This window comes from Bacillus rossius, chromosome 6 (genome assembly GCF_032445375.1).
Source record: "Bacillus rossius redtenbacheri isolate Brsri chromosome 6, Brsri_v3, whole genome shotgun sequence".
NCBI lineage: Eukaryota > Metazoa > Arthropoda > Insecta > Phasmatodea > Bacillidae > Bacillus > Bacillus rossius.
Genome location: NC_086334.1, coordinates 30,319,106 through 30,391,194, shown reverse-complemented (window position 1 = coordinate 30,391,194; position 72,089 = coordinate 30,319,106). Strand labels below are relative to the sequence as shown.

General features: G+C 35.5%; 1 protein-coding gene across 3 annotated transcripts; it reads left to right on the top strand.

Annotated features, from left to right (window-relative positions):
* The first annotated feature begins 40,456 nt into the window (after nucleotides 1–40,456).
* LOC134532971 (solute carrier family 35 member F5) lies at nucleotides 40,457–69,528 on the top strand. 3 transcript variants are annotated; one of them, XM_063370057.1, is made up of 10 exons: nucleotides 40,457–40,952; nucleotides 44,715–44,852; nucleotides 50,148–50,204; nucleotides 50,295–50,405; nucleotides 50,798–50,950; nucleotides 52,950–53,132; nucleotides 54,781–54,934; nucleotides 57,048–57,207; nucleotides 60,441–60,686; nucleotides 62,279–69,528. In XM_063370057.1, exons 1-10 carry the CDS (start codon nucleotides 40,818–40,820, stop codon nucleotides 62,346–62,348), a joined length of 1,407 nt encoding a protein of 468 aa, XP_063226127.1. In that variant the 5' UTR covers nucleotides 40,457–40,817; the 3' UTR covers nucleotides 62,349–69,528. The 3 variants fall into 3 exon arrangements, with proteins under 3 accessions (XP_063226127.1, XP_063226128.1, XP_063226129.1); XM_063370059.1 differs by having other exon boundaries at nucleotides 40,493–40,808; XM_063370058.1 differs by lacking the exon at nucleotides 44,715–44,852 and having other exon boundaries at nucleotides 40,491–40,952.
* Nucleotides 69,529–72,089: the final 2,561 nt, after the last annotated feature.

Sequence of the window (72,089 nt, the reverse complement as noted above, 5' to 3'; positions counted from 1 at the left end):
ACATTATGCACCTTTCTTTCGAAATAGAGCGTTTAGTTTATTGTTTTAGTAATACGAATTTACAATAACTAGCTGCTAATATGTGCTACCCTTTGTGTACGATATTTTTTCCTTCATTGCTGCACTGGTGGCGACTCCCTGAGGCTACGGCGGGTCTAAGCCGACCCATAATTGTCGACAATGTGCATAGCCCGTCTAATACCAGATGCCTTTTTTCTTATTCCTTCATAAGCTTCACTAATTGTCAGTTCATTCTCGACATCGTCATCGATGTCTGTTAAAGTCTGGAGAAGTTTACTAGTGGTGGTCTAGCCTTTCAGAAATCTTTGATGAAAACCACATGTAGTGTTGGTATAGTGAGATTTTTTATTGATACGGAATTTTTTAATACTGGTAAGAAACAAATCTAAAGTCCTTCAAAGTTGTTCACTAAGAAGGACAATTGTTTTAGATTTTCCAGCTGTATAATAACCATATAATGATGGGTGGGTACACACAAACCCATAAGGAATTTATTAAGTTTATGTCTTGTGTTGTTTTACAATTCAATGATTGTTATCTAATGAGATGAAGAAACTTTCTAAATTAGTTCATGAGACTGTATGGAATGATGGGATGGAAGAAATGGCAACAATTGAGAAATTTGAGCGAAGTTTAACAGCCTAGGTCTTCAGTGCCAGTGACTGTGATTTGGGGTAGAATCGAAGCATGAATGGAATACAACAGTGAAATGGGAAGCACTCCGAGATAACTAGCTCTTCTAGGGCCAAGTCAGTTACATTTCCCCCCTTAAGGTTATACTGTTGCGAACGCAAATGAGCACTGAACAAAGAACTTGTAAACGAATTCACCAAAAACAACACAATGTAATGAACAATTTTTGACATCTTAATTATGGTAGAATTTTGTTGACTATTTCATTGATATTTTCTTTTTTCACTATAACAGAATGGCATAAAAATATCAGTGCATTTTATTACACTATTGTAATTATATTCAACAAAATTGTATTAATAATTTGTGAATATTATGTTTTTAATATTCCAAATTGTTTTTAATCTATGTTACTATATTCATACAGAAAATAATCCAAGAAAGGACTCCATTACTGCGAACCAATTTCCCTCTTTCCCCGATGTGAACTTTTTTACCCACCCAATGATTTTAATAAGTGCCATTGCAGTGCAGTCATGCAAAATTTTCATTTTAGGATCAGGAGAAGAAGAACTGGCATATACTAGGAGGGAGCTATTCTTGATGCTGAAGGGCTTCTTAACTACAGATACAAGAACTAGTCTGGAACACCTACAGAAAGTGTTGTCCGAGAAACGGGGTTGCATTATAACAATACCTGCGAGTGCAAGGCCTGCTTTGTCCACGTTTTTTTCTAAGCTAAACACTAAATGGAAAGAATCTTCAAGAAACATTGACTATTTTCTGAATAAAAATCAAGCATGGCTCAACAAGAACATTTGTATTCCGGTAAGTAACCCCAGTTCTGGAGAGTCGGCAAAGAAACGTGGATGCCCTTCTGTGGAATTTTGTTCAAGTAGTGAACGAACGAAACGAAGGAGAACAGAGCAACTACGTACAAATGTAGACATGTCGATGTTGTCTTATGCCACTCAGATGAGCCTTCGTTCGTCTGGTAATATAGATGCTGCCAACATAGTAAAAGACATAACCACAACTACCCCAACAAGAGCTTCGAAATATCGGAAGCGTTATATAGTATGCAAGTCGAGAAGACAATATCTGCAGATGAGGCTTTGTCTACAATGGTTGAAGCTAAATTGAGTAGGCATCAATACAGTGTATTTAGATCAACAGCGCGAAAACACAACTGCAAATTGTATCCCAGTTATGAAGCAGTAAGGGAAGCGAAATCGAGGTGTTGTGCACCGCGTACGAGTATCACAGTTACTGAGAAAAGTGCAGAAGTGAAGTTTCAAAGTCGGTTAGATCACATCTGTCAACGTATTTTACTAGTCCAAGAAGTGATACAAAGTTTACATCCCGACGATGTGCGTGCATTAAGTTTAATTTGTAAATGGGAATGTGATGGGAGCTCGGGACACAGTGAGTACAAGCAAAGATTCAACAACGATTCTGATTCGGATGAAAATGTGTTCTTAACGTCTTTTGTACCATTGCAACTTGTTTCTTCTGAACTGAAATCTCGGGACGAAATTGTTATATGGAAGAATCCGAGGCCTTCATCTCCCAGGTTTTGTAGGCCAATCAGACTGCAGTTTCTCCATGAAAACACTGAATGCATTGTAAGAGAAAAATACTATATCGAGCAGCAAATTGAATCACTTGTTCCACTGACTGTAACAATAAATGGGAATGAGATATCTGTTACATACAAAATGTTATTTACCATGATGAGCAATTTTCAATAAAATTACGAACATTTAATATGCATATTATAGACTACAAATTATATGTATTTTTTTGGTTATTTTAGCCTATATAAAATGAACGGCCATTAACTAATCGATTTTAACATTAAATTCGTAATCAGCGACCTCGAAAACCTCTATAATGGAGTTTGTATGACATAACATTGTTTTTTGTATTTTTGACCACGTTTTCGGGCAAATCTCCCACTGTGCGACGTTTGGCTCTGCATTGCAGCAGAGGCATCTTCATCAGGGTTCAGAGATCAGGGTTCACAGCTTATTTCTCAACTCTGACGTTTCCTGCTGCAATGCCACCACTTCGACGCGGATGGATCTCGAAAGATTTATTTGAAAATTGCCGCAAAAACCTGTAATCAACATTAATAAAGTTGCGCTCTGCCAGATCTGGCAATATACAACTGTGACAGGTGATAACTTATAATATGTCACATAGAAATTTGCAGATAATTAAATAAGTGATGGAATAACCAACTTGAATGCTAAAAATTGTTCCTTGGAGTGGCGTGATGAGAGTACTGAGACTGAGAGCAAATTTTACTACTATGAGCGACAAAAAAAATTATTTCACGAATATAATAGTACACGCTACAGTTTAAATAAAACGTAACACTATTAATGACAGGTAGGCTATAATTATTTTAATTTTTTTTTACTTAAAATTTATTAACAACCGATTTTTCATTTGCGTATGTTCACAAACACACACACAAAAAAAGTTTGGTTACTTTGCTGGTTGCGAAAACATTGGGCTAGCGTGTAACGGCGACACTGCGTGTAAACAGGGCATCTCGCGTCCCACTGAGCCATTCCGTTTTGAATTCCTGGCGGGGTCGAACCCTGATTTCTCGCAGGTGGTAATTGTGGCGGACGTTCTCGTGGTCAGCTCCTTTTCTCTCGGGGTACTCCGCTTAACCCACTAGCATGCTCCGCCAGCATCTCGTCATATGGCGTGCAGAGCTTCAGAAAGAAAAAAAAAATCACGAGATTTGAAAACTGCTCGTGATAACCGAGTGGTGTTTGTTTATCAAAAGCATTTAAGAATACGTTTTGGTGTGAAAAGGGGGGGGGGGGGGGGGCAAACAGTAGTATGCTTCCGTATTTATTTTTTTATTTTTTTTATGATACGTAGTGAAAACTGCTAAAACGTTTTTGTTTGTTTTTTTAGAATAAATATTTGGGCATGAGACACCAGGTACAGATTCTTGAAAGCAACCCCGGGACTTGTTTTACTCCTTTATCTTATTTTTTCCCGCAATGGAATGTCATGGTTACCGCTCAAATCTCATAGATTCCCTAAGCATTGGTAAGAAACTGGAGAAATTCGCGGTTTCAATTACCTTCAGAATAGACTCCACGATCCTCTATGTACTCTTATCAAATTACGCCTGCTCATTGGTTACTGACTCTAGACACGTGTTACCTGTAATGCTTGTGATACGATACTTCATTTGTTGAGGGTTTTTCGTTGGCTCAAGAGTCCTTCATGTAAACAGTGGTCCAATCACTGAAACAGTATAAAGGTGAACGAGATTGGAGTCTAGCCTATCGCGAAATGAATCCGCGAATTTTTCCTGTTGTCTCTATGCATAGGCACTGGAAAAATTCGCCTATTAAATTACATCTAGGATAGACTCCACAGTCATCTACATACTCGAGCAAACGCCACCTGTTCGTGCCTGGTGATTTGTGGAACGTCTCAACTACGTAGCCTGTGTGTGATTCGACAATACTTTAGCTAAGTTTTCACATTGGTAGGGGCAGGCATTTTTCGCGAAAAGATCTGAACACTTATTAGACTGTAACAACGTATACCCGCATCTGTGGTTTCTTCCTTGTGATTGGCGGCCGTCTGCGAAAGAAGTCGTTGCCTTATTTGACCGAGCCACTCAGGACGCGTTTGCTACCGCACTGAATCACTGTGATTGGTGTTGTTACAATCTATATGTACCTGGGAGTAACTCACCCAATCACGAAATACAGACGATGCTACAGTGTTTTAACTTTCATCTAGTCTCGAAATCTTTTCGCGAAATCTGCAGGCCCCTACACATTGGCTTCAAGGTAAACCGCGAGTCAATAGCAGAAGCAGTGCAACGGTATAGGGATTTGGATTTTAGCCTTATCACGAAATTAATCCACGAGTTTTTCCGGTCTCTACATACGCACTAAGAGAAGACTGCACGCCAGTCCACAGCCTTGCGCTTAGAGTCGACACCGTGTTAGAAGCACCACCAAGCATCACACTTATTCAGCCTCACTAACACTGCCTACTCGCCGTTATGCTCATTTGGAAAATATACAGAATCTGCTTAGTGAGACGGCCTGTGTTTTAATGCCTTAGTGTTATAAGTGCTTTATGCTGCTGCTCAGACAATTTCCTTAGCAAGGAATATTCGTCATTAAAACATGTTACTGTAAACAATTGGCAGGAACGATTTTCAACTTTGTGTTTGTCTTACTCCAGAGTTACTTGCTTTGTACTCAATAACTTCGTTATTTAATTAAATGGCTGTACAGTCTCCTCATTTCTTTTCTGCCTTGAAACATAATGTTAATTTTATTAATTTTTCCTGTTTATTTATTTTTTAGTTCGAATGTAACGCAATGTTGCGAATCGGTACAAATGGACTATTCAAAATTGCTACCGTTAATCAAACTTTTGGTGTTTCATATGTAGGGACAAGAAAAATTCGCGGGTTCAATGACCTCTAGGATGAACTCCACAGTTCTACGTACACTCGGTCAAATGCCACCCACTCATTGGCTGCTGTCTTGTGAGACGTCCGAACGTAGCATCCTGTGATTCGATAAAGCTTTGGTCGGGCGTTCCTCATTGGCCCAGAGACATCCAGGTGAGTTGTGAGCCAATAGCAGAGGCAGCACTGAGGTACAACTATTTGTATTTTAGCCTATCGCGAAATGAATTCGCGAATTTTTCCGGTCTCTATTCATATGTATAAAATGGAGGCTAAAGTATTTGTTGAAAAGTACTTATATTTTTATTTTATTTTATTGAATGAGCATAATTGTAGTCAGATAAATTGTTTACGTGCGCGTTTGTTTGTGCGCTGCCGTGTGAATTCTTGCTACAGTCGACATTTCGTCTAGTTACTCGCAGCTTTGGATGTTTCGTCTCGTGTTTCCCGGGGACCGCCAGCATCTGCGTTGTTTTCCGCTCGCCGCTAAGGGTTTTCGGCCCTTTACAAAAATGGGGGAGTTTTAATGCGTTTCGTTTTACTGTTAAATTCCGTATGCTTTTTCTCTTACGTTGCCATATCTCTCTGTGATTATTTCTCCAAGTTCCCCCATTTAACCGAAGGTGATGGTTAGGGTCAGTGAACTCAGCTGAAAATGCGTTACATATTATTATTAAACCATGGTATGTTTAGCAAAGGTACTTTTTTATACCGACTGGTGTCTCGCTAGTTAGGAAGGACTCTGATGGAATTTACATCGCTATTATTAAAAAGTAAAAAAATTAAATAAATTAAGAAAGGAAATAAACTTTAAAAATATATGTTTAAGGGGAAATAAAATACATTAATAGCAGGTTATTACACACCAGCGCCGCTCTGCCCCCCGAAGTGAGAGCAGCACAACCCGCCTATACCTGCAGTGTTTTATCTTTTTTTTTGGCCCGTTTGTTCGGTAAATTATCTACTAAAAAAAGGATGAAAGGCTGCAGGTAGAAGGGTGTGTCCCCCCCGTGTTCGCTACGTTCTGAAAGCATAAATATGTGCAAGTTTGCAATAAACCCGCGATTAGTACACTTTATTTCCCGTTCAATTTTTTTTATTTTCGTATTTCTTTCCATTCTCAACTTAGGGTAACTAAACAATTTTCCAATCATACTTTCTCCTTCCTGATGTTTTTGCCTCATCATTTCTTGTCTTTATTTTTAAAACGCATCTGCAGAATATTATCAAACACCAGTAGTAGGCCTAGTAGGCACAACTAAAAAAACAACAGTTTTTTAATCTAAAAGATTTCATAAAATTTCGTTTAAACGCAAGGTTCAATAGTCAACAGTAACTATTTACTAAAGTATAGCTTAATAAGTAATTATCTAACATTCCTATTAGAAGAGTACTACAATTAACGTAAAGTTATTTGTTAATTAATCTCCATCGTTTTTCCAAAACTACAAATTAGGGCGAAATCACGCAAACAATTCTATGAAAGTTGAAAACTAGACAGTAAATTATGTGTATGTAGCAAATATTCCCCAGCAACTCCCAAAAAAAAATTCACAAATTGCATTTACAAGAAATTAACCGAACAGACCGTTGTTTTTGTTGGAAAATTTTTTGCTCTAGTCTACGTGTACAACATACAACCTATATATAAACTGTTTTCCAATCGGCGAAGCACTGTCAAGTTTTTGATTAAATTTGTTTAAAAAAATGTATACATTTTATTCATTTACGAGTGCTCTTGGAAAAAATATAAAAAGGACTCATCATAAGTTAAATTCAAAAATAATAAATGTTGTGTACACATATTAGTACAAAAGAAAACTTTTATGTTATCACTGACACTAAAGCATGCTTATTAAAAGACACAGTGATGCTCTATTTAAAGTATGTTCATTTTAAGATATGCATCTGTTGTTTTTATTTAAATTTAATTATAAATATTGACTGTCGGTTGCGATTAAAAAATTACATGCTTTAGGCCTACCTACATGTAAAATATCAAATTTCGTTTTTGTCGCACTTATGCAGACATGAAACCGGGGTTTCTAAATTACTCCATGACCAAGTACAAACGCAAGCCTAGACTATAAATTAAGTGTACAATGCGTAAGACCGTAACGCAAGCGTTAACCATGCGTTCGGGGCGTCGTAAGAGGATCGGGTAGGCCTACGTACGTGGATGTCAAACAGCGTGCACATTTTTAAAATAAACAAATCAATTTAAAAACCGCTACCTATCTGTACCAAATCATATGCCGTGGGGGTGAATCTCTTAATCGAAATTGATAATACTAAAGTACGTGTAATTTAAATATTTTAATTTTAAAGGTTGATAAATACCTGTAATGAAAGCGTCATAATCTAGGGTGCGCGCGGTGAGCCATAAAGCACAAAACGTATCATAACTTGGTACGTAAAAATCCAGTCTTCGCTTAATACAGCTACCTAATCAACAACAGACTTATTGAAATGTTTACAAATGCCCAGAGGTGGATTATGCTAGCAAAAAAAAAAATAAAACAGGGAAGAAGCGAATGTTCGCGTTCAAAACCTAATGTTTTTTCTCAGCTAGTTTCGGAACGTCATATTACACATCAGTGAAATGCGATGTCATAAATCATTTCTGTGCGGCAATTTTTCCCTCAATAATGTTATCTGATACAAATGTACCTATATAAATATACATATATCTACTTTGGGTAGTATATAGCATATTTTAATGATAACGTTACAAAGTTATTTGTCACCATGCGGATCATAGCCGGGTGTTTACAGATGGCTATGTGTTACGCTGCTTCTTACGTTTATTGGACAGTTTGCATTCCATGTTTGAGGCCCTGTATCAATTGGCTTAGCACCTGGCAATTTGCATTTTGTAAGCTTCGAACAAGATCGTCACTTGTTTGCTACTTGCACTGTTGCTCAGAAGACGCTTACGAAAACATGACACATGTTAGGACACTTGCAGTTGGATTTAAAAAAATGTTTTATAAGAAATCATAACTAACAATTCTTCGTTTCTCATTTTTAATATTAAAAAAAAAATAAAAATATTATATAGCATCTTTTATTTATTCAATAATGATGAATATTTCCCATGATCTTATTTAATAAACTCATTTTAATTGGGATGATTTTTAATTATTGTTTCCTCCCGCTCTTTAGAGCTTGTATTCATTACTCAACAAGCCATACCATCGCACAAAAGACTGACTTAACCCGACCGATATTTAACACACGTATAAAGAACCTTCTTGACAGTACATTTCCGAACAGGTGAACTCTAACCGAATAACACGTAGTAATTTTTTCGAAAGCACCAAAAATTATCGCACGAGCATTACAGCAACACAGCAATAACGTGAAATTACAGTATTAACGTGAAATTACAGTTTCAGAGAAAATATTTCAATCCTAAATAGGTAGCTTATATTTCCTGGTTAATTAAAACAGTTATATCGTTGAATTTCATTAATTTTATAGCACATAAAATAAACTATCTTCTTACATGATTAATCAAATAGTTTTAACGCAATAAACAGACGGAAGCTCTGATTCTGGTACATAACTTAATTTGATTTATGCCAGAATCACAACAGCGCAAAGAGATGGGACGCGACACGAATGATAATAATAAAAAAAATAACTTTACCCAATCCCGTAAGGCAACTGTGACATCAGAGCTAAAATATTCGCGGGTGCGACAGACTTCCCGTTTAGATAATTTTTATATGTATATTCCCATTATGATATTCCGAATTTAAGTTAAATCTGGGTTAACATATTTATCTCAAACGTCAATTTAGAATATATATATATGTAAATAGTGATGGTTGTCGTACGTTTGTTGCGTGAGTAAACGGCAAGCAACATATTTTTATGTGTAACTGTTTGTTTTTGTTTTGTTTGTCGCGCTGGTGCGAACCCCGCTGTCGTGTCGCGCCGCTGGGGAATCCCGCATCACGCATCCAGGTAGTTCGGTAACGGGATCAACACGGCCCCGGGTCACGTGGGACGAGCGGTCAAGGGGCGCCGGGCCTGGCGGGCGCCGGGACGCCGCTTCGACGCCAGGCGCGCCAACCGCGCGGCGTGAGCGCTCCAACTGTGGCTAACACCGCGACATGCGACTGACAGGTCTACCAGTCCTGTCTGCAAACCACTAACATTTTGTGATAAACTTGGTATTTTACTTTCAGGCTATGTTTATTTTAAGGTCATGGAAAAAGCAAATATGTAGTTTCATTCTGAAGTTATAAATAAATATACCTTAGAGTCAGGGGCGTAGGAACCGGGGGGGACAGGGGGGACGTGTCCCCCTGAACTTTTTGGGTGGAGGGGACTGTCCCCCCCAACTTTCTAGACCGTGATATTTTTATTTTATAATATTATTCTGCCCAACTTTATTTGTAATTTATTCAATCTCAAATTTTATCTTAAGGAAACAATAATAATTTTAACATCGATGTATCCAACGGTTAGATACAAAAACTGCTTAAAAAGCGCTATTTTGCACTTTTAAAATCAAAATTTTCCAGTGGAGGACCCCCGGACCCCCCGTCACAGTAAGAGGGGAATGGGTTTACATGACATCTAAATCATTATTTGTCCCCCCCAACTTTATGAACACAGCTACGCCAATGTATAGAGTATATTAGGTTAAGTAAAAGTACAAATAATTATTTAACATCGGAGTTTACATTATTCAATGAGCAACACCGTGTTAACCTAATACTTATTATGTGGATGATTTATCACAACCCCAGATTTGTTTTGGTAAGTCGTTGATATACCTATTGGTTATTTTTGTTTTAACGTGACTTTCCTGCAAAATGACGCGTAGCGAATTTTCGGTAGTAAACAATAGTATGTATCCATTAAACAAGAGCCCAGCTTATTTCAATGCTTCTTTGACCATGGGAAAGGTCCGAAATAAGATAATTTCAGGACAGTGGTTACTCGCAGTTGACTCTTTTAATATCACTAACATTAATTCAATTCTTTAACACGAATCACGACAGACCTCGACATAATGTGGAAACAGCTTTGTCCGTCAAATGTGAGCCCACATACATGCATGTTACCAACAAATATCTCCCCCCCACCCCCTAAAGTTATGAAAAAATATAGATATATTTTGGTGAAGGAGGTATGTAATTTTTGGTAATGCTAGGAAGCTATCAACGTATAGAACAAGCTACAAATGAAGTGACTTATGTTGAGATTGATAATGTAACTGTTCAGCGTTTTTTTAGAATACACATTCCTTTTTTTTCTTCTTGCAAATGCCTTCCCCCGTGATGCAAAATTCATGTATCGACCACTGTCAACCGCCTGCAATATATTTTCGTTCACAAGAATACCCGTGTTTCTTTAGCAAATTTTCAATACCTTAGTCGCAATCCACATATAAATAGCATAACTTAGATACATTTCAAACTTGATGCCGCTATACCTTTCTAACAACGAAAGTAAGAAACGTGAATTTACTATACTTGATTGAAATTTCTACCGCTGTCACGTCTCAAGCAGATGGTTGTCCTGCGTTGTAGGGCCAAGGATTAGAACCTAATTACGTGTTTCCCGATACAATTAAAAACATACCCGAGCTTGAAAACAATCAGCCAATGAATGCACACCAACAGAACTACAGAAGAACTAACTTTTGGGGTCCAAGTTACTCTGTGTACATCGGTTGCACACAATGATGTAAAACCTTAATTATAAACTACGGAAGGAACGTAGCCTATCCAACGCAACGGTCGTATCATGAAAACGTGTAAAATATTCAATAATTTGTTTCAGTGTTTTTTTTCTGTACAAAGGTTTTGCAAGTGAAAAGGTGATACATCTGATAAAAATAATATTGTAGCCTTCCATACACATAAGGTCTCCATCTCTGACAGTTTTCGGAACAGTTCATTTCAAATATGGAAGTCGAAATTGCAAGAAGTTAAAGATTGGCCAATGATTAAATTGAGTTTTTACAAATCCGTAATTGGTAAACAGAGGTTATTTAACTTTTTGTTTCATGTGTGGTAACATTTTATCGAACGTGATTTAAAAGTGCATACTTATTATATAATTTGCAAAGCCAACTCACTTATAAAAACAGTAATATACGATTTTTTTTCTATCATCTGTAAACGAAAAATAAAATAATCAGAAAACTAATAAACCACTTCATTAAAGGGTAGGTAAATGAACCAAATGTAAGCATAGCAGGAGAGTATTTAACAATAATATTGTATCTAAGTAACGAAAACTATTTTTAAGTTACGAAAGTTACAAATAACAGGCTGTCTGCCATAACATTTATCACGTGTCTAACTTAAAAATTGCATACGTTTTCGTGCATAACATACACAAACACTGGCAGGTAGGTTCTCAATTGACAGAATAGTCTCCGATGGCCACATAAAATACCAAGATCTTGAGATAAACAACAGTTAGAATATGTTGTTTTTCGCATCCCGGGAGATTCGATGGAAAAAAAAAATCAATTACAGGTTGTTCCAAAATATAAACAAAACCGTTCCAAATATATATATATTTTTTTGTTACAATTTGGCAGCAATGTAAATGGGGATGACATGGATGTCACGCTTACTCACCAAACTGCCGTCGGCATCGCTGTCATGCCGGTCCATCTTGTAGACAGGGACGGGCTCTCTGTTTTTGACCCGAATTTTGACTGATTTTTTCACGCACACGTAACGGAAAGTGTGGGCCTCCCCCCCTCCCGGCTGTGCACTCGCCTGGGTAAAACTCGCGTGCGGGTGACGACTGTCAGCCGGCGCGCTGGGACATGTGCGGCGATCGCACGGAAGCCACTCCCGCGTCGAGAACTAACACACCGGCGCGCTCCCCGACCGTCGACGAACTGAGCGCGCGGCTCTCCGGCGCTGCTTCCGGACTTTGCCGAGCTCGCCCGAGCGCGCCCGCATTCCTCGCGGCGGCCCCTCCCCGCCGGGCGACTCCCCTCCCGCGGCGCCCCCCTTCCGCGGCACAATAAAGGCTCCAATCGTATCACAAGTAGGTGGGGCGTCGGGTGTGCACCTTGCTATGAAAGGCGGAGCTATCTATATGTTTCCTTTTTTTTTTTAAAATACTGATGGGGTATACCAATGAAACTCGCGTTTCGTCCCCCACTCTTTTGTCGTCCAATTGAACAGGGGAAGGAAGAGGAAGTGGAATGTTCGATTACGAGCTGCCGGCGTGAAAGGGGTAATAGCACCGGCGCGGCGCAGCGACGTGATAACGAGCAAGAATAATTAACGCAAACAGAGCTGGATGCTCGAATAGCTCTGTTGCCTATCTTCTGTGTATTTTTCCTAGAATCTTCACAATATTGGTCACGGCTGGAATACTAATCTCTCTTCGAGGTCGCGCCATACTCTTTTAGTACCGGTCTCGGACTTGAAAGAAACGCCAAACAAAACGAAATACTCTACTTTAACATCAGAATTGTGTTTGAGAGCACGATTTTTAACTTTTTTTTTGTCCAGGGACCTATGTTTGAAACAGTGGAAAGAAGCTACGTGTTCAGAAATTTAAACGACGGCAGTGAGCTATAATATAGCTCTTACACGTTCGCAGTAAACTCGTGAACGACCATACAAGACGTTTAGGCCCATAACGCTCACGATAATGTAGGATACAAACACAATGTACACAAACAACATATGTAAAAGGCATGTTTAATGTTAGGTAGTTCAAATTAATGTTTACCTACGGAGTATCGTTGAAATAATGGATAAACCTAAATGTATGTAAAGGAAACTCATGGAACTAAAGAATATCCTTATTTTAAATCATGTTTACTTCTATACTATGCTTAACCGCTAATTATTCTGTTTATTGTGGCATATAATAATAGACAAAACTAATGACTTTTTATTGACAAAATATGGACGAAAAATATTTTTAGACACACACATAGGCCTACATAATGTACCTACTAAATCTAATGCCATAAACTTGATTTTTATATGCCCATTGATTTTAAACAAAAAAGTAACAAATTGTAATCTTATTTTTGCTTTTACTCTGTTTAGGGAGTATAGGGATGAATTCAGAATTTTTTAGTAGGCTTAACTATAAAAAAACTACTGTCGTAAATACGTAAGATATGCGAATACAAAGTAGTATAGGTACCTAATGTTGTGCTGAAATGAGATCGTTAACATAGCATTTGGTTCAAGAAATTTCATGGATATTAAGTACAAAAATGCTTTGAGATCTTTTGGGTAGGGTTTGATCTAATTTTCAGTCAAAAAATGGAAAATTATGTCTTTATACTTAACATAATTAAATAAAGGTTTCTGATGAGTACGTAGGTTATATATGTAACAATTAACCATACTCTTTCCAACGATATTTTTTTCTGGCCCCAATTATTTATTTTCCTTCTTTATTTATTAAATTATAAATTGGCAAACGAGCTTTATCATACATTATAAATGTTTTGAGTAAAATTCTGAATAGTAATTATGTTGTAAAATGTTTTGGATTAAGCTATAACTTCTAGGTAGTAAAATATAACAAAATTATTACAGTAAGGATTTGTGTAGTTTTATAAAAAGCTCTTTCTTTTTTTTGTGTGTGAAAACTGAGGGTGTATTGTTCCTTATAAAGTTGTGTAAGTATTATCTAATGCCAGTTTAAAGAGTTATGAGTAACTTGATTGGTGCCTTTTCATAATACCGCATGTTTCTTATAGCTATAAACTTATTTAAATAAATCCAGGCCTCACTAAAGTTTAGAATGGCAATAACAATTTTGCTAAATATATATTATTGTTGATTTTGAAGCAAACTTTTTAAAAGTTACCACCTTGTGACATAAGCAAAACTGTAGAATAAGTTACTGTTTTAGTCATTGGATACTTTAAGCAAATATGTAAATTAAGACTTTGGACAAGTCATTTGAACTTGGATTCTTTATTTTAATTTACTAAAAATTTTAATTTCCGTATTTAGGATGACTTGTCATATGCAAACTGTGTTGTAACAAACAATATTGCATTAAATGCCTTTTTTAAAAATATTTTAATGATTGATAGTCTTAGCAATTATGTTAACACTTAATCACTCATATATATATATATATATATATATATATGATACAACTTTATTAAATTCATACTCATTTCACCGAGCTACAGGCGTTAACAACGAATACTTTTACTGAATCTGAGATTTTCCATTAAATGTAATGCATCCAGGATACTTGTTTACATAGTTCATTTCCCCCTAAATATATCAAAATAATAATTGAATACGAAATGAAACAAAAAATTAACAATAAATAATAAATTTAAAAAATATTTATTTTCATCTTCTATACAGTGGAACCACCACTGGCTCTGCGTGAACGTAGGTGGCCAACGATATCCACAGTGTTCTTCAAGAAGCTTAACTCGCAAGAATTTCCATAAAGATCATTTCTCTATTAGTTATTATTTTATTTGATAGGTAAAAGTACCAAAGTCATAGCTACGCCTTTGGGCGACCAACACACACACACACACACACACACACACACACACACATATATATATATATATATATAATTCTCGTGTCACAGTGTTAGTTATCATACTCCTCCGAAACGGCTTGACCGATTTTTATCAAATATTGTATGCATATTCAGTAGGTCTGAGAATCGGCCACTATCTATTTTTCATACCCCTAAGTGATAAGGGTTGTCCACCCCTAACATTTGTTTTTTTAATTTTTTGGACAAAATTTTTATTTTTATTTTTTTATAATATGGCATTAAAAAATACATACAACCCTAAATTTTCACCCTTCTATCACCAACCCTTAATTTTAAATAGAATTTTATATTTTTCAACCCCGGTCGATAGCTGATCAATTAACACTTTATCAACCTTCCCCGCCTACAGCGAGCTCATTACCTGGATTAACACATAGACCACATATTAATATGAAATTCCATCCCTAAAGGAGTGAAAAAGTGATAATTTCATTTTATAACAGAAGAAATCATATGTCATAGACATACAAATAGTGAGTGAGTGTCATTTCTCTATGTCTAAGACACGATCATACACATAGTAAGATCTGGCAAATTAATATTTTTCTCCTTGGTGAGACCAGTCCGCTTAGTGGAGCTCACAGCGGCTAGCAAAATAAAGGCGCTCATAACAGTTTTGTTCTTAACTTCGTCAATAGATAGAGTTAGTTGCCTTGAATTTTAAACGAACCATCGTTTGATGCGTTTGTCATGTCTTTAATTTACGTTTGTTTGTGCCGTATGCGTTCCTATACCATTCATCCGGTTGCGATAAAATTTTGGTGAGTTGTTATGCGCATGCCCGTGAAGGTTTCTGAGAAGGTATAGCTATTTTGCAATAGTTGGAGCACGAATCGTTTCAAAAAAAAAAAGTGTTTATTTCATATTATATAGCGACACTTCGGCTGTTTTTGTTGTATAAGTGCGCACGCATGACAATTTATTTAAATATAAAAGAGAGACAGAGATAGAGTGATTAATATATAGAGAGTGAGATAGAGAGAGACAGAGAGATAAGTTGAGATAGAACGAGGTATAGAAAAATGAAATGGGTTTAGATAAAGAGATATATAGATGTATAGAGCTATATAGAAATTTATATATAGAAGAGATAGAGATAGTGGGAGTTATATATGTATATATGTAGATATAAAGAGATAAATAGAGATAGAGAGATAAATATATATTTAGAGTGATGGTTAGATGATTTGTATATGTGTAACTACTTCAAACATATTACAAAACAAAACTGAATGAGGCATTGCAATGCATGCCGAGCATTAGCTAGATAATGGAATCTTTTCAATATTAGTAATCTCTTATTTTTCAGCTTTTTTCTATTGTGCTTTATAGAGTCTAGACTACATACAGACCACCAATTTTTAGATAACAGATAAATAACTATACACTGGCAGAACAACGTCTGTCGGGATCTGAAAGTAATATAAATTATTTTGCATACTTGACATTCAAATTAAGAAGACAATAAATTACTATCTACATCTGATTTCGAAAAAGGTCCCCTTCACCCTGTGTTAAGCCCAGGCAACGCCGGGTACTGCAGCTAGTGTGTGTGTGTGTGTATATATATATATATGTATGTATATATATTATATATTATATATTTATATATATATACAATATATATTATATATTTATATATATATTAATATACACAGAGATTACTACAGAAGTGTTATTTAACCAGCAGTAAACAGTGTCAGAATAAATCAAAGTCTGTACGCTACAGAAATTGGCACCGAATGCTGGACGATAAATCAAAAGCACTGTTGGCCTACCACTACAGGGGTGAGATCCACAGTTTTCCCACTGACAGACAAAATATCCTCAACCGAAAGCACAGACTGTCCAGTTTTGCGATGCATTTTTAATTGCAGTCTTCTAACGAGTAGGTATAACCAGGCTATGGGGGCACGAGAATGAGTATGGAATTATAAAATAATGCATCAGTCTTAATTAAGAAATTGCTAACGTACAGCCACGGTAGGAAAAAATGAGCCGTTCAAATAAACTAAATCCAGTCCGACAACATGCAACATGGTGAAACACAATCCAATCACGACAAGCCTTAGCACTCGTTATTTTAATGGTGGCTCATCGTAACCACGGGTGACAGCGACGAGACATTCGCCTTTTTATTGGTTGAATGGCAAAAGACAGCACGCCAACCAAGTTGCCAAAGTGAGTGGAAGAAAGACATTCGTCATCTCCACGTGAAACAGACAGAGAATTAATAGAGACCGGAAAAATTCGCGATTTCAATGACCTGTAGGATATACTGCATGATCCTCTATGCACGCGGGAAAATTACATTTGCTCATTGGCTACTGACTCGTGACACCTGTTAACTGGGACGCCAGTGATTCGATACTTCTTTTGTTAAAGGTTTTTCATTGGCAGCGTATCATTCAGATAAACTGTGGCCCAATCACTGATGCAGCAAAAGGGCGAACGTTTTTGGATTCTAGACTATCACGAAATGAATCCGCGAATTTTTCCGGTCTCTAAGAATTAACAAAATCAACTAATTCCAATGTGGTTATTTTTGGACTACCTAAAAAAGTTTTGGACTCATCTAAATTGCAGCACATTTGTTACATAGGCTACAACATATACAATACCAACTCTTAAGTTGGTTTTTACAGGGAAGTAGTAGTCCAAGTCGTGAATCGTCTCAAGTTTGACAGTCCTCAAAAGTAGTACCAGTGGTTGCAAAGCATCATGTGATGATTATTTACGAACAATTACAATCACATGAACTTGTTTACAGCACAGTTTACGGAACAACAGTGCTAGGATACGTAGACCAATGGTACCACTTTTGGGAACTGTCAAATATGAAACACGTAACATAACACAGACCATATACTAATATAGTCCTTCCATTTCACGTGGATAAATCTTTATCGAAAATGCTACACTGTAAAAAAAATGTACAATAACATTAACAAAAACTTTAGTAATTTGAAATTATGAAAAACTGGTATACTCATTTGTGGTTATTTTACACAAATGTTTCTAGAAAACCAAATTGTGCTACACGCTTCGATAAAAATACACAAATGTAGGTAGCCTACATCTGATATATTATAATAACCAACCTGTTAAATTACCCAGTTCGATGTATAGATGGAATCACACATACAACAAGTGTTACATTAATCAGTGTCCTGTTATTTCTGTCATTGAAAAAGTGCAAAATTTTTGTCAAAGGAAATTTACCAATACCAAGGAACTGCAAAAAAATATATATATATAATTTTTTTTTCAATGTATACTGAGAAAAATATGTTTAATTTACATTAGGTTACATAAACCTTGGTAATTGTAAGATGTTTGAAACAATCACATCTTTATTTGAAATGTAGATTACAGGTATCAAATTATCTCAAATGTAACTTGATTAGTAGTTAGTTATATTTAGTATTACTTGAACGAATTTCCCAAATTGTTGACCCATCTCTTTTTTTACCACAGTCATGCCTATGTAAAAATTCAGAACTAAAGATTTTGTAAATATGGCGGTACTTATACGTTAACAAAATAAAACCAAACTCATCCTTTTTTTTACCACCGGTGTGAAATCTTAAATATATTTATAGTAAAATTACATTTATACTGAGTTTAAATTTATCTTGCCAATAATGATTAAGCGAAATTATTATTTTTTTAAATATTTATTCACCCCTGACACAACTTAAGGGGTGATATTTTGAAAAGCGATTAATAAGAAAACATAGCTTAAGGTATGCTTAGTAATCACTGTCCATATCTTAAATTATTTTTTATTGGATCAGTATATATTATTTTTTAATGTTAGAACCATATAGGTATACAACCTTTTCACCCGTTTAGAAGTAGAATATTAGCAAGTAGTAAAATAAGTTGGTAGATTTCGTATGTTTATAAATATTCCCGCTTATTTAGCTTCAGAGATGTGTCTTACAAAATATAACAAGATTGACCGCTTTTTCACCCATTTGCGGTACAAAAGGTACATATAGAAATTTGGTAAATATAAAACCATTCTGTGAAATCATATAATTTACGTTATTCTTGCTCAGTTACTTATCTCCCGCTTAATTTTCTTGGAGTTTAAATTTATAACTATTAAAACTAACTCACAACTGATTCACTAGGAACTAACATTGGGGTTTAATTTCAAAAAAATGATAAAAGCACACGATTTAACTAATTTTTTAAAAGTTATTAATGCTCAGGTTCTTACCTCTCGTTTGAAAGTATTTGGAAATATGAATTTTTTATTAAAAATAAAAACCTTACTTATCTCCTTTTCACCCCTTTTGCAGTCCAATCTTAAGAATAATAAAAAAATGTAAGTCATGTATGTCATTCATTATCTCCAGCTTGATTTTCTTTGAAGATCCTGTGCTTTTATTTAAATTATAAACCATACTTACCTCCTTTTCACCCCCTTAAATGTCGAATTTAAAAAAAAAAAGTAACGCTATATGCTTGATGTTCATTCACAGTTTCTAACTTTTAGATCTATTAGATTCGAATGTATGCATGTTTTTCTTAAAACAAAACTTACACCTTTTACAACCATTGTGGGTGGAATTTTGCAAAGTGGTTTAAAACATAAAGCGTGGTTATTTTTATTATTCTTAACAAATATGTTATGTGTAACTCTTTTAGTTTCGGAGATACCTACTATTTTTCTAAATAAATCAAAAGCTACAATTTTTTCCCACTGTTTAAAAGGACGAATTTTGATGAATGATAGTTAATAATACAATGCATAGATCATATATATAAATCATAACACATAAACTTTTTTAATTTCCAAAATACAAAAAAAAATTAATTTGTTAAACCACAAACAAACCTTTTACACACCTTAGGGGTTGAATTTCGCAAACTAATACAATTTTAGTTGGTTATTTGATATGTTTATTATTAATATCAAATACCTTTTCTTATGCTTGTTTAATTTCGGATAACTCCTTTTCGCCCCTTTATTGGTGGAATTATGTAATTAATTGTATTAATTATTTATAGCCTAGTTCTTAAGAAAGCCAAAAACCTTACTAATAAAAAAAGTCATCAAAATCTGTCAAATATTTTTCAATTGCGCAATTTTCAATTGGAGTAAACAGACAAACCAGCATATAAAACTTTTAAAAATATTATATTTTTGAGTTCTAAATAATGTGATTAGCCATTTCCGGAATGTTTTTTTTATTTCCACCATTGCGTCCAATGTACAGAATTTTTACCTCTAACAGTTTTAATATTAGTATAGATAGCATCCGTTGAATTTACAGAAAAAAAAACTCTTCGAAAACCAAAGAATACCATCAGCCATGAGGTTACGAGACTACGTGACTACGAATCTTCAAGTTTACGAGACTGCGATGCTACAGAGCTACGAAGTCTCTAGAAAACGAGTTTACGTGAATGCGAGGATAGAGGTCTACAAGTCTGCATGAGTACTTGACTACGAAGCTACTCGTCTACAAGGCTCCAATTGCCGCATCTGTCTTCGTCGGAATTTTCTCTATTGCTCCAACTGCACCACCAGCATTATGTTATAAGATTACATGGCTACTTACTTGCTTACGTAGCTTCAAGTCTACGAGGCTACTTGGATACATAGCTACAATTCTACGAGGTCCCAAGACTGAATGACTACGCGTCTTCGAGCCATGAGGTTACGAGATTACGTGACTACGAATCTTCAAGTTTACGAGACTGCGAGGCTACAGGGCTACGAAGCTTCTAGAACACAAGTTTACGTGACTGCGTGGATACAGGAATACAAGTATGCATGAGTTCTTGACTTCGAAGCTACTAGTCTACAAGGCTCCAATTGTCACGTTATCTTTAAAATATTTGTGCAATGGGAGCGCATGAATCTATCAGAAGCACTCGGATAAATCCGCCACACGTTTTCTTTGATATCATAAAATTAAAAAAAAAATTAAAATAAAAAAAAATTAATAAAAAATTTCAAACAAAAAAAAATTACATAAAATACATAAATATATTCTGCTAGCTTGTAAACTTATCATTGATGAGCAAAGATAGAGTTCTAGTACAAGCCAGAATTTTATTTTATTTTTTTAATTTTTTTTTAAAATTTTTTATTAATTTATTTTTATTTTTAAATTTATTTTTAAATGTTATGATATCAAAGAAAACGTGTGGCGGATTTCTCCGAGTGCTTCTGATTAATCTGGTCAATATTATGGTGGTTTTCTCCGTGAACTCCTGAGTATTCTTGTCAATATTATGATGGTTTTCTCCGTGAGCTCCTGATTATTCTTGTCAATATTTTGATGGTTTTTCCCGTGTTCTTGATATCATTCCTGTGGTTTCTTGAAGTGCTTCTGACTATTCTGAGAAACCGCTCTCTGCATGGATTTTTTTTTTTTGTCTAATGAGTCATGACATTTTATTTGGAGTTACATTTAATTCGATAATTTCTGCTACTAAATCAAAACTTGCAATATTTTTATCAGGTGGAATTTAAAAAAATATCATTACTCAGTCAAATTAATAATATGCTTTGAGAAATCTGTGAAACACTGACTGGAAGAACAAACATCCTTTTCCTTGGAGTCTAGCGAAGCCATCGTTCTATTGCGATCGTTAGTGAGCATCCCGCATCCTGCATAAAAGAAATAAATAATATTTACCTGTAAGCAACACGTGGTGTCATCTGATGACAATAATCGACACTACTTTAAACAGGTTATTTTGCATGAGATAAATTAACTCTCACCACTGAATGGTGCTAATGTAGTCAGTTAGAGTCATGTAGTTTCGTAGCCATGCGGCCTTTTAGTCATGCAGTCTCGTAAGCATGCGTTCTGGAAGCTTCGTAGTCCTATAGCCTCGCGATCACGTAACCTTGAAGACTAGCAATCGCATAGTCTCGTAACCACATGGTTCGTAGTCTCGTAGTCATGATGCATTGGAGCCTCGTAGACTTGAAGCTACGTAAGAAAGTAGCCTTGTAATCTTATAACATAATGCTGATGATGCAAATGTAGCAAAAGAGAAAATTCCGTCGAAGACAGATGTGACAATTGGAGCCTTGTAGACTAGTAGCTTCGTAGTCAAGAACTCATGCATACTTGTATTCCTGTATCCACGCAGTCACGTAAACTTGTGTTCTAGAAGCTTCGTAGTTCTGTAGTCTCGCAGTCTCGTAAACTTGAAGATTCGTAGTCACGTAATCTCGTAACCTCATGGCTCGAAGTCGCGTAGTCATTCAGTCTTGGGACCTCGTAGAATTGTAGCTATGTATCCAAGTAGCCTCGTAGACTTGAAGCTACGTAAGCAAGCAAGCAGCCTTGTAATCTTATAACATGATGCTGATGGAGCAGTTGGAGCAAAAGAGAAAATTCCGTCGAAGACTGATGCGGCAACCGGAGCCTTGTAGACGAGTAGCTTCGTAGTCAAGTACTCATGCAGACTTGTAGACCTCTATCCTCGCAGTCACGTAATTTCGTTTTCTAGAGACTTCGTAGCTCTGTAGCATCGCAGTCTCGTAAACTTGAAGATTCGTAGTCACGTAGTTTCGTAACCTCATGGCTCGTAGTCGCGTAGACAAAATGTCTTGGGACCTCGTTGAATTGTAGCCTCACAGTTTCGTAACCATGTGTTCTGGAAGCTTCGTAGTCATGATGCATTGGAGCCTCGTAGACTTGAAGCTACGTAAGCAAGCAGCCTTGTAATCTTATAACATGATGCTGATGGAGCAGTTGGAGCAAAAGAGAAAATTCCGTCGAAGACTGATGCGGCAACCGGAGCCTTGTAGACGAGTAGCTTCGTAGTGAAGTACTCATGCAGACTTGTAGTCCTGTATCCTCGCAGTCACGTAAACTTGTGTACTAGAAGCTTCGTAACTCTGTAGCCTCGCAAGCCATGTATAACTCGTAACCAGCTAGATCATTTTAGACTCGTAGCCATGTGGCCTCATAGTATCTTAGACTCGAAGAATTCTAGCCAAATATATTTGGAGCCAAAAGACTTTTGGAACCAAAAGACTGTTGGTGTCAATGACTGATGGAGCCAATGAATATTGGATCAAATGAATATTGGAGCCAATGAATATTGGAGTCAATGAATATTGGAGCCAATGAATATTGTAGCCAATGAATATTGGAGCCAATGAATATTGTAGCCAATGAATATTGGAGCGAATGCATATTGGAGCCAATGAATATTGTAGCCAATGACTATTGGAGCCAATGACTATAGTAGCCAAAAGCCTGTTGGAACAAAAGACTGATGGAGCCTTTTGGAGCATTTGGAGCCTTTTGGAACATTTGGAGCCTTTTGGAGCATTTGGAGCATTTTGGAGCAATTGAAGCCATTTGGAGCATTTGGAGCCTTTTGTAGCCTTTGGAACCTTTTGGGACCTTTTCGAGCCAATTAATATTGGAGCGAGCGAATTTATGGAGCCAATGAATATTGGAGCCAATGAATATTGGAGCCAATGAATATTGTAGCCAATGACTATTGGAGCCAATGACTATAGGAGCCAAAAGACTGATGGAGCCTTTTGGAGCAATTGGAGCCAATTGATATTGGAGCCCATGAATATTGGAGCCGATGAATATTAGAGCCAATGAATATTGGAGCGAGCGAATTAATGGCGCCAATGAATATTGGAGCCAATGAATATTGGAGTCAATGACAAATGTGTTGCCTTTTCGTTGATGGTGCTGCCTTTTCGTTGATTGTGCTTCCAAATGTGCCGCCTTTTCGATGGCGGTGCTTCCTTTTTGTTGATTGCGCATAGTACAAAAAATGTAGTGACTGAATATTTACTAGTTTAAACATCTTGGTGTTACTAAAATATTTTTCAAGTTCACTTGGTCCTTTATTATGTATAAAAATGTCACGATGGATTAATTGAATATAATTAGCTAACGACGAAGGTCATGCGGTCCTGAAATGACTAGCCTATACGTCTGATAATGACATGGCTCGGTCTCATGGACTGTAGACAATTGTTATACATGTGTGGCTTTGTACATGAACGGCTTATAGGTTATTCAGATTATTGAAAAATTAGACTTTCATAATAGGCTAATCGGCACTGTATTAATTCGTTGGTCATGTATATTGACTTGAGTTGTTTTTCGTAGAGTGAATGATTAATAAATTCCGCGAAAGGTAATGGAAAACAGAATCTAAAATTTATTTAATAATTAGTTACAACTGTCACTGGTCAAGAATCTAACCGTGGACAGGAATCCATCGATTCAATTTGTAAATTAATAATTGATTTTTTCGGAGACTTTTAGAATTTGTCCCGCATTTCTAGCTAAACAATTACATGATTTCAAGATGGCGGCCAAATTTCAAGATGGCGGGCACCTCAGTAATAATAAATGATTACTGCACTGTAGCATGTTAGAATAAAACTAGCATGATGGTAAGACAAGTACACACAATATGGTGTCCTCCAGCAGACGAAAACATGATGGTGGCAATGACCACTAGCAGGTGGTAGCTCCTAGTAGCATGTACTGAACATAAAATGACGGATTCATGATGGACATCAAGGTCAAAGTCAAAGATCAAGGTCAAAGTTCAAGGTCAGGTTCAAAGTTCGAGGTAAAGGTCAAAGATCAAGGTCAATTTTCAAGGTCAAGGTCAAAGTTCAATGCCAATAGACGAGGTTAAAGGTATTGTGAACAGAAAATTATACTAACATGTCACTAGCACACTTTAGCAGACGAAAACAAGATGACGGTCTCCAGCAGACGTAGACAAAATGGCGGATATGACGTCATACCAGCTGAAGATATATACCTTGATATTGGTGGTAGGTCAGTCTGCAGGTGGCTTCTGTAGCAGAAGGATCTGATGTTTTATTTATTTTTTGCCCTCACCGGTTTCGAACCAAGGACGGGAATCGACATAATCAATCAGAATTCTATTAAGTTAATTTTTTGATGAATTTTGGAATTTTTCCCGATTTTCTAACATAAAAATTACGGATTTACAAGATGGCGTCTAAATTTCAAGATGGCGACCATAACTGTAATTTCAACATTAATAGGATCCAATATGACGGTCATAACATAAAGTGTAACGATGACATAGTACTCAACCAAGATGGCGGGTGTAACGAAATATGCAACATTTATATAATCCAAGATGGCGACCGTAACGGTAAGTTAACAGTGGTTTTTATGATTTTTATTATTTATTCGAGTAAATAATTGTTTTAATGATTTTTTAATTTTTTCCCGATTTTCTAACATAAAAATTTAAGATTTTCAAGATGGCGGGCGTAACGGAAATTGCAACGGTGACGTCATAATCCTAGATGACGGACATGGTATCCTTATTCCTAGAAATGGCTTAACAGAAGCTGTTTTTTTATAAATTTTAATTTTTTTTTCATTAAAATCGGATAATAAATAAAGATTTTCAAGATGGCTGCCGCAACGAAAATTGCAACGGTGACGTCATAATCCTAAAAGAGGCTTATCGGAGGCTGTAGACATGGATGCTTAAGCCTATATCAGGAATTTCGTGGTTTTTAAGGCAAAACGACTTTTGTGGTTTTTCGAAATCCTAATTTTCCCTCGAAACGGGAATTTTTCTCTCGAAAACGGGAAATTCTGAGTCATTTTGAGTCATTTTTGAGGAATTTTGAGTCAAAAATGGCCGCCGTGACGTCACAATCCAAGATGGCGGACCGGCTCCCGGCTCCACATCCTGAATCCTGTGCCAGAAAATACATTTACATACTACTTATATGGTTTTACAAAAATTATATTTTTAGGAATAAAGTTCGTGTGCCTATAAATATTTTTTCTTAAAAAAACTGCTAAAATACTACAAAACAATGGTTTCTGACTATAATTTCACTATCAATAATATTTCAAGAAAATATATACCGATAAATGGTAGAACACACAACCACTCACTGACTGATGCACACTTTATTAAAATATATTTGTACAAAACCAATTTTTTTTAATGTTTTAAATGTTTGAGCTTTATTTATAACATGTTGGAATGATAATGCTACACTTACTAAAAACTAAAATTCTACATAACTACAAAAAATATTTTTGCAAAACTCCGTTACCCCGGAGAAACCCCCGGAATGGCCACCGCATGGGGAGCCCAAGAAAAGAAACGGGCTCCCCATTTGGAAGCCACCTGGAAGATTTTTTTCTGTTCCACCCACCGTTTCTTTGGGAGCCTGACTTGTTACAAGGGATTGTATTCCTACCAGAGAAAATGCTACCATTTTGTCTGGGCAATCCGCCTTGGAGGAGCCGGGGCGCGAACCCGGTCCTTCAAGTCACAAGGCAGGCGCTCTACCCCAGAACCAGAGTGGTAGAGCGGATACTTGCAGTCTTCTTAACACTGACATGATGTTATCCACGAGTTTACTGTAGTTTCGTGTGTCATTAACACTTGCAGTACGTGCAGTAACATCTAACCTCGGTAACGAACAAATTTGTGTGTTCTTATGTTATTCGTTCAGCATGAATTATGCAATTTCATAACAGTGAAATATAATTTGTATAACTAGTCTGGCAGTTTTTTAGGTTACTTTCCTACAAACAAACTAACAATACCGCTGTACAGTAATTATATATGAATATAGACTATAGTAAAAATATATGTACGAGTTTACACTGTCGATGGTAAAGTTAATTTGAAATAAATAATAAAAATATTAAAATATTGTGCTTACAAGCATGAATTTATTGTATAAAAATTTTATTTATTTGGTTTTAAAGCCACAGAAAAGTTAACTATTTTATATTACCTTTGGTTTTACCGTTCTTAACTTGCACAGCTATTCAAACAACTGTTTGCAAATACCTAATTATTGGAGGTACTGGGGCAGCACAAAGCATAAATGGAACACTATTTTGGACGGTTACGGTTATTTTCATGTAAATAAACCAATAGTTAGGGTTACATGAATATTTCTGTTCCATTTACAAAGAAAATTTGCTGTGCACAACGACAAACAGAATAAATCAACGATGAAACTTAAAAAATTGAAAAAAGAAAGAAAAAAAACCCGGCTATACAGAGATGCACAGGTGAACCCAGTGATGTGAAGAAACAGTGATGACAGCACAAACAAACACCTTAAGCAAAAGTTGAGCGAAAATACAGATATTTTTAAAACCACAGAGATGATAGCGCAGACTAACACAGTATATGATTCCAGTTGCGACGTTTTGGGAAAGAGATCTTAAGGCACAAACAGACTGATGTTTTTCATGACATAAAGTATAATTAGTAATTGCGTTAGTCCGAACCTACAACTTGAATTAATTTAACTATTATTTAAAATGTTTTTTTGTCAGTGGAAATTTTATTTAATGAACTTACTGAATTTGTTGATATTCACATACATACTGACTTTCTTTAAACATATTTGTGTTATGTGTATATTTGTTTACACTTCTGTTAACAAGGCACAGGTATTAGTGGAGAGAAGCTTATTCAAAAGTGGAACCTGTTTCTTTAACAAAACATGTCATGAACGTAGTAAAAAAAGGGGGAAAGTAGGGTTGCCAGATTTATTTAGACAAAGAATTTTATTTTACAAAAATTCCAATGGCAGGAATTTCAAAAACTATCTAAGGGATCGTCAACTAACCTAAACATGTATTTTCAAGCATTATCTTTGTAAAAGGCTACTGCCCTCCCCTTCCACAAATACTGTCTACAGCCATGGTAAATGTGTAAACAAAATCACATGTAGTTACACACACTAGTACAGGATATACTCAAAAACCGTGAATTAAAATTTAGGAGACCGTAATATTTGATAGTTGTACTTATAATATTAGATGTCCATAAATTTTCCAGACATGTGAAGATAGCCTACATGGAGTTCCTACTATAGTCTGAAAATATGTATTTGTACTGTTATATAATAATCGTACACTCACGCCTGTAGCATAAGGAATCACTACAAGGCAATCTGATGAGAAAAGATACACTATCGAAGTTTATGGACCGAGTCGTAAAACACTATATTCGTATTCCAGAGAACAAAGGTTCAAATCTCGACTGGTAATTGTCATATTAATTTGGTGTGAAATGCCTAAAAAATCACAGCGTAACATATGGGTACCAGAAAAAGTCTGACGAAAAGGTGTGCATCATCTTGCTTTAACATTTTTCTAACTATATAGGCTTCGGCCTGAGACGCACTAAAGTCTTCCTTACCTAGACCTCCCAAATGCATTTAGTTTTAATTTAGGTTCAGAACAAATTTCTGTTCAGTGTAGCTCACGACTCAGATGTGATTGCGCGGTGATTCGTGTGATTGTGTATAGAGAACTGATAACACTGGGCAATACAGATTGTGCGTTCACCAAAAAACATTAATTTTGATATTATGCCTTCGGTATTTCATTTATCATATAACAGGTAATGTTAAACAGAATTTTCTGCGTAAGCTACTATTTAGTGTCTGTTTTGAATTAAAAGTTTTAGTACATAGTCAATGTCTCGTTTTTATTGTTTTTATTTTAAACAATTACACTAAAAGCGACACGCTAACATAGAAGTTTCACTTGAAACCAACAGCCGTGAGTCTCGATACAGCCTCATCGTTTTTTCTAGAAAATTGGTAGGATGGTTTCGTCACGGATAATTCCTTTCACATTGTCTCTCTACTGTGGCGTTGTGTTTTGCCGTCTGCATTGGCCTCGCTATTAATATGTTTACGAACAAGCAAGTCATAAGGACAAGACGGAATTCTGCTATATTTCCTACACCCTCCATGGTAAAGAGTACAGCAGCATTGTCCTCGAAGTAGTATATAGAATACTTGGTAGCTGTTTCTCAGGTTAACTTTAAAGCGTACAGATAGCGTTTCAGACGATGATAGTTGCAGTAACAAATCATATCCAGTTCGCGGACGAGAAGAAAGAAATGTTTCCAAAAATGTTACTTAGGTAGCACTGTATTCTTATTACGACGTTTAAAAAAAAATACATGTGGTTCCTAGTTTCTATTCTGACAACATTTCTTATACATTCTACGGAATCAGGAAAACGGCCTTACTCATATAATTGTAATTTAACTATCTTCTTAGAATTAGAATTTACATTTTTGCACACTGGAATAATTGAAGTAATTATAGATCATTATTTAATGAGTGCAAATCCAACGCAAGTATTCAAGTATTTTCTTATGTTATGTTTTCTGTGACTTATATTAAGGTTTTTAATGTCTATAATATTTTATTTGAAGTCTACAAAATGTGTTTTTAAGATGCTGAAATGCGAGGGGAATATTTTTGTGTAGTGTAGTTTGTTGGCACAGGGCAAGCAGCACAGGCGCTCTAGGGGAGACATAGACTCGTACATTTCGAATGTTGATGGGCTTTGCACAGGCTTGCAGTCTTTGAAAAATAAACAAATATTACTATGCGTAGCATATTATCCTGCTTCATTAAAACAGTCAGATCAATTGAAACTCAGTTTTTGTGCGTTACAGACCTTATAAGCGATTTTTGACATAAAATAACAACAAAAACACATTAACAAAAGATATACACTGATCGAATCAATGCGACAAAACACGAAGCAACCCACACACAGATAGATAAAGATTGATAAAGTTCAGTTAACCAATTGGTTACTTTGGTTTTCACAAAAATCTTAAACCGAAACTAAAATGGTGTATATAAAATAAATATGTAGTTTATAAAAGGTTTACCAATGAATATTTGTAGATTATTCAATAGGAGATATAATTTTTACACATATTATAGTTAGTAATGCAAGTTGGAATTCTTAATTAATCCAAACCGAGTCATTATGTCTGAACCAACAAAAATGGTAATAAAATGTTTATAATAAAAAGTGCATCACTGATCGAACTTCTGATAAATAGAAAATGCAAATAGGTTATATAGGAATGTAGCATATTCAAAATAAATTAAATGCCTGAAATTTTTAAATATTAATTTAATCAAAACCTCTTGGTCTTGTATTAGATTAGATCCATAAAAGTAATCAGATTGTTCGAAGACTCTTGCCTGCTTGAAATAGGTCATTACTTGTTTGAAAGGAATGTCAAGTTCGAATAAATAAGTCATCTTATTTCGTATAAAAGTGTTCTATACGACTGTCATTGTACATGACCTGGCCTCGTGGTCCGAATACACTTTGCCTATACGCTTTCATTGTATATGACCTGGCTGGAAGATATTCCAAGTATCGAAAAATTATACTCTTATGGTAGGCACAGCGATAGCGTATTTATTTCGTAGGGCAGGTATTTTGTATAGAGTCGTATTTAGTAGAGAGAATGATTACGAAATTCCACAAAAGGTAATGGGAAACAGAATTAAATTTTTTTTTAAGGTTTAGTTACTCTTATCAAAGGCCGAGAATCGAACATCTGTCCAGTCAAGCTTACTTTAATAAACGTTTTTTATTTTATTTTTAGAATTGTTTTCCGAATTTATAGGTTAATTATTACGAATTTACAAGATGGCGGCCAATATGTCATCATCGGCATACTGAAGGCTCTAGATGAGGAATTTAAGCCTCTTTTAGGATTTTGAAATTAATTTATTAAATGTGTATTTTTTTTTTACCTAAAATTAACTTTTTCCCATCGTCCAGGGTTCGAACCGAGAACAGAAATCGATTTAATAATTCATTAAATCAATGAATAATTTTTAAAATGTTTTTTAGAAATTTTTTTTGTATTTATAGCTTAGATATTACAAATGGCGGCCAAACAGCTGACAAGATGGTGGATATCAAGGTAATTAATAATACTGCACTCTAGCGGATAAAAATTAAACTAATATAGCGACCACGCACTCTAGCAGACAAAAACAATATGTTGGATCCAAGAGGGTTGCAGTGCATTCTAGCAGATGAAAACAAGATGGTTGTCATGACGTTATACTGGCTGATGTAATATCTTCCTTTACATTAGTGTTGGGAAGTCAGTCTGTCGGTGGCTTCCGTGACGGAAGGCACCACCGCCATTTTTAATAGAATGACCTCACGGGGTTCGAACCGAGGACTCCATATTTGCGTTTATCAACATTTTATTAAATTATTTTTTTTTATGAATTTAAAATTCTTCCCAAATTTTTGGATGAAAATTGTTGATTTTCATGATGGCGGACATGAGGCACAAATCAAAATGACGGAAGGTTCTAGAACCCAAAGTGGTAGGTGTGATGTTAACTAGATTGTTTTACTATAATTTTTAAAAACTTGTAATTAAGTATTTTTTTAACTTTTTATTAATAAATTACATGTTTACTCTTGCCAGGAATAAAAACGAAAGCTGAAATGAATTAAGAATAGTATATATTGGCCGGAGCTGGCCCAGGCTGCAGGCTGTGGATTGTGGATTGTCGACATCATCTTGTATTGTGACATCATGGCAGCCATAGGTATTCGATGACTTTGACCTTGACATCATTGACCAACTTGGATCCACCATCTTGGATCCGCCATCTTGTATCCACCATATTGGATTCAGCCATTTTGTTTTTTAGAACTTTCAGACATTTTGAATTATGTCACTGTTGCATTTTTCGTTACGACTGCCATCTTGTAAATCCATTATTATTATCAGAAAAATCCGGAAAAAAATTTAAAAATTAAAAATATAATAAATAAAAAAATTCGCCATCTTGAATTAAGGGGTCACAGTTGAACATTTTGTTATGGTTGCCATCTTGGATTCTAGAAACATTGCACTTTTTGTTATGCCCACCACCGCCATCTTGGAAGTGTATGATATCATCATTTCATGTTTATTTATGGTCACCATATTAGGTTCTAGTTGGTTACAATTTTCACTATGGCTGCTATTTTGAGAATCCATAATTTTCATGCTAGGAAATCAGGAACAATATTTAAATTTATAAAAAATAATAAAAATGTAAATAAAAAACATTCTGCCATCTTGGATTGTGATCGTACGTGCGCCATATTAAAAATACATAATTATTGTCAAAAACATTTGGAAAAAATTAAAATTTATAAAAATATATTACACAAATTTTAATAAAATCTATACTTATATTATAAAGCTGAAGAGATTGTTTGTTTGTTTGAACGCGCTAATCTTAGGAACCACTGGTCCGATTTGAAAAAATTCTTGCAGTGTTGGATAGTACATTTATCGAGGAAGGCTATAGGCTATATTATATTATCAATAACATTAGGGATCCTTACTAAAAGTCCAATTAAGAATCAAATGCGTTGGAGGGGGTTAGATACAACTTGCAGTACACGTACGAAGTGTGTGTTGACAATGCCGCAGGCGCTAGAAGTTTATTTCCTATTGCCTAGTAACATTGTTGCCACGCACTAGATGCCTTACCATTCTTAATTTTCCCATACAAGTAAAAAACACCCGTGTGATATTAACAACGAAGCAATCAGTACCCTCATATAAGAGTTCAATTAGTATTTAAATACTTTTTATCATTTTAAATCGCAAACCTAAACTATTGTTTCTTTTTCCTCTCTCTGTGTTTAATTTGTTTTTTATTGCCCTTTCTTCAAGTATATATTTTACAGACTTAAAACTTCACATTAATTTTCCTTATGTTACGCAGGATGACATTTTCCGAAAATTAGATCCCATGGGTGGTTAAAACCAGGCAACAGTGGGTACTTTGTCTGCATGAGAACAGGATTTTGCATTGTTCATGCCTTCTCCGTCTCCATGGCAACGGGCATCGCGCGGCAGTGGCGTACCCACAAGGAGGGGCATGTATAATGAGTGGCGCAAGAGTGATCTGCCTGTAGACTGCCGTAGCGAAGTACGGGTACATCAGTTGTACGTTGCGTGCACGAGTCGGGAAACCATCGGTGCTATTCATTTTCTCTTCGGTACATTATACAGTATATTGTAATAAATTTTCACTGAATTTTTTTTTTTATTTACCGTTACTGTAAATGGGAGATGTGGCTTAATTTTTTTTTCCATTGGTATAGCCGTGCGAAGCCGGGTCGGGCAGCTAGTATAATTTAAAAAACGCACTTAAATCATTGAGTCCTCGTTTCGAACCCAGCAAGGTTATTCGATTAAAAATTGCGACAGCTCCTTCCTCCACAGAAGCCACCGGAGGTGGATAGTGGATATCTTGAGCAGTTGTCAAATAACGTGGTTTCTTCTGAAGCTCTGCACGCCGTGTGTGTGCCCGGGTGGGCGGGGGTCTTCACGCGGCCAGCAGCGTTCCTCGCGGCCGCGCCGCGCAGTTAATTCGCGCGGCTGCCGCGCGCGGGCCGCCCAGAGCAGCGCCGGCCCGCGCGCTCTCCCGCCATTGCCGGCAATTACGTCCGACCGACGGGGGAAGATTAACGATTCTCGCCGGTGACGTTTTATTAAGCCCCGCTGTCACTCAGAGCGGCTGCGCGCGCGCGCATTCCGCGCGATTTTTCGGGAACCTCATTTTCATTCTCGCCGTCTCCGTCGCTCCTCCGGCTCGCGGGCGTTATTGATGATGCGCTGCTCCAACCCTCACTCCTTCCCCCTCCTCCCGCGAACCCGGCGATACTAAAAACTCCCGGCATGCCATGCAAATGAGTCTCATCTCCAGCAACCTACCCCTTCACCCGCTCCACGTCTTCCCCTTCCACTCCTTGCACGGCGCATTCGGTCGCACTCGCTGCCAGCTGTTTCTCTTCATTCACCTCTTTTCTCCTCTCTCTCTCTCTCTCTCTCTCTTCGCCCCCTTCCATCCGCTTTCTAGCACGTTTCGCACCCCGGCAGTCCTTTGTTTCCACTGGTCTTGACAAGCGTGATAAATTGAGAACAATACATGGCGCTAATCTGCTACCCCCCCCCCTTTACCCTCTAACACTCTTGTTTTCCGTGTTTTATGTAGGTTTAATTGTAACTTGCCTTACTTTGAAAATAAATTTTAGCATGTTTGTCCACGGTAATTTGAGCACAAGCATACATACATTCCAAAATTAACTTCCATGATCGAAGCGCATTTCGAACACAACTCATTCGGACATTGGTAGACAAGCCCCAATCCTCAGCTTGAGCTCGTATCTACCGCTATCAGTGAAAATCAGACGTATGAGGGTGTAAAGCAGAAAATAGTAGAGCCGTGCTGTCACCAGGTGAATGTTGGCGCGGGTTAGATAGCATCAGAACACGAACTGAACTTACATGCACGCGAAAAAACTACTTCGACTTTCCTCGTACATAGTTTGGTGTTTGTAGCGATGCAAGGGTTCGAACCGTGGACCTTGAAAGAAAGGCGTTATTTCCTAATGTGACATTTATAGAATGTTCTGCAAATAATGTGACATATGGGGCCGTTGAAGAATGGTGGTGGGGGAAGGTGTTGGAAACACCTGGGGCCCCGGTTTATTTTCGAGATTATTTTGAACGCTTGAGTTTACCCTAATAGTATGACTAAAATTATAAGTCTATTGTTAATAGAATCTAGAGGAAACCCTATATACTATGAGATACACACATATCATGTTTACAGTTATGGCCACCACAAAATTTACAATTTCTTAGATTCATTTTTAAATATAGATTTTTAAAATAAGCTGGGAATAGACCTAGCAAAAATGTTTGCCTCCGGGATCTTATTCTCTCTCGACGATCCTGGCATACGGTAAAACTTCTATTAGCGTTCACTCGTTTAACCGTCATTTTCTGTTATCCACCAAGTCTAAAAAAATTAACGAGTGTCAACAAACAGAAATCTTTAAATTGCCCACGGATTACTTTTACACCCTTCTGTATAAAGCTGGAAGTATATGTAAATATGACTAACTTTTAAAGGATTTTATTTCCATTTTCTTCCCAAGACCGTCGTGAACACACGTTACTGTACACGGGCTCGGGGTATCGAACCCAGGACCACCTTGGTGGAGGGCGAAGTGATCTGACCACCCCCTCCCCAACTTGCCACCGTGCCCCTGTAAAAGGAACTGTGCCTGTTAAAGGCCCCGCCTATCTGGACACACATGCGATGTGCAAGAACTTCAGAAGAAACCACGTGAACTGCTCGGGATATCCGAGTGGTGTCGGTTAGCGAAAACAATTTCAAAACACGCTGAAGGCGGATGAGTTGTTCTGTTTTCGTATTTCGTTTTTAAACTGTATATTTTATTAGAGTGAAAAGGACTAAAACGCGTTTTTTTCCCCCCCTTCAGAATTGTTTGTTGACATGAAACGGCCCATACCGATTCTTGAAAGCACTCGAGGGTCTTGCATTACACCTCTATCTTCATTTCTCCGTCACCCATGGGCGTCGAAACCGGGGGGGACGGTAAAAAGTATTCAATTTCGTCCTCTCCAATAATATATTTAGTTTCGTAGTTTCGTAGTTTCTCCTGATGTTTAAATTAATGATTTTGTGTGGATATAGCACCAGCAGATATGTTAACTGTGTTTTTACAAATTTGTTCTCTGAAAATATTTTTCATAAAAAATAAATTATATTTTGCAACCAACTATAATTAGAATATTTAGGAAAGAAAAATGCCTAAAAACCACCTTTTTGCACCTTCAAACCCCAAATTTTCCCGGGGGAGGACCCCCCCCCCCCCCCCCCCCCCGCTTTTTTCCCAGGGGATGGATATTCTTCAAACAACTAAATAACTAAATCAATTGAAGCCCCCCCCCCCCCCCCCAAAAAAAAAATATATCTTTGCGACGCCAATGCCGCCACCTAATATTCTGGTTACCTCTCGTTGCCCTACGCACGACGAGAAGACCGCGCGCCAGTTCAGAGCCGGCACCGAGCTGGAAGCACCAGCGGGCGTCGTACCTACACTAACCCAAGTACCCAACACGCCCCTGACTGGGCGGGCCCCTTAAGCGCACTACCGTCCATCAAAGCGCCGCGTGTATTTCCGCCGTGAACGCGGCAACCTAACTCCCGGAGTGACTCCCGGTGATTTCCGGTCGCAGGTCGGTCGGTTGAAGGCGCGCCAAGATTTGCCTATAAAGTTACAAATAGACACAGAAGTGGTGTGTCGGCAAACACGCTCACCACTCGCTCTCTCGAATCCATCTCGTGAATACCGCGCTTTATACGCGCGTGGCAATGCCCGAGACACTATCTGATAATAGCGTGTGGATCACTGGAGCTCTTCCCAGCAAACTCCGTATTTTCGTGCTTGGTATAAATAGCATGTATGTCGTGCGAGGGTCTTATGCAAATCTATAGGATTCGCAAGGTGGGCCCGCGGAAATTAACAGGGGGTGGAGGGGGGAAATTGCCATCTCCCCGAGATTTTTCGTGCGGGGTTTTTAACCTACACAATTGATCTCTGAATAGGTTGCTTATATGTTGTATACTGTCCATATGTTGGCCTATATAAATGTAATATGTACAAAACTTTAAAACAAACAGTAAGTTCTCCATAAAACATAGTTTTGGCGTTTAAGTTTATCAACCCCGTTTCACTGTCACGATTTTGCAAGCACAAGCTGACCCACCTAATGAGGGGATTCTTAATTCCATGAGAGGGGAGGGGGTTCGTACATGATTCTCTGTCTTGGTGAAGCACGGTGGGGGCATCATGGGTCCCGAGCCGGTACAGTAGCCGAGAAGGCCGGTCAGGAATCCAATGTACTAAATCGTAACGACTATGGAGCGAGTGTTTGCCGCTTAGTAGCCACTCATGTCTCTGTTGATGATGGTGTACATATATGGGATTACATCGTAGGAATATCCACATTTTCCTTCGAATTTATCATCATTCGGTTTATGCACATACAATAATTATGTAAGTTGCTACATTTTGGAGCCGTTACCATGGTGCGACTTCCGGAATTTTTTTATATAGTTTTTAGTTTCATGGTCTATAGATCCCAAAACCATCGTCAACTCAAAAAGTTTATATATATATATAAATAGTATAGGTATATAAATAATCATAATTTCATGGATACGATAACTAACGCAATTTTTCACAAATCACTTCCAAACTGATACATAAAATCTAACATTGTAAGATTTCGGTCGAGTTTGTTAGTGGGCAATATCCGACCAAAGAGGTAAAAATGGGGAAGGTATTTTGAAAAACTGAAAAATTTCTGTAACTACCATAATATGGAAAATATCACATTTGTTTGAACGTATTATAACTTGTAGGAGTAATACTAAAATATTTTGTCTGAATAAGTTTTTGATATGGCCAACCAGAACAGCAAGGGGTTGAAAAAACAATAAAATCATAACTTCCTTCATAGGTACAACAATAAATTCGTACAAATTATGTATCCATATTATAATTTTTATCTAAAAATTTGTCTGAAACAATTTTTCATAAGATCAACCATTGCTGCATGAGGTTTAGAAATAGATGGGTAAAATTAAAATAAAAACATAACTCCCCTAGTAGGAACACTATCTAATCCATTCAAATTGTTTGTAAATCTTATAAATTTTATCTAAAAAAAATTTCTGAAAGAATTTTTTAATAAGATGAGCCATTGTTGTAGTGGGTTGAAAAAAAATAAAGGGTTTAATTTAAAAAAAATTAATATATTCCATGCCATGTACCTACACTATTGAATATGTTCTGTTTTATTGTAAAAACTTCAATTATTATCTACAACTGACATCTGAATAATTTTTATATGACCAACCATAACTGCAATGGGTAGAGTAAAAAAGTGTTAGAGGACAAAAAAAATCATGATTACCTTCGTAGGCACACCATCAGAATCGTTAAAAATGTTATTAACTTCTATAACTTTTATCTAAAACTTTTGTCTGAACATTTTTTGATTAGACGAACCATTTCTGCAAAAGGTTAAAAAATGAGGAGTTAGAATTAAAAAAAAATTCGTTATTCTCTTAGTAGTTAGGCCTACACTACCGAATCCGTTCAAATTTTCTTAATCTTATAAATTTTATCGAAATGTTTTGTCTGAAACAATTTTTGATAATACAGTCCATTACTGCAAGGTGTTTAAATAACAATGGTAGAAAGACCAAAACAGTCATTTTTGTTTTTAAAAAAATAGATATACTATCAAATCCATTATAATTTATTGTAAAACTCCTAACTTTATCAGAATCTTTTGGCGCAAACAATATTTGATGAAACTAACTATTACCGTAAAAACAGGGGTTGAAATTAAATATACATATAACTTCCTTAGTATCATCTTTGAATATATATACTGTATAGAAGTCGCGAGTGGATAGGATTTACTCTACGTTTTTCAGAAGCTTATGATGAGCAGCTTGGGAACTTCACCGCTGCAGTGCGCTGCCGTAACGCCCTGTATCGTCTTAGTTGTTATTTACACGTTAGAGCGCAGCGCTGTCGCCCGCTGTTATTCCCCGCTCCCCTCATCCATCATTCACTGCAGCTCAACGTCGTTCAACAAGAAGGGGAAGGGGTGTTTGAAGAGTTCGAGACTTGTCCGCTAGGGACCACCACAAGTCGATGCCCTAGAGATGGTGGCGATTGCGGCGGTGAATTAACCAACTACCTCAAAACCGTATTAGAAGTTTTAACCTGGGCTGGCGACTTCTATACAGTATATATATTCAAAGGTATCATTCGTCAGAATTTATTAATAACCGTTTTAATAATAGCCTACCTTAAACCTTTGTCCAAAAAAAAAAAATTATAAGACCATGTATTAGTTAAAGGGATGAAAAACAGTGTTTGTATTACAAAAGTAATTGCATAACTACCTTAGTAAGCATAATATGAAATTCGTTAAGACATTCAATACTTGATGCATTAAGTTAAAAATAGTCAATAATGTTCGCTGTGTGAAATGAGAAAATGTTAAATCGGTCTTTTTTGAATTTTGGCGAACATAAGTTGTTATGTAGTTTATAGAAGTTACCAAACAATTTTTAGAAGAAAAATAGGGACTTCAAAATCTACCTATGTCTGTAGGCTATAGAGAAAGGAATTTTTTTCTGTGCATTATTTTCATTGCTTGTTAGTATCTAGAATTAATTATATGGTACTTAGTATATAAATAATGTAGAGTAGGTATTTTATTATCAGAATAATCTAAGTCAGACATTATTATTTTTCAAAAATAATTTATAATTTCAAAAAAAAAAGTCAATTTTTCTACCTGTGGAATAGTCAATGTTCAGTTAAGAAAACTACTTAAATAGCACCATTTTGTACCTTGAAATCCATATTTTCCTGGGGGAGGGCCCCGGACCCCCCCCCCCTCCCCCCCCCCCCAGAACATGTTTTGGGGTGAACGGAGTTTTTGCTTCCCCTAATGTAAACCACACGCCTCGCCACTGTTCTGTGTTGTTGCTATGATGGAATACATTTTTGTTGGAAGGTGGAGGTTAGGTGGCATGTTTATGAATTGTTCTTATGATGTAATGGATTATTGGTTGGTTGGTGGCAGTGGGGGTGGTACATTTCTGCATTGTGCTTATGATCATAGGCGTGCCTACAGGGGGGGCCAGGTGGGCCATGGCCCCTCCTAATGTAATCACTCAGATCGGCATTTTCTCTAATGCGTTCGTTAATATTCGTATATTCCTGGCACTGTGACACTCAAACTGTTTTTCAGTGTTGCAGTGTGGTAATTATCAATATTTCTAAACATTTTATCGTTCTGGAAATACAGCAGCCTTAGTTTATTTAAAACACGAGGTCCCTTAAAATGGCCAAGCAAAAAAAAAATTAAGAGGTTTGTTAAAGTTCCATTGTCTGAATTGCTGTGTTTGCATTCACTAAAAAGAAGTTAATTTCAAGGTAGATCTGGACCAAGCTATTGGAAAATTCGAGAGGGAAAAATGTGTAAGTACCCTTTAAACATTGTCTATGGAAAAAAAAACATATTTTCAAGATTGCTAAAATTATGCAGATATAAATATTAACTAGTAAACATTCATATCTCGTCGATACTGCACAAAAATATAAACACGCAATGAGTGAATGTATTTAGGCTATTTAACATTCTAAATTCAGCTTCTGATTTAAAAATTTAGCAGGGCCCCCCCTAATGGAAATGTCTGGGCACGCCTATGCTTATGATGCAATGCATTTTGTGGATGCAGTGGTGATTGTGGAGGTTAGGTTGTACATTTATGCATTTCTCTTAAAATTCAATGTATTTTGTGAGGTTATGATGAGTTTAGGGGTATATAACTGCAAATACAGGCATCACAGCACATAGGGATGCCTTATATATTTATATATAATAAACACGGTAGACATTCTGAAAATGTAAACAAATGCAGTTCATAACCAAACAAAACCATGACTTTACATAAATAAGGATGTAAGAAAAGTAAATAGTGTGGCAAAGATGTTAACTGAGAGCCGAAAACAACAACAAACCACATGCTAGACCTGTACCCTAATTAACCGTCCAAAATCATTATTTTAATGATTTTAGAAGTATAACAACACGTGTGTTTGTTTGTTGTTTAAAACAGCTGTTCGTGTAAACAATTTCTCAGCTACATAGGCGCCATATTACTTAGTGAATTCCAGATTCAAGAAGTTTCTGTTAGGTTCCTTCTGGTCCATTTACTTATCTCTGTATAAAATAATTTTTTTTAGCACTAAACGCGTGTTTTTTTTCGAACACTACATTATTCTGTAATAATACTGTTGTCAATATACACTATGTTATGGTTTTTGAAAATCTCTTAAATTATGATATATACCTAAACGAAGGCATATTTTCAATGTTATACTTTAAAAAATTGCTATGGCTAATTGTTGAAATCTAAATGCCGTTTTTACGTTATACATCTCTCTATTATGATTTATTTTTAGTTAACTAAGAAACTGTGGCTCTTTGTTATTTGTTAATAATATATTTTGTAAACGGTCTGTATAATTTCGCCCGACATATTGAATGTTCTTTTAATTTTTTTTAAGCTTGTAGTAACCTTCAGTTGTCACAATGTATTGCAAATTTTGTTTGCAACTATTTGCAACGTGTGATGTAAATGATCTATTCTTTTCTGTATGTTAATGCTAATTTTATTGTAAAAACAGGCATATTTAAAATTATTTTCTAAATCTGTTTTTTTGTAAACGTAATGTTTATATTATTTTGACAGTTTGACGTCAACGCCCCTTTGCATTTGTTTATCGGTCAGTGTGACCAAGCCGAGTATCTTAGTAATTCGCCGAAGATAATTGTGATATTACTCTGAAATGTAAGCACAATGGCTGTAGTAGTAAAAGTTGTAAATGTTGGTTCTGTGAGCGGAATGTTAAACAAATCACAGAGACTTCTGTTAGGACTGTTCGTTTTGTTGTTAGTTGATGTCATTTGGGTTTCTTCATCAGAGTTGACGAAGGTAAGTAAATTTTTGCACCGTAAGGTAAATATTATTTTGTATTTGAAGTGGATCTACATTAAATGATTCGTTAAGGGCGGGCAACGTAGACATCAAGTAAGGTGAATGGGGGAGAAATGACTTATAATTTTAAGTACCATTTAATTTAATAATTTGTAGCACTGCTGTGCACAAATGTAAATGTTTTGAAAATAATTTGTAGGAATTTTAAGTCATAATTTTTTTTATTGGTAGTTAAAATTCCATATTACGAATCCAAGTCTTCCTTATCCTGATGGCATGATCCTGTATATTTTTATCCTGTAGTACATGATTCTTGCTGTTTTAAGTATGATAATCAAAAGATCCTGAAGGTAAATATGTAGAGTAGCGGTATATGCGGAAAAAAATGCTAAAAATCCGAAAATACTTTTATTCTATGCTCTTTCACTTCCTCTTTTCAAATCAACTGGTGGAGATAAGAAATTCCAAATACTTTAGGAGTTATAAAATTTTTTAATTCTGAACATGTAGAGTAGTGGTATTTGCGAAATAAAAATTCTAAAAATCTGAAATGACTTTTATTATATGCTCTTTCACTTCCTCTTTTCATTAAATCCGGCGGAGATAAGAAATTCCAAATACTTTAGGAGATATCGAATTTTTTAATTTTGCAATACAACACCTGAACAACCATTCGAACGTCGCCATTTTTGTTATTTTGCAGTGTGTTCGTGAATGCGTAATAAATAAAATGGGTAAATATGTAGTGTACAGATTAGCGCCAAAAAAATCGTACAAATATGAAATAACTTTCATTATATGCTCGTTTACGTCCTCTTTTCATAACCGCCTGCGGAGATAAGAAATTCCAATTACTTTTGGAGATATCGCCATTCTTATTTTGCAATGCAAGACCTATGTAATCATTGGACCGCCGCAATTTCATTTTATATTTTGCCGTGTGCGCGTGAATGCCTAAATAACAGAAATTTTCCATTAGGTAAGGTTAGTTACATTATAAATACTTCAAATTAAATGGAAATTAAAAATAATATCAATTTATTTTACTTGTATAGTTTTAAGTATTTATAATGTAACTGACCTGAACTAACAAAACGGGACAAAGGTAGATTAGGTCAGGTCAGCTACATTATAAATACTTTGAAACTGAACGGACATTAAAAATAATAAAATTAATTTTAATGGTTGTTTAGGTTTAAAGTATTTATAATGTAGCTGACCTAACCTAACAAACCGGAACAAAGGATTAACAGTAGGAACGAACGTAATTTTTTAAAGCATAAAAATTTGAAACTTTAAAAACTCACCTAAGTTGGAGGTGGCCTATTGGTTCATTTGAATATTGGCCTATGACGAACTATCACGTGACAACATTATCCAATATAAAAAACAATTGATACTCGTAAACAAAAAACAATTGTGCAGCCGTGTGAATGTGCAGGTATAGTGATTAAAATTTAAAAATTCGATATCTCCAAAAGTAATTGGAATTTCTTATCTCCGCAGGCTGTAATGAAAAGAGGACGTAAAAGAGCATATAATAAAAGTTATTTCAGATTTTTATAAATTTTTTTTTACGATAATTAAAATTTAAAAATTCGATATCTTCAAAAGTAATTGAAATTTCTTATCTCCGCATACGGTTAAGAAAAGAGGACGTAAAAGAGCATATAATGAAAGTTATTTCATATTTGTACTATTTTTTTTGGCGCTAATCCGTACACTACATATTTACCATAAAATGGTCGATTAGTTCAGGTCAGTTACGTTATGAATACTTTCAAACTAAGCGGACATAAAAAATAATGTGAATTAATTTTAATGGCTGTTTAGTTTTAAAATATTTATAATGTAACTTACCTGACCAAACAAACCGGGACAAAGGATGAACAGTAGGAACTAAAATGGTTGATTAAGTCAGGTCAGTTACATTATGAATACTTTCAAACTGAGCGTACATTAAAAATAATATGATTTAATTTCAATGGTTCTTTAGTTTTAAAGTATTTATAATGTAACTGACCTGACCTAACAAACCCGGACAAATTATGAACATTAACAACTAACGTAAAATGTTTTTGTTACTTATTACTTTCGCAACAATATCCTAATAAAAAATAAGACATTAAAATTAGAAACGTTAAAAACCCACCTAAGTTGGAGGCGGGTACATTTCCTTTGCCATTAGAAGGAAATGATGATGTCGTTTACCTACGCCGCGATACCTCCAACGGAACATTAATAAATAAATAAATAATCACGTATTGGTTCATTTGAATACTGGCCAATCAGGGAACTGTCACGTGACAAAATTGTCCAATAAGAAACATAATAGATACTCGTAAACCAGAAACAATGGTGATCGCTGCATGAATTACGCAAGTATTGTGATGAAAATTAAAAAATTTGATATCCCCTAAAGTATTTGGAATTTCTGATCTCCGCCGGTTGATTTGAAAAGAGGAAGTGAAAGAGCATAGAATAAAAGTATTTTTGGATTTTTAGCATTTTTTTTCCGCATATACCGCGACTCTACATATTTACCGATCCTGAACATAACAAAAAAATTGTATATAACAAGAAATTAGATTGTAAGTTGAATACAAAATATATTTCCTTTTTTATTCAACTTTTTATTTATTAATTTACATGATCATAGGCTGTAGGATTTAGTACAAGTCAGTTATTTAAATATAATCAATTAATAAGTTCTTAAACACCATATAATTTGCTTAACATTTAATATTTATATATCAATAAAACTAACAAAAAACACAAATTTAACAGAATTAAAAAATTTATGATACCTACACTATTGATTTATTGCAGATAGCTACATTTAATTTAAAAAAATTCATACATATTATTTTCAAGAAAAAGGAAATGTATTATGAAAGCACTAGGAAGATGTCATAATTAGTTAAACTTAGAATTAATTGAAAATTATAAGTTTTAACTTTCTGCTGTATTATTTAAAACATAAAATTCATCCAGTGTGTAAGGTAGTAAATCTTTTATTAAGTTTCAACTTGGACAATTGTGCAATTGTATTCACAGTTTCAGAGGCGGACCCAGGATTGACTTTGTGTGTGTGTCCGGGGGGGGGGGGGGGGGGTTCATTGGTAGTCTGCACCTAGTATAAAGCCTGTTTATTACTTCAGAAGTCATGTTATCCAGTGTATATTTTACCCTCCTTAGGGGGGGGGGGGGGGGGGGTTGTGGCTTTCTGTAATATTTTTGAAATATTTGTTTGGACATGAATATAAATTTTTTTGTTTTGCTATCATAATGAACATCAATGTATTATCAAAGTGGTGTAAATTTTTTTTATAACAAAGTTATTTGCATAATTTTTGTTATTGAGTTATGAGGGTAAATATTTTGAGTTTTTTTATAATGGTCAACCTGCAATGTTTCGGATTGTTTTTTTTTTCTACATTTATCACTAAAGAAACACTAGTTTTTACACTGTTTTTTGCATGAACAATTTTCTTGTCGCCATATTCATTGTTATACCTATCACAAGTTTTTGTTATGTGTAGGAACTTTTGACATAGGCTACTAAATTAAAACCGCAAATATCATGTATCACAGGATCAATATGTACAGGATCATGCCATCAGGATCAAAGGATAAACTTGGACATGTCACACAAAACAATTAATTACTCTTTATTGTTGTATTATTATTGTATTTACTAAAATTAATGTTTTAACTGCAATACCATTTATGTATATTTTCTTATGTGTTGTTTCACAGTATATTTATCATAATGAAAACTATGAAAAGCCATTCTTCAGTACTTATGTGAAGACATCCATGTTTACCATATACTTATTTGGATTGTGTTTCTGGCCACCATGGAGGGATCAGTGCAGCAAACCGACTACCTACATGGTATGTTGCCTAGTATTTCATTTTATACACATGTACATCTGTAGTTAAAGGCTATAAAACTGAACAGATGCAACATATGACAGTTGGGTGGGTGAAGTTCTTAACATGATACCATACATTATAGCTGTTTCTTATTCTGTGGGGGGAAAATTAAGGGGGAATGTATAAAGTGGGAAATGTATTGAACATTATTGTGAGTCGTGTTTTTTTTATGGTTACACTTGTTTTCCCCTCCCATTCATTCCTTCAATGCTTGATTTTTATCTCATCACCCCTATTATCTCTAATGACTTTAATATCAACAAGATGTTAAATCATATGGTGATTAATTGCTGGGCTAAGAATTTACCAATTTGTACAATTTATGTCTGTCAGGTCATATGTTTTATGAAATGTTTAAAATTGTAATTCAATTCCACATATATTTGTAATGACAATATTTTATAATCTTTTGCCTTTCATGAATCAAAAATTACTTACCATTGAAACTTTAAAATTTTCATTTATTAAGTATGTAATGTTTTTCTTAAAAATTTAATTTTTGAGCAATCTAAAGGATAACAAGTAAGTTATTCCAATTTACATAAATTACATGATTTAAAAAACATTTTAAATGTTTATTTCATTTTGGGGGGGGGGGGGGGGGGGGGGTGATTAGCTGTGGTTCTAAAGAAAGATATATTGACAAACAAAATTTATTTCTTGTATCTCCAAATGTTATCTTCGTGTACAGAATTGCAATTTTACTGGAAGTTTTTTCTGTTAACCAGGGTGTTTTATTGAGGGGTTAGACAAACTGAACGGGAATGTTGGTGGACCGATTTAGAAAATTCTTACTGAGCAAAAAAACCATAGGGGTCCAATTGTTTTTGTTATAATTTTTTTTTATAGAGTCTTAAGTTTTACCAAATTTGACATCTGAACCCTATAGCTTTTTGGTCGCGTGTTTTAGATTTGAATTTTTTATTGACGTTTGGTCCCTGATGCATACTTCATCTATTCAAAGTAGTTTTAAATGCAAAGAATGACCAAAGAAATAGTTCTTAACTCTTAAAGTCAGAAAAATGGAAACAAGTATGCAAAAACGTCAACAATAACTTAATTAAAAAAACTAATTGCATTCAATAAATTCATATTCTTTTAAAAATTTCCATAGATAGTGTACTCTATTGGTATAACAATCTATAAGTTTGTTTAAAAACAATTTTTTTTTGTTTATGAAAACATTACAAATTTGACTTGAATGTTGCACCCTTAATTCTAATACCACAACAGCATGTTACTATAATAGATATATGCTAAATAAAGTATGATGCTTTTTTCTTAGGCTTGTGTGGTTTTACCTGCTTTTTGAATGCTTATCTGGCACCACTTGGTCGCTTTGAGTAAACCAGTGAGTTCAGAACTAATTCTTTAGTCGTTCTTTACATCTAACACTGCCTTGCAAAGATGAAGGATGCATCAGGGACCAAACGTAAATAAAAAATTCAAATCTAAAACATGCAACAAAAACTGTTGTAGGTGTTAGGAGATAAAATTTCAGTAAAAATTAAGAAAAATATTTAAAAAAATTATAACAAACAAATTTGAACCCCTAGGGCCTTTTTCCTCAGTATGTTTTATAAATGAGTCCCCCAACACACCTGTTCAGCTTGTCTAACCCTCTACAAATCACCCTGTTTTGTTTATTTTATTGTACCATTAGTGCTATATTCAAGTCTATAAATTACTTTTACGTGATTGTCATTTGTTTCCTTGAAATAAGAAGAAAAGCTATTTGAATTTTGTACTAACTGGTTACTAATAATTTGACATAATTTTGGAATTTATAAAATAATTGGTTGTCTAGTTTTTGTGAACCAATATTGTAGTGTATATTTTTATATATTTTTTTGTAAAAATTTGGAATATGAAATTTTCTTCTTTTTTTTAACTAAATATTTGGTACAAGGAGCGTAGTATTATGCACAGAGTATTCATTCCCAGGTTAAATAAATGTCCTTAATATTTATTAAGAATTCTGCCTCTAACGAAATATTGTTTCAAGCAAACTTTGCCTTAATCTGTGAATCAAGACGTACTTTATTTCAACTATGGTATGCTCACGAACAAAAAAATTGGTCACCCTAGCATGCATGCACAGATGGATCGTTAAGCCTGTACGGATGGTGCAGCGAATGGTTCCCGTGCTCACCCACACACGCACTGCCTCTATGTGAGCATAAGGCAGAAGCGATCAGTAAGACATAATGTTTCAAGCTGATAGTGTACTTCAACATGGATAGATGAAAGGATGTCACGGAGTGGCTAAAAGGGGCAATCATGTTTGGCCGTGTCCATGGTCATACAGTGCGTGGAGTTGCTGGAGTTGCTGGTGTTACGTAGTGACTTTCCAACGTGTCTATAAGCTTTGGGGTACTAGACATGGCCATGAAACATGGTCAGAATCTTGGTTGGATAAAGATCCTGGCTGAGAGGGACCAGAGATGCATTTCATGGCTTGTGAATCAAAATCGCTTCCAAACCAGACAGGAATTGCTGCAGTCAGTGAATGAAGGTCCATCCCAACCTGTTAACGTGAGATCATTGCGACAGGAACTGCATGCAATGAACATTTGGAGTCGGTCACCTCTCAAGAGGCCATTGCTCACACAGGCACATAAATCTGCCCATCTTCAATGCGCTAGAAATGATTGAATGTGGACATTAGCTGACTGGCGGAATGTAATGGTCTGACGAATCAACGTTTTTGCCTGTATTCCAATGATACAGATCGTAGAGTGCACCGAAGACAAAATGAAGTATTTCATTCTGAATGTGTGCAAGGTCAGGTTCAAGCCGGAGGTGGGTCTTGGTGTTTTAGGGGTTTTTCGTATCATGAATTGGGCCCGTTCACTGCGGTGACCACGAACATGAACCAGCATGTTTATTTAAACAATTTACATGATGACTTCTACCGCAATATTTCAAGATGACAACAGCAAAGTTCATCGGGCTGCACGCATATGTGACTGGTTTTTAAACACTCCCCAACCCTATTACATCTCGATTAGCCTGCAAAATCACCTTACTTGAAATCTGTTGACAATCTGTGGGACATGTTGGAACAGCGGGTAAAACGCATCATCAGCATCCCCGAAATTTGATGGAATTGTGTGATCAAATCCTCTGTGAGTGGCTTAACCTGGATGCGACGTACGTGCACAGCCTTGTGGACTCACTTCCTAACTGAATCAAGGCATTTATTAAGTCTAGAGGCAGAGTTACATGGTATTAAATCATGCTTGCAATGATTTCTCCAGGGGTGACTAATGTTTTGTTCGGTGAGCTTAGTATGAATGGGTAGAGGTCTTCTATAACAGGTAAAAAAAGGATCTTTGATCAATACCTATTTTGTCCTCTTTTCATCAAATTGCACTGACATTACATAAATTAAATACTATTATTTTTGCAAAAGCTTTGGACATTGGTTCAAACATGGTTTCTTCCTTTGAAGAGTAGGTGGCATTCTGTTATCTCATGACTCATACCGTTTTAGTTCCACTTTCCGTCCGGGACTTGATTCTGTTATCACATCATGGATTAACTGTTATCACGCATGTGACTTCGTGCAATTATCAGTTAATGACATAATTTTGTTGCATAACATACACTGCTATCACTCCACTATTAATTGCTCAATTTGATTTTATGGATGTGTGTTTCATATTCATTGATGTTGATTGGTAATCATGAGCAGCATCTTTTAAAATAAAATTAGTCCATTATGTACTTTCTGTATTCTTTCTTCTTCTTTCATTAAAATGTATTGTGGAATAATCTCTACACAGAAAAGTTATAAATTTTGTTTTTTATTTAACTACAACCATAGTACCTATATAAATATTTTACTTGTATGCATTTATCATCTTTTTTTCATGCTAATAAATTCCTAATATAACAACACTCAATTTTATAAGATGTTTATTTGAGGGAACTTATTTTCTTATGTGCTTACAACTTAACTGATTGGTAGAGGCAAGACCATATGGTGAATCGTGATAAAACCAAAATAACAGCAAAATTGAAGTCACTGCACCACCAAAGACCTAAATGGAAATCAACACACTGCATAATACAGAAATGCAAAGAAAAACACAAAATGCAGCAAAATTTACCTCGATTATTTCATTTAGTCTGTTACAAATTGGGAAATCATTTCATAAATATTAAGTTTGGGTTTTAAAAATCTTAAATATGATGTACTAAGTAAAAAAAGTTATTCAATGTCTGTATGATTTTTTTAAAGAAAAGCAAATAAAAGCAGTCCGTAGGTGATAACCGAAACACATAGCTTATGGCCTTAAGAGAAAAATTACAACAAAATGCATAAGTATAATGATTTTGGACTTACAACAATGCATAATGTTTTTTTTTATTCATATTAATAGTATTAAATAATAAAACTATTACAAAGAGTAAAATTAATTAAAATTTGTATATGTATATTGGCACCAGAAATAAACTTAAAACAAACAATCATTCAAATATTATTTTTCTACTGCTTAAAAAGTAATTTAGGTTTAGTAGTAGTTCCAATATTATTTATTGTTTTGATATTTAAGTAATTTTATACAATAATGCACAATTTTGATGATAGTTTAAAAATTAAAATGACGATGCTTTTCAAAATATAAAATCATTACATGGCTCAGGACATTACAAAATATGTATAAATATAAGTGTCCTACCACGAGTTGTTGAAGCAGTTGATCAACATTATTTTACTTACTAATTATTACATGTGTTGTAATTTTTAATGACAATAAAGATGAGATCCATTACTTTTATTGGCAAGCATGCTTTTTTATAACACCTTAAAATCTTGGCACTACTGATTGGATCCGATCAATGAACTTGTATATACTCTATCACAGAAAATCTGAACATTTTGGGAGTGAAACCAATGTCATTCCTGTCAACAACTGTACAAAATTGAACTTTAACTTAGTTGTTCCACCTGACAGCATACTAGGATGAGTAGTATGAAATTCTTCATTAATATTTTGAAGTTTCACCGACACCAATTTAAATAATTGTTTCCGTTCTTTACTTTTATTAAGTACTATGCATATTTGTTCTTTAAATCTGTAATACATGTTTGCAGTATCGCTATAGACACTGATATTAAATTATGTTTGCAACATGCTTTATCAGTTCATATAGTTGGGCCTTATAAGGTCCTCATAGTTTTGATAGCATTTATATAAGTATTCAGTGTTAACAAACCATTATTTTAACACATTTTTTTTGCAGTATATTGAACCTACTACAGATGATGAAAATTTTTATTCGGAAGCCAATACAAGCCTGGTAAGTGAATCATTCGCATGGTTCTATAATTTTGTATGTTGCCTTCTGTTATTTTTGTAAACATTTAGTTGTTTTTCTTTTCTTTTGCAGAGCGATCCCACGTACGTACCAATTAAATTTCCTGAACCAGGGGACAAAAGTTCTGGAACAGAGAGCGATGACTCATCTATTCGTTCTGTACGATTCAGTAAACTTGCTGAGGTAAAAATTGTGTACAAATATTGTAGGAGTATAAGTAGGGGCAAGCATTTTTCACAAAAAAATTCGAACGTGTATTAAGACTGCAACAAGGTATACCCGCACCAGCGGTTTCTTCCTTGTGATTGGCAGCCATCTGCGAGAGAAGTCATTGCTTTATTTGGCCAGGCCATTCAGGACTCGTTTGCTTCCTCACTGAATCACTGTGATTGATGGTGTAACAGTTGACAAGTACCTGAAAGAAACTCTCCCAATCACGAAACACAGACGATGCTACAATTTTTTTAACTCTCAGCTAGTCTCAGAATATTTTCGCGAAATATGCATGCCCCTAAGTATAAGTGTTAAATGTTAACCAAATTTATGGTGCAAGATTAAATTTTTTTTCACTGTAGGTCAGGCACATGTCTGAACAAGACGCGACAGAAGCACTTCTGGCCCGTCTTTCGTACCAAGCCAGTGTCCGTGCGGGAGAAGTGGCGAGACGGGCTGCTAGTAAATTTCCACTCCAAACAGTAGCAAAAATTGCCTTCATGTTCTGTTTGCTGGTGAGTACAGCTGCTATGTTTTTGCCCATGTATGTGTGTAACGAGGAAAACATACCTTAGCTACCTGTTTGTGGAGGGTGCTGCTTAACAACTTCAGATGACATATGGTTCATGCTAAATGAAAAAAAAAAAATGTGTAGTGTTTATGAGCAGATTATTGGCTGAAAACCACAAAGGTTGATTAGGTTTGTGTGCACATTTATTGAGAATAACGTGGTACTTATCATATTTGCAAGTACAGTATATTTATTTAAAATTTCAGTAAAAATTAATTTTTGGCACCAATGTCATTTTCGTCTTCAGCTATTATTTTTTTGTACAATAAGTGTTACTCTCAGAATATATATTTTTATTTTTAATGCTTGTGAATGATTTAAGGCATTTGATGATTCTTGTGAAATGAATAAAATTATTTTAACTTTGTCACTTTGGTATTTCCAATACATCTAAGGCCTGCTCTGGAATGACACCGACATATAAATGAATAAGAATATGTTAATCATGAAAAAAAATATCTACAATGGCACACATGTTGATATGGAAGTATATGAATCAACAGGGCAACACCCACTTTTTTCCTTTTAGGTGACTGTGTGACAAATATGAAGCGTAGTATTTGGCCGTGGTGGTATCCATGTTTTAAATATTGTTATGAGGGTAAAAACAGGCCTGGAAAGGTAGCCCCATTAGCCATTATTTAATTGCAGTTTTATTTATTAACTAATATTTATACTATTAATCAAGCTATAACAATTTAATTTTCTGCCCACTAAGTAATTTCACTTTTAATAAGTCCACTAATCAATCTCCCCACTGGAGAGCTTGGCTCGACATTGGCTCTATCTACTGCTTGTTTCTTACCATGCAGTTCTGTCCCAACACACTGCCTTGCACTACTCACTCGTCCGTCGCACTACTCACTCGTCTGTCGCACACGACACTGTCCCGGATGCTTAGGTCCCTGACGCACCAATCTTCGCACATGAAGCCCTTCGCTCGTCATCTACTTTCGCTTACCATCTTCACTTCACTCCCTCACAGGTCGCTCCAAGGATCGTCGGCATCGTCTCCAGCCTCGTGCACAGACATGTTTGTCGCCACTAGTCTCCATCACTCCCACCCTACTCGCCTCAGGCTGGCTTCCATCTTAAATTGCTGCCAAGTCCCGACCTCGAAAGATCTGGTAGCCCTCTGAAGTGGCACGTCATCAGAATACCCGACGTAACACTTGAGGCTCCAAGAACAATGTTAAGTTATACCACTTCATCGAGATGGGGTTCTGGGAACGTACTTAACACTCAAGTGACGAAGACATCAGACTACCTCAGAGGTGGGGCCTCCCACTGTACTAGCCGGCATGCCGGGCTGACTCACCTCAATACTTTAAACATTGTTTCAGGTACAAGAATATCTGTATACAAACAGTGTCCTATCATTGTAGTTTATTTTTATTATACTTGTAAATCCAGACCATGTTTTATTTTCATATCTCAGAAATTTTTCAATTAAATAGTGTTATGTAACCATAATTTGAGGTTTTTTTGTAGTTTTATAACTAGCCTTGGCTTTCTAACGTCAATTGTTTGCACATTTTTTACTGTCTTACTATGTTTTCCAATAAAAACCCAAACAAATTTACACATGCAGGATCTTTGTTATGAATGTGTTCACAAAATTTTTCATACAGTTATATTGGTTGCAATTTGTTACTTTCTGTGAACTTAAGAATGCCCAGACGAATTGTGAAACGTAAATATCTGGCTCTTCTGTGATCCTCTTCCATTTTTACGTTTCCATATCATAGTGGAATGAGTTAGCGAGACATAATTTAAATCCTGTGAATATAAATCATTGAGAATCAAGAGAACATTGCTGAGCATAAATTCATTGTTATGTATATGTTTTCATTATGCTCAAAACGGAAAGTTTTAATTTTTTTTTGGAATTATTAAAGTGAATCTCCAGTTGTATTATTTTTATGCTGTGTATTTTTTTCCAGTGGTTTGTTGCAAACTATGCATACCAGGTAGCCCTACGAGAGACTGAAGCTGGTATAGTCACTGTTCTTTCTTCAACATCAAGTCTATTCACTCTTATTTTAGCTGCTCTTTTTCCTTCCAACATTGGTGATCGCTTTACGCTTTCAAAACTGGTTGCTGTTTGTATCAGCATAGCAGGCTTGGTGAGTAGTTTTTAAATTAATATTGCAATGCTTTTAAAATAAATTAGTAATGAAAAATACTCTAAAAGTTTTTTTTATGAACATTTAATTATTAAGTTCAGCATTACTTGGTTACAGGGGAAGAATTTGCTGTTGTGTAGTTAAGTGGTATTAACAGGTAGGCATCTTTTTATTGTTAGAATCAGATACCATTGTTGTTGCACTGTAATGCTGTGCTACATTTATTGCCTCTGTTTTTTAGATCTCGTAGAGCTGGTGTTATGACCTTCGGTTAAACCTAGGGCTAAAATGTAACTGATAATAGCTCTTATTTTTGTCTTAAGATCTTCAGTTAACGTCTCACTCTGAGGTAATCTTACGAATAAAGTTTACCGTTGTTGAACTGATGGCTAGATGGTTAACCTGGAGCTAAAAGCTTACAAGCATCAGAAAAGAAAATGGCGAGATATCAATTGAGGTCAGTTGCTTACAGTGATAGTGATGATTACTATTTGGGAAATTACAGTATAGTTTAATGCAGGATTCGATGAACTAATTGAATACTGCACACAAATGATTCTTCGTCCCATTCATCAAATATTTGGTTAAAAATTACATGATGTAATGTAGGTAGGTCTATCACTGAGTCGTATATTATATTTGTCTTTAATTAATCCAAAAGGAAATAAATTGCATGTATATAAACTTATATGTATGGCTTAAAAATTGCCTAATGAGTGTTATTCTATATATATATATGAAAATTTATTCTTAATAAAGTAGACACATGGTAGGATTGTAATGCACTTCAAACGACTACGAGATGGATCAATTTCGTTAGATTACAATTAATTGTGAAAATATATGTTATCTTTTTTTCCCCTTCCCTTTCATACAAACTACACTATTTTCCTGCGATGCAGGTAACAGGTTTGAATAATATCATTTAAATGAAAACAGCACACCAATAAAACCCACACCAGTGAAATGAAATTTGACATGTAATTTCCCTGGAATAAGACAAAAAAGAATGTTCGATCTTTAGCAGAAACCTCTTGTATCTATCTCTATAATTGTGTTTAGGGAATTATTCTGATTGTTTTGCCTTAAATTAACTTAACACAGATTGTACCTTTTTAAATACAAAAGTATAATTGAAAACAAGCATAATGACATTGTTTTCTGTCTTAAATTGTAATTTTAATGCCAAATAAGTTTTTTTGTTACATTTTACGTAATTCTGTTCACAGATAAAGTTTACAACATATTTTTTGTTGCAGCCGTCAGAATTAAGATTCACATTTCAAACCAACAGCTGACCATCAGACAACCTGAGAGAAAGAGAGATATTTTGCAACACTTAAAAATTAAATGTAACCAATTTCTAGTTCATTTTATTACCAACACATCCATTAGTATTACACCATATGCTTATTCAGGATTTGGTTAGCCAACCATCAGCTAAATATGAGTCGTAATACACCACTCATTCTTTAACTGGAAGTTAGCTTAACTGAAGGTTGTCCAGCCTTTTGATTTAATGGGAGGTGGTAAAACTGGCCCTTATTTAATTGAATTTCACTTGAATGTATGAAATTATTTACTCATTATGTAACAGTGTTGTATAAAAAAGATTTTGTTAACTTATTGATTCAACAATTTATTTCAGGTGGTAGTAAGCCTGTCGCAGTTTTCTATAGAAGTGAAAGTACCAACAGGCGTTATTTTAGCACTGGTCAGTGCGTTCTTTTATGCAATGTATTTAGTCTTCCTTCGACGCAAGGTGGATCATGAAGATAAAATGGACATTCCAATGTTTTTTGGTATGTTAATTTAATTAGTTGTATGTTTTGAACATAATAAAGTATATATAAAAAAAAGAACTCCTTAAGTTGTTGCTAGTGAATTTATTATTGAATTGAGTTTTTTTTATTAGTATAATGCATAATTTCACTGAAATAGGAATTATGCCCGGCATTTAAAAGCTCAATTTTGGTGACCAAAATTAATTTTACATGAACAAACAAGTTAACATTTATTTAAATACTATCTCAAATCATCTTAAAAAAATGATTGTCTTCTTGGAGTCATTTGAAGAGTGTCTCAAATACCTCCACCAGAAAAAGGTGTTCTGGTTTACAATATGCAGTTAAATTGCTCTCAAATTTTGTATATTACCTACACATTCCAGGTATTATTTTTCATTTCCTTCACTTGGTGTGTTGCCATGATTGCTGAGACATCTAGCTCAAGTAGCAAGGGTCGTGTAATTCACAGGCATTATTAATTTCATGAGCACAGAGCAAGTACCAGAGTAATTCAGAGCCCACTATAATCTTAAAGTACAGCTTTTTTAAGCTTTGATAAATAACTGTGCTGTAAAAAATACACCATGTTTCAGGAATCAGTATGCTTGCCCACGAGATGGATGTGTGCCGGAAATTAGGCATTTCGACACAATTTTTTTTTTAAATTTTATTATAATTTTAAATTATTTTTGGAAATTTTATTTGCTTTATAATTTGTTTACTAAAGGGCGATTTACACTTTGTTAGGCTGGTGTACTCCCCTAAGTTAAACTTTGTGCCAGTAGTCTGAAGCACCTTTCCCAGAGACGTAGCTGATATTTTGCAGATCTAATACTTTGTTGGCAGCTCGCTTAAAATTTCCCTTGCTTACAGGCACGTCCCAGTCCTGTAACGTTACTTCACTTCATGACTAAAACCGCCTACAGCAACTCTGGACGAGCTGTTACCATTTCTCAGAGACGAGCTGACCATAGCCTTTACTGTCACGAATACGTATTAGGTTCACTCCCCTGGAAGCACGTCATGGACGCTTGTTCCCAGCGTCGTTGCGTTTTCCCCCTCTCTTGAGTTCTAAGAATTCGCCTAAGACCAATGACCGGTCATACACCCCAGCAGACAGCGACCGTCTTCAAGGACGCCTCGCATAAAAAATGTGTGTGCCAAGATGGACTGCACCCGATATCTAGCGGCAAACTCGCTAACCGCCCAGCCAACTTACCCTGTAGGTCGCCAGAGTGTAGCACTAGACTGCACCCTTTATTCCCTTGGTAAAGCAGACGCCTTGGGCGAGTCAATTATTTTTTTATTTCTGACACCTCTCAACAGGTAGCGCTAAAGTCGGCCAGTGCTACCAACTTCGAGACATCAGTCAGAGTTTTTTTATGAAGCCCACTCGGGGAACTTCGGGACCTTTTGGTCCGGACTCCCAGCCCCCTCCCCCCCAAAATTATTCAAGATTTACTTTTAATTACGAGACGCAGTTCTTCCCGAGACACTTCGCGCCGCGACTGCAGACGGACCGTTTGATTATCGGCGAGTCGACGAGACACTGCAAGACTTGTAGTACACCATTTATCACCAAATTATACTTAAATTCATGAAATCAATAACAAATTTGACAAAAATTAACCAATATTACAAAATTATATTTTATTATGGTAAATCCATTGAACGTAAATTTGAACCAAAATGTATGAACTAAAGGTATTGGAAAAAAATTAGTATTAGATACTTTGTTTGATGTTGCATCTCATATTGATATTAGTAACATGTTTTTGCATTAACGATGGCACATTTTTCAAATGCACAAAATTTGGCATATTTATTTGAAGTATTCTGAGTAGTTGTGTGCAAGATATGCTTATTACTAATTATTTTACTGTATGAGTGTATTATGTGTCTGTTAAAGTGAGACACTTTTGGTGAACTAAGTGTAAGAAAAATTTTAGTTTCATATTTGTTGGTTAATACATATGCTATTTTTTTATCAATAAAGACAAAATATAAACATTATCACCAAAATCTTCTGGTTTAAAAAATGAAATCGACATAGTTATGTTGATGTAAGAGTGGCGTTGGTATGATGAGATTAGTTTGTGATGTAACTGATATGTTGCTGTTGTACCAGGTTTTGTTGGGTTGTTCAACCTAATACTCCTGTGGCCTCTCTTCTTCCTGTTCCACTACAGCAAGTGGGAACTGTTTGAATGGCCTTCGCACCACCAGTGGATGTTCCTGCTGCTGAACGGCCTGGTGGGAACCGTGCTCTCCGAGGTTCTGTGGCTGTGGTAAGTCTTACCAACTGTGCTCCACTTACTAGCTGTAGTGTCTCTGGCTTTATTTATTCTAGTTGGATGTTCCCAATCAAGCAGCAGCACAGAGGAGGAGGTATCTAAAATTATAGGGGGAAAAGTTAAATCTGAACCTTCTCTGTTATCGCTGTGCGCAGGATTTGTCTTCCCCTTTACCTCCCCTTAGCGCAACGACAGTGTCTGGAGGGGAAGGCGTGGCGACCCCTCCAAATCAAGGCGATGGAGTGTCAGCCCGTCTTACACGAACGCGACACAAGGGTTATAACTAGGGACCGGAAAAATTCGTGGGTTCAGTGACCTGTAGGATGAACTCCACAGTTCTACGTACACTCGGTCAAATGCCACCCACTCATTGGCTGCTGTGTTGTGAGACGTTCCAGCGTAGCAGCCTGTGATTCGATAAAGCTTTGGTTGGGTGTTTCTCATTGGCCCAGAGTCATCCAGGTGAGTTGTGAACCAATAGCAGAGGCAGCACTGAGGTATACCCATTTGTATTTTAGCCTATTGCGAAATGAATTCGTGAATTTTTCCGGTCTCTAGATATATCGCATGAACTGCATGATGTAATCACAACTGGAAAATACACTACATCGTTAACACATGTCCAAATCCTTCAAACACATACATATTTACAAAAATAAATCAAGTTAACAGAACATCAGCATGCTAGCAGTCACGCTATTTGTTTGCAGTCATAAAAAACCTCTCTGTAAAAAAACTATATTATCATAAACAAAAATGCTGCATGTGTTAAAATTACTCTTTCTTTGAAGGCTTGGTTATCAAATTATCATTTGGTTAAGGGTTCTGTAAAAATAGCATTTTCTTAAAGGTAAAATACAGAACATTTGCGTTTTGTCACTACTTTTTCCGTCACTAATGTTCTACGCAAAAACGCGTGTTGATTATAGATAAATAATTTTAAGATGCCAACGTAATATTTTAATAGTTAGATAGTTATTATGTTATTTACCTAATCTGAGTATGATGTGAAGCTGGAATTTTCCGTTTCACTACAGGAATCTTCGTCTCTAGATTCTTCAAGATTAACAATAATTAGAGACCCGTGAATTTCGCTGATTCATTTCGTGTTATGCTAAAATTCAAATAATTATACCTTAGTGCTGCTTCTGTCATTGGTTCTCTGTTAATCTGGAGGACTGAGGGCCAATTAGAGACCCTCACTCATATAAATGGCGAATCACAGGCCACCCAGTCGAGACGACTCACAAGTCAACAGCCAATGAACAGTTGGCGTTTTCCCCGAGTGTGTAGAGGATATTGGAGTCTATCCTGGAGGTCATTGAATCCGCGAAATTCACGGGTCTCTAACAATAATCTTATCTATTTCAGTATCTAATAACTAGAGACCTGTAAAATTCGCGATTTCAAATCCCTAAAGGGTAGACTCCATGATACTCTATGCACTCGTGCAAATTACATCTGCTGATTGGTTACCGACTCGTAACACCTGTTGACTGGAATGATCGTGATTCGCTAATTCTTCTGTTAAAGATTTTTCATTGGTCCAGAGTCCTTCAGATAAACTGTGGCCCAATCACTGAAGCAAAATAATATCAAAAGTATTTGGACTCTATCCTATCGCGAAATGAATCCACGAATTTTACAGGTCTCTACTAATAACCTATCACTGTTCCAGTATTCATTCTCGATTTTTTCCACATGCCGGCAGCATTCTTTCCATTGCTCTTTAGAGTAGCTACTAAACATCTGTTCACATAATGTCTTTTTGTCTTCGAGTGAGGTTGATATTTCTTCGCACACTTGTCCTTTAATATATCCCCACACTAAAGGATTGAGGTCAGGATGATAGAGTGGAAGCCTGATTACTTTGTGGGAGTTCATTTTAATGATTTCGTCAATCTTGAAAGTTTTGGCTGTGCGCACTTGTTTCGCAAGTAATAGTAGGTTGGTTTTTGTTAGGTCAGAGGAGAAAACTACGTTGTTTATTTTTAGCCACTTTTGAATCACTTGTTTGGTGTTAGCGGAAGTCGGCTTCTTATTTGTCTGTACATTGTGATAACTTGCATTGTCGAGAACAATGACGGAGTTTTCAGGCAAATTTGGAAGCAGTTTATGTGTAACCCATTTCGAAAAGTTTTCGAAATTCATGTCATTATGATAATTTCCCGTTGTCTGTTTTGACCGGAATATCAAACAATGCATTCTGTACAAATCCCTAATCTCCTCCTGCATTCACAATTATTAAACGCTGGCCTTTCCCGATTGGCTCTGTAACACCCAGCTCATTGTCCGATTCCCAACGAGAACTAACGCTGTGGGTAGTATGGATGTACGTTTCATCTACATAAACGATTGAACGACCATCGTTTCGAAACTTGCGCATTTATTGTAGGAAACGCCACCTCCATGCTGCTTTATCAGGCTTCTCAATCAAAGCCCCCTCCATGCTGCTATATCAGGCTTCTCAATAAAAATCCTTCTCCTTGGCTGACACTTCGTCCAACGGAATCCCACTCTCTTTAACAGTTTTCTCAAAAATTCTTTACTGCAGTCCAAAACACCATCATCTCGCAAAGCCGTCTTTAATTTATTTAAAGTTGGGACAGTTTTCCTGACAGTGTAAAATTCATGCACTTTTTTCCTCACAGCACCACACGTAAAATCGTCGACTTCTACTTTTTTTTTTTTTGCCAGTAGGTGTTGAAAAGTTCAGACCAATTTTACTTTTTACTTTCCCCTTAGCCAAAATCTTTTTTACCGTTGATTCAGACACACCCGTCGCAGCACATGTCGCTTGAGTAACATTGTATTTTAAACTGTACAGCAACATCTTTTATTTCAGATGTGTTGCAACGTTGTATACAATTTCACGCGCCTGTTCTCGCAAGGGTCGTCCTGGAATAAGGTTCAACTTGATTCCCGAGGTTGATGGGATAGGCTCGCTTGTTGTACCGTGTAACCCAGGTTCCGGAATCCACACGCAGCCGAGTGAAGCGCGTAACTGACCCTGGCGGCTATCACGTGACGGTAGTGTGGAGAGTTGGAGAGTGGTCACATGATCTGTTTGTAAGCAACTGGTAGTATTGGACCTCTACTTGAAATCACAGTTTCAAAATCCTCACAGGAGTGAATTTCTGTGTGTTTATATTCTTAGTTTGTCATTTGTACTCTGACTGAATTGTAGCTGAATGTCACATCAACTATGTTTTTTTTTTTGTTTCCAGGGGCTGCTTTCTGACTTCCTCGTTGATCGCCACGATAGCCATCAGCCTCACTATCCCCATGACAATGTTCGCAGACATTGTGTTCAAGAAGGTGGAGTATTCCGCAATGTTCTACATTGGCACGGTGCCTATGTTCGTGGCGTTCTTTGCAGTGATGCTGCTCGCGCATTACGAGAACTGGGACCCGGTCATGGAGTGTGTGCGCAGGTGTTACGTGTTTGTGTTCCGTCGGGGCCGCACAATCAGGTTGGTTGACATTGTGTGTGGCTGGGTGTGCATGTAGCAACTTCTCTTTCCAGCTCTATTGTAGAACACTTTCAACCAGTGGTATACGACGCTTAAACCTGACATCTAATATTTAACATGCCAGTGCAAATTTCAACTTATGTGGAGAGTGCAGGAAATTGATTTTTATTGAATACAGGCAAATTATGTGTAACGAGTTTACTTGTTACTTTGAGTAAGAGAAGAGGTAAATATTTTGCTTTCTAAATAGGTATCACTGTCTTACTTTGTGAAGTCAATTGGTTTTATTTTAGTTTCAGGAGAATTGTGCTTGATTGAAATAACTAACAACAACCAAAATATTACCACATATATAAATTTCTAATAAATTTATTATGTTTTTGCAGCCCAGGGCTACTGCCCTCTCCACTTTTTTAAATAGTTTTATTAACAATTTATTATGTTTTCTGATCATATTGAATACTTGGTGAGATTTTTGATATTATGTTGATAACAGCTATATATTCTTTTTGAGAAGTATTTTGTGTTAGCCACAGGTTTCATGATTATAATTTACATTATTTCATGCTTTGCAAATGTTTGTATTGATTTGCTTGCATTATGCTGAATAAGCTATTTAAAGTTATTTTTATCTGTTTGATTTTTTTGAGTGGTTACATTTTTATGTGCTTGTATTTTTTAAGCATTGTTTGTTGTATTTTTTTGATCTACTAATGCTTGGATAAAGGAGGGACTTTTCTAGAAGATTCTGAAACATTTGGGCATAGTCAATTCTTCTATCAGTTATAGAAGTGTAAGAGAGAGACAGGTATTGTTTGAGCGCGTGAAAAACAATTGCGTGATGGGTCTTGTGGGCAACATCACAAGGCACCATGGTCCGTTTTCATGCTAAAATTGTCATTGGTTGTAGTTGTAAACAGCTCTGTAATTGATTTTTGGTAGTTTCACGAATTCATTTTTTTCCCAGTGGGAAAGAAGCTGGATTCGTAGGTTGCCATGTCGGTTGTGACTTGGGCATCTGCGTGAGTATGCCTGTTAAGTGGTGGCTCACCAAATTTAACAATGTAATGTGGTTGAATAAGAAATTCTTGCCTGTTGTTCAGGCCGTGCTGTCAGACATTATTTAGGACATTGTCTAAATTAGAATTTTATGACCACAGGCGGCAGTGTAGGCCCAAGTAGAGCCTTTTTTTTAAATTGGTTGCCACGCTGAACAGGCAATGGTCTTAAGGCCATTTGTACTGTGCGACACATGCGACTGCCGGATTTTGTCAACAAACTATAATTAAATAATGCTCAAATGATGAACAGAAATAAGTAATAATAAATTTAATTTTTTATTTAAAAGTCAATTCGGATATATAAAACAGTATTAAGACCACAAATATAATAATTCTTATTGCCTTAATAATGTTCCTAATCAAATGGTTTTATTTGATACACACAGGCTGTAAAATGTTTGACATGCCATTTAAATAGTAGACCAGCCCTTGTTTATAAATATGGCAGATTTTGTTTTCAGTATTTCAAGTTACATTAATACTGGAAAAAAAAAGTTCGGTTTTTAAATGTTTCTTTTTTTCTTTTTCCAGAATCTTGGATGGTGATGAGGAACAGACTGAATCGCTGATAGGCATAAATTCAAGTGAACATGAGGCGTAAGCGTGTAATTTGTAACTATGTGTCTATTGTATTGTGTTTGTAGTTATTTGATACATCACATAGATAGAAAGTGTTCAGAATATTTGCTGCTTGGCACAGTTTTTAACATCTGCAAATTTTGACATATTAATTTTTCTTATATTTTTATCTAGTCAAGGACAGTGTGGAAAATCCATTTGGTTTTACTTCATTTACATTTTATGCAGTTTTGGAGTTGTTAGAGATAGTGTTTGATGTTCTTAAGCAGTGTTTCGAGCAGCAAATTTGACCCATCTGTGATTTATACGTGAGAGGTTTATGTGACTATTAATGGTGCGTGTTCACTTGTATGTTAATTTTATAGAGCACTATTATTATTATTTTCAAATTCTGTGATTGTTAAAGATGTTAAAAAAGGTCATTATGTTTTTGTGGACATATTTTTTTAAAATTATTGTTAATATTTCTGTGTAATCTTTTAAAAATAGAGTTTTATTTATATTTCACATTTTCGCACAAAAATACCTCAATAAAAAATTTTTTTCAGCATTGATAGTGGTTTTTCCTCAAGTACGTTATGAGATGCATCAAGAAAAATTTATTCCAGTCATCTGATTAAAATATCAAGGCATTTTCATGCATGCAGTTAGTAACTTCAAGTGACTCGTCAGCCAGTCAGCTTTTGTTATTTTCAATGTTGGCTTGTTTGACTGTGCACATGAATGCTGAAACTTTACACCAGGCGGTTGCCACGTAAGTGACGCACAGCTACAGCTAAAAATGCTATCAGTACTCATGTAATGAGGAAAACTGGAAACAAACTGAGTTTCATTTGTGCTTGACAATTTTCATCTCTTATTACCAGCCATAATGTAAAAAAGAAAAAAAAGTTTCTTAATGTTTGAAATTAGCATTTGGAACAAACACATTTTATTTAGGTAAACTGTCAGGTAATTCATGCGAAGCTTGAAAGCTGATGTTGTAGTCAGTAAGATTATATTTGGGCCAGTATTCCAAGACACAGAAGTAAGGTTTTAGGTGTTGAATATGCTACACCTGAAACCTAACCGTATTCCTAGTGAAATATAGGACACGGCCAGTCCCTTATTTTTAGGGAACTGATTTCGGTGTCCTTTCCATTGCCGATGTGTAGCCCCAATTTTTGCGCATGCGCAGAGCTCACTGTTACTCGGAAGTGTTCCTGACACTATTGAAAAGGGAAAAATGCTGTTTGAGGTGTTGGAGCTGCTGATGGCTCTAGTATCCGAGCCACAAATCAACAAGACAGGAATTGTGCAATAAAGTGAATATGTAGCCTCTTGGCACCCATGGCAATCCTGTGCCCCCCCGTGGCATCAATGGGTGATCGTAAAATCTGCTAAAGAGGACCCTGTCGCTAAGTCCACGTCCCTCGACATCCTCAGTTGTTGGAAAATGGTGTACGGTGAGGTGGAAGACCATCCCTGCAGGAAACAAAAAATGGCCATGAAACCTTAACGAGGCCTGCCGGGCCCTCACGCCCTGGTTCAAACTTGAAGAACCACTCACGGAATAATGGTAATGGCCAGACTGGGCGGAACTTCTGGCCAGGAAAAGGACTGTGACCGGGGCGTTTAGCTGTAAGCTCCGGGGAGCTGGAGAGGGTGAGATATCTAAGGGGCTGGTCCTTCAGGTCCCAGATCCCAAGGTGATGCGACCGGACTAGGTCAGTTACCCCGTCATTTTACGGGCTAACTGGAAAAGCTCCTATTTCCATGAGAAATCTAGGCAGTAGTGTGGGGCGGCCAGTCATACTGGGAGTTCTCCCACTGAGGTTTTCTCAGCATGCCCAGGCAGTGTAGTTTTGGCTTCATTTTTAGTGTGTGGTCGCTCGGAGCTTTCTGAGCAAGCCCCAGGATTCCCCAATCCAAAACGGGTGAAAGTATGACCAGCGTCACACTGCTCCGGTACTAGCCTGGATAGCTAGTAGAGGTTGGATAGGTCCTCAGCCGAGTCACGGGCTCTCTAGGGTCATAGCCAGCAGGGAAACTATTGTTTGCTGAATTGGCTAAGTGTTGGGTGGTATGTCTGCTGGGGTGGTCATTCATAGACCTTCATCGACTCCTCCGGGCCGCAATGAAATGGTGTAGTACAAGTTTCCCTCTCCATAAGGGGCCACGCCGCTTCCCGTCAGACTCTGCTCCTTAAGGGGAGTATGTGCCGGCTGCAAGGATTAGGAGCTCATGTAATAAATTTCGCAGAGCGTAAGATTTTAATGAATGTTGCCTTGAGTTCGTCCAGATGGCGGACCCGCTCTGGCACCATTAACTTTAAATATAAAATTTTGTGAATATGGGGGGACGTACCTAACGTATTGGTGTTCCAAAAGAAACTTTATGGTAGGGAAATTATCCTAGAATACATTTTGTACACTTAAATGGTCATAACAAGAAATAAAATCACAACTTAAAAAGTACTTGAGAAAATTAGAGTAACACTATTCAATTTGTGTGACGGTCTGCTATCTCTAGGATTTTTCAGTAAAAAATTGTAATGATGGTTGCAAAACATCCACTAGAATGCGTTGAAACCTGTTTCTAGCCTCACACTGGGCACCGTTTATTAAAATGGTTGCCTTTCTGTTACCTTACTAGAATTTGGTTTGGACGTGTTCTGGAATATGCCCTGCTAGTAAGATTACGGTTGTAACCCAACAGGGCAGTACTTTTTTACTACCGTACCCGAATGTCTTGGAATAATGCCCTAGAACTCACTATTTCAAAATAACCAGATATATTTTTCCGTGTGTGCTTTTTTCAACCAAAAAAAAAATCCATTAATTGTTTATTGCTGGCCCAAATGTAATTTATTGAAGCTTTAGCCATGCTCTATTAAGCATTGTACATTTGTTTAAGACATTTTATTTATTGTATATGGATTTACTATTTTCAAGATAAAGGTTATATATTTTTTATTATATAGCCTATTATGTTGTCTTTTTAAGATGAAATTTAATACATTATAATTATTTAATAGTTAATTTATTGTTATAATGAGATCTGCAAGTTGTGTGCTGCATATCATAAGCACTAATAGTGTAATAGTATACTGTACTTAATTTCTGTGATGTTTATTCTTTTCATTCTACATATGTTTTTTTTAAAATTTTAATATGTATTTTTATTTGATAGTGACAATGGTAGCAAAGCTGCAGTGAGTTGGGCAGTAGTTGCTTGTTATTTTTTGGACTGCTAATGACCAAATAAAATATCAGTGACAGTCACAGGAGTGAACATTACACCACCAAGATGAGTCTTGTTCATTGTGCTACCAGTGGTTTTTTAATTGTTTGTTGCATTCCAAACTTTCCTCCTTGTCCCCAAAAACAAGGACATTAAGGACAAGGACTTAAATGTGTTAACATTTTCTTAGCAAAGTAAAAACATTATATAATATCTTTCAGTAACAAACATTATGTTGGGACCCACGAAAACTTTGTCTAATGTTTGAGGGGGAACAAGGGTTGAAATATTTTATTTTTCTAGCATCAGTGGAAAATCAGTTTGATTTCTTGTGATTTAGGAATTGCTGAAAAATTTTTGTGCTTAAGTTTTATTTAACACAAATGTAGTGAAACTTAAGGTATTCATGTAGAAAATCATGCGTGCTTTCTTTTAATCTGTCGCGGCAGAAACAAGACTAAACTTAAAATATATATTATAGTTCTCACACTTTGTTTTTGATTTCTTTCCTTTTGTTAATGGGAATGATATATTTTGATAAATTGTTTTTATTTTTTCGGGTTGGTGGGGGGCGGGGAACATCGCCCATTGTATTAGAAGTTTTAACATTAAAGAAATAGTGTGTGTGCTTGAAAGTCACTGATATTTTTCAATTAGTCACTGATGTTAAGTACCTGTATAAAATGAAATAAATGAAAAAAAAACCTTAAGGGGGGAAAATTTAATGACTAGGAATGGAATAAAAATTGCAAGGAATTGTCTGAAGAATGTTATATCTTGTTTGCAACTGCAGTATGCTTTAGCACTTATTTTTTTTAAGCCAGTTCATATTTGGAAACATTTTTTTTAGTCATGTGCATTGAGTAACTAGTATCTGTTGGTGTGATTTGGTTTTTGAAAATTGTTTTAAATGTTACATTTGGATGAGCATTTATTTCAAAAGGGTTTTACAGGTTCACTTGTTAACATGAATGGTTTATCAGTATTAAATATAAGGCTTTAGAATGTTTCCAAGTAACATTTTGTAATGAAATGCTTTGACATTTAATTTAGCATCTGCTGTGGAAACTAGTTTTACTACGAACTGTTTAGTTTCTGTATGTTTTTCTAACAATTTTACATTAGGTTTAGTAAAGTTAATATTGTAAAACAAAGGTACGCAGTTGATTATTTGAAACTCAAAATAGTTTTTATGCAGTACATGTATGGTTAAAATTGTAATCGTAATAGCTTAAAAAAACTAAAATATATATTTTGTGCTAATCCTTGGCAGGTGTGTTTTTTTAAAATTTAGAATCAAAAACTTGTTCTCACATGTATAGTAGAAATATATCTTTAATTTTAAGAGCCAGGCATGTGGCTATGCAGTATTAAATAGAAGAATTAAACTTGGGAAGTAGTTGTGCAACTCCTGTGAAAAAAAAAATGCCGTTAGGTTCCTGAAGAGCGAAAGCGGCCTGGGTAATGCCCCAAGAACCTGGTCATTCCGGCTTGCCAACAGCACAATATATCTGATTCACTGCCAAGGGAAGAGTGAAATGTCATCCACAGGTTCACTGACACAAGATTTTACTAGCTGATGTAATTGAAATGCACAAAAAATATATATGAACACTAAAAAATGTTTTTTTTTTTGTTAATTTTATATATTGGTGATGCTGCTTTGCTATATTATTTTACTTTATTTTATAATATGTGGAAATGAGAAGGTTTTAGAGGTAGATTGCACCTTTTGTTGACATTTAAATTTTTTTTTTATCAAGCTTGGATAAAAACATATAAAGATAGATATATGTTATAAAATGTTGCCAGTTTATTGGTAAAACATTTTGGTGTGCAGAATAATATATTGCTGTAATTTTCTATAACTTTATTTTGCTTTACTTTTTTGTGTTAACTAGACTTTTAGAAGTTGATACCACAATCTAAATCTTATAACGTAAATGTGACTGCATAATGTGAAAGGAACTGATTTCCTTGGGAAGTCGGGCTTGCAACTTGATTTTATCTCCTTAAGTCGACAGCCAAGTGACTACTTCTCTTGTGTGTGTATTACATCGATATTGCATTGACTTTCTAATTTCTATCTTGTTTTGGTACAGTGTGTGAAGTTTAAGATTACCTATGGTGGTATTTATATTCACGTCTTGAGCAATTCCTTCGTCAAGAAATTCTTATATGCATTCTTATTTAACATTTGTGTGCCATAGAGGTTGCTTGAGATGATCTGAAGTGATCGCAAACAAGACAATCTTGATGAAGACCATCTTATGATAGTCACATATTTCTTATTTATGAGAGGGCATTCTCCTGTCTCATAGTCGTTGTTTGAGAACACCATCGTAGAAGCATGTTTCATAGTCGCTGAGACCGTGCTTAAGAACACGAATAAGATCGTCTTTGCCAAGACCACGGCAGGCATGTCTCAAGCAATTGCTTGTTCTGATCGCAATGTAGAAAATGGCGGATTCTCGTGAACCTTGTATTTTTAAACTTAAATAAATTCTGTATGAAGTGCTGAAGCAATTTTATATGTATTTTAAATGAGATTAGGGTTTGTTTGTGACCAGTGGTTACATTTTCAAGTGCTAAACAGACACGTTTATTTACATATCGATCACAGAATGAGTACAATGGATGTGGAAAACGATGTGTTTAATGATGGTTGATGGTACATATCACAATCGGAAAATTTAATTCTACATTCGTGACACCCAGAATACATTAAAAATAATTTAAGAAAAAGTGGCATTACATTGTTGATATACAGTAATTTTCCACATTATTTCGTCAGAGGATTGGTAGTCTAATGGTTAGGGAGATGGGCTTCATGTCCATGCATAGAGGAAACAATATGAATGTGGTTCAAATCCTGGCACTGACAATACTTTTTTTTATTGTTACAGTTAATGAAAAATGCAAATATAGCTTTAAGAGAAATTTTATTAGATTAATTTTTTAAAATCTAATTGTTATAATATATTTAAATACATAGCTCAGTTTATTGATTTGGTTATTTCATACGCAGTAGGCTTTGAGACCTACTGTAGTCTATATATTTTACTTATAATACAATTAAATTATAGAATCACAAGTAACTTAAACAAGAAAAATTAACCTATTATATGAGGAAATTAATGTCTTATATTATTGATGAACAAACAAACACTTTATAAAGGGTTTTACAAAATTTTAAGTTCCTTACTATGTACCCTTATCAGATTCGTTCAAACTTATTGTTATAATTCTAAACATACATTTTTCTTACTTAAATAAAAAAAATTCTTTTACTGTGTAGTTAAATCTGATATTTTTATTAAACAAACATTTACTGTACCTTATCCTGAAGCTGAAGCAGAGTGACATTTTATAAAATAAAAAAACAAAGTTTTTCACTAACTGAAATATTTTTTGATAATTCTGTAAAGACAAGTAGCTTTTAAACAAGTAGTAAATCAGTATTAACAGTTCTGAAGATGCTAACTTAATTTTATTGCATTATTTTGTTAAAAGGGTATTATTATATCGTTAGATACATAATTTTTTAGTGTTAAACTTGCACAGGAACGTCAAAAGTCTATAAAGTTCTTAATTTCATTCATCTCAAGTGACACAAGTTGAGATGTACTAGAAGGTGTGCAGATTTGTGGTCGCAAAACATTAATTTTTCCATGTGTGATTCGAGAGTATTAAAACAATAAACAAATTCCTCACATCAACGTACAAATGCACTTCGAATGTAGTGATATATACTCACTAAATCTTGTTACTATAAATAGCCTCAAATTCTGGGGTTTCAGTGCTTGGTGTGAATAGTACCAGAATATTTAACGAAAACAGTTCAATCGGCAAAGTTCGTGTATGCTCGTGTCTTTTCGGCTGTCTCAAGTAAGTGCTTCGTCAAGTCGTAAGTACGGCAAACAAGCTATTGATTGAGCATGCAGTCTTCATGAAGCTCGTCTTGTTCGCGGACTATGAAACATGGAGATTGAAATCGCTGCCTTGAGAAACAAGACCGTCTTCGTCAAGACGGTCTCAAGACACTGCTCAAGATGCGACTATAAATACCAGCCCTAGTCTACTTTTTCCTTGCTTCTTGCTTGCCAATAAAGTACTAAAATGCTAAAAAATAAACAGTATTATGTTTCATTTAAATTTAAACCATGATAGTAAAAACAACTAGAAAAATCATTGTGATTCACAAATAAAATTGTAATTTCATGGCAAACCTTTGGTGAGTGAGTGAACCAGGTTTAGCCGTTGACACTGATGTTGCAAGAGTTTATGTACTGTAATCACACCATTTCAATCCATTTCCTGAATTTTTATCACAGTTTTTGATTCCCATTTTTCATAGTGCTTGGCCAACACATGTATATTAGTTTTGAGATTTGATCTGTTTTACCCATTTGTATAGTGAAAATTATCCCACTGTATCTTTTTTTTTTAAGTTACATTTTTGGTGCTGTCACATTTTATAAATTTGTTCTATATTTAATATTCATACAAATTTTTAAATTTCATACATTTGTATACATAGAACAATTATTTTCCCTGTTTTTGGTTAAAACGTTAAAAGTTAACAAGCTGTTATTATTCATACTGTCCATAACATTCACTCTGCTCTGAACAAAACATCCACCCTCCTTGATGGATGCAAGATCGTGAAAGTTGGTCAACTATAACACACATGTAATTAGTGCACAGTATTGCATCTTTTGCTACGTCGAATATTGTTGGAGATGGTGCATTTGTTTATGTGTGTCCAAGTCTTTAAGAAACGTTTTATAGAAATGCCAAATGCAGACAGGGCTTTAAATGAAAAATCTGCTGTAGTACATACTTAGATATTTAATTTTTTTAAAAATATATTGTGCAGAAAACTGTCTCAAATATTTGTTATTGGGTATGAAAACATGTACATAATTGTCTAATTGATTTAATTTTTTGTTAAAATTGAAGCAGCTAAGTTAAAAGTGGTCGGTAGGATATACATACGTACTAGCATGACTTGCAGTGAAGATTACATTATGGGTTCAGAACCATGTAAAAAGTTCATATGGCTTTTTCTGAGTTGCAGTCATTGTGTTAGCAGATAATTAAAACTATCTGTGTTGTGTTCTGTCCACTTCTTATCTCAGTTTACATGCAGTTACATGACTTCATTTTGTTTCACTCAGAGTTAGGTGCTAAGTACGACTTATATAATATTTGCTATTTATTTTGTTAAGTTATCACAGAGAAGAATTTCCTTTGTGGTAAAGAATATTGGGTGTATAAAAAATTTCTAAATTATTTAATACTTTTTCTATTTTCATTTTGTAAACAATTGGGGACTAGGTAGTTTCTACACTATATACTAGTTACTGCTGTATGTATTATTTTTGTGTGTGTTTTGAAGGTTATTGCCAATTTTTTATATTTTAAAATTCTATAATTAGGAATTCTTTAAAGAAGTGTTCAGTACTGTAATTATTTGAGAAAGAAATGTCCAAATGTTTGCACATTGCTAATCAATAGTTTTCTGCACAGTTTTCTGTTTGTACATTCCACATGGTATATTTTCTTGGTGTCTGTTGCATAGCATTGAAATATTTATTTTTAGAAATGGTTTTGTACATGAATATTTGTTCCATGTTTTGTTTGGTTTTGAATTGTTTTGTGTGTTGTCTATGATAGATAGTTATTGTTGCCCTTCTTAGCCTGTATTTTTGCAATTGTATATTATTTTTTCATGTTGTGTCCTTAAGTATTTTAAAGATTTATCTGAACTCTAAATGCCAAAATTTGTGTTAAGTGTTTTGAGAGTGATGTAAATAAATTGTATATTGAATATTTCTTTATTTTTATTTCTAAAATTATTTTTTTACCTTGAAATATTATCCCTCATTATTTTAAATGTTATCTCTAAAACTGTTAATGTATTTTAAGTACATAGTTAAAATATTAAGTTTCTGCCTCAGCTGATCATTGCAGTTTTTAGTTGATTATGTGAAATTAATCTTGCTGTGGTTGGGTTTATTATAAGTAGTTTATTAATTAGTTTTTATTTGTCAAATCACACATTATATATTGTGTGGAGGGGGAGGTGTTACTAGTTTAATTGAAATTTTTGATGTTCAGTCCTCTTTGGTTATAATAATGTAGAGAGATTTTAAGGGCCCCATACAGGCTCATTTTATTGCTTAGTTTAAGTGAATCCTGATCGGAAGAATAAACTGAACAATCAACTGATCTGAGCATTTGTAGCTACACCTCAGTTTTTCATTCAGGCTCTCCAGTTTATCTTTCAATTGTGTCAGTTGTTAAATTTTTTTTTGTTACCTGTTCATGATTATTTAGCATGTGGTTCAATTAATTTAACTTTTCCACAAGTGCATCGTACATGGCATTTATGACTTAATTACCATAGTCAGTATTCTCCAAATCCCACAGCTGGAGAAGGGATTTGTAAGTTTCAATAAATGAAAGGAGGCTCTCCCTCCCTCTGCGATGCAGCCATCGCAAAATTTCCCATGCAACTGACGGGACTGAACTGAGC

What these genes read in the sequence shown, in the direction of transcription:
- LOC134532971 (XM_063370057.1), top strand. Translation starts at nt 40,818, where the DNA reads ATGGCTGTAGTAGTAAAAGTTGTAAATGTTGGTTCTGTGAGCGGAATG. An exon ending in CTTCATCAGAGTTGACGAAG is followed by an intron (nt 40,953 to 44,714) that starts GTAAGTAAATTT and finishes GTTGTTTCACAG; the next exon opens with TATATTTATCATAATGAAAA. An exon ending in CGGAAGCCAATACAAGCCTG is followed by an intron (nt 50,205 to 50,294) that starts GTAAGTGAATCA and finishes TTTCTTTTGCAG; the next exon opens with AGCGATCCCACGTACGTACC.